The sequence below is a fragment of the Pyrus communis genome, chromosome 4 (assembly GCF_963583255.1).
Source record: "Pyrus communis chromosome 4, drPyrComm1.1, whole genome shotgun sequence".
NCBI lineage: Eukaryota > Viridiplantae > Streptophyta > Magnoliopsida > Rosales > Rosaceae > Pyrus > Pyrus communis.
Window position 1 is genome coordinate 6,239,373 of NC_084806.1, and position 70,446 is coordinate 6,309,818.

The 70,446-nt window shown below is 35.2% G+C and overlaps 7 protein-coding genes and 1 pseudogene across 9 annotated transcripts; 4 read left to right on the plus strand and 4 right to left on the minus strand.

Moving 5' to 3' along the window:
• Nucleotides 1–336: 336 nt before the first annotated feature.
• On the minus strand, nt 337–6,100 carry LOC137731896 (probable LRR receptor-like serine/threonine-protein kinase At1g67720). 2 transcript variants are annotated; one of them, XM_068471146.1, is made up of 14 exons: nt 5,628–6,100; nt 4,965–5,502; nt 4,298–4,809; nt 4,063–4,192; nt 3,399–3,470; nt 3,243–3,311; nt 3,072–3,143; nt 2,886–2,954; nt 2,617–2,789; nt 2,176–2,544; nt 2,018–2,083; nt 1,747–1,933; nt 1,523–1,655; nt 337–857 (listed from the first exon to the last, which is right to left on the minus strand). In XM_068471146.1, the coding sequence occupies exons 1-14, from the start codon at nt 5,695–5,697 to the stop codon at nt 513–515; spliced, it is 2,805 nt and encodes a 934-aa protein (XP_068327247.1). In that variant the 5' UTR covers nt 5,698–6,100; the 3' UTR covers nt 337–512. The 2 variants fall into 2 exon arrangements, with proteins under 2 accessions (XP_068327247.1, XP_068327246.1); XM_068471145.1 differs by having other exon boundaries at nt 4,063–4,195.
• A 9,160-nt stretch (nt 6,101–15,260) lies between these two features.
• On the plus strand, nt 15,261–17,346 carry LOC137732371 (E3 ubiquitin-protein ligase AIRP2-like). 2 transcript variants are annotated; one of them, XM_068471680.1, is made up of 5 exons: nt 15,261–15,488; nt 15,866–16,043; nt 16,161–16,218; nt 16,310–16,547; nt 16,670–17,346. In XM_068471680.1, exons 1-5 carry the CDS (start codon nt 15,406–15,408, stop codon nt 16,875–16,877), a joined length of 765 nt encoding a protein of 254 aa, XP_068327781.1. In that variant the 5' UTR covers nt 15,261–15,405; the 3' UTR covers nt 16,878–17,346. The 2 variants fall into 2 exon arrangements, with proteins under 2 accessions (XP_068327781.1, XP_068327782.1); XM_068471681.1 differs by having other exon boundaries at nt 15,881–16,043.
• Nucleotides 17,347–22,878: 5,532 nt separating this feature from the next.
• On the plus strand, nt 22,879–26,950 carry LOC137731464 (two-component response regulator ARR11-like). The gene is made up of 5 exons (XM_068470573.1): nt 22,879–23,172; nt 24,225–24,377; nt 24,477–24,863; nt 25,013–25,089; nt 25,526–26,950. Exons 1-5 carry the CDS (start codon nt 23,046–23,048, stop codon nt 26,690–26,692), a joined length of 1,911 nt encoding a protein of 636 aa, XP_068326674.1. The 5' UTR covers nt 22,879–23,045; the 3' UTR covers nt 26,693–26,950.
• Nucleotides 26,951–27,108: 158 nt separating this feature from the next.
• LOC137731465 (protein WVD2-like 7) lies at nt 27,109–30,627 on the minus strand. The gene is made up of 9 exons (XM_068470574.1): nt 30,367–30,627; nt 29,337–29,909; nt 28,865–29,245; nt 28,704–28,762; nt 28,507–28,578; nt 28,101–28,197; nt 27,917–27,994; nt 27,663–27,773; nt 27,109–27,495 (listed from the first exon to the last, which is right to left on the minus strand). The coding sequence occupies exons 1-9, from the start codon at nt 30,421–30,423 to the stop codon at nt 27,307–27,309; spliced, it is 1,617 nt and encodes a 538-aa protein (XP_068326675.1). The 5' UTR covers nt 30,424–30,627; the 3' UTR covers nt 27,109–27,306.
• Nucleotides 30,628–32,258: 1,631 nt separating this feature from the next.
• LOC137731432 (small heat shock protein, chloroplastic-like) lies at nt 32,259–33,367 on the plus strand. Its single transcript, XM_068470539.1, has 3 exons — nt 32,259–32,511; nt 32,749–33,215; nt 33,344–33,367. The coding sequence occupies exons 1-3, from the start codon at nt 32,259–32,261 to the stop codon at nt 33,365–33,367; spliced, it is 744 nt and encodes a 247-aa protein (XP_068326640.1).
• A 13,403-nt stretch (nt 33,368–46,770) lies between these two features.
• LOC137732367 (protein HHL1, chloroplastic-like) lies at nt 46,771–48,962 on the minus strand. Its single transcript, XM_068471678.1, has 6 exons — nt 48,579–48,962; nt 48,334–48,471; nt 47,715–47,801; nt 47,546–47,593; nt 47,173–47,315; nt 46,771–46,981 (listed from the first exon to the last, which is right to left on the minus strand). Exons 1-6 carry the CDS (start codon nt 48,858–48,860, stop codon nt 46,969–46,971), a joined length of 711 nt encoding a protein of 236 aa, XP_068327779.1. The 5' UTR covers nt 48,861–48,962; the 3' UTR covers nt 46,771–46,968.
• A 1,776-nt stretch (nt 48,963–50,738) lies between these two features.
• On the minus strand, nt 50,739–52,422 carry LOC137731434 (probable carboxylesterase 11; annotated as a pseudogene).
• Nucleotides 52,423–66,507: 14,085 nt separating this feature from the next.
• On the plus strand, nt 66,508–68,089 carry LOC137732080 (stemmadenine O-acetyltransferase-like). The gene has a single exon (XM_068471377.1). It carries the CDS (start codon nt 66,587–66,589, stop codon nt 67,883–67,885), a length of 1,299 nt encoding a protein of 432 aa, XP_068327478.1. The 5' UTR covers nt 66,508–66,586; the 3' UTR covers nt 67,886–68,089.
• Nucleotides 68,090–70,446: the final 2,357 nt, after the last annotated feature.

Here is a 70,446-nt window from a genome sequence, read left to right on the forward strand (position 1 = left end):
AGGTTAATAGGGCTTAATATACTTTTCAAGAAGTGCAATTTCGCACCAAAGGCACGTCCACCCACTTCAATAACCATAACCGACATGTGCGGCAACATAACATGTCAAACTATTTGTAATAGAAATTACTTCTCTATGTGTGTACATAGAGGTGGATGCACATTGAGACCTAGGTGGTCCCAGGACTGGAGTTTAGAAAATATACATGTGAAGATCTTCCATGGACATTTTGAATCATTTGTACGGGTCACTTTGTACCTACTAGACATATCTAGAAAGATTACATGAACAACACTCGACAAATTCTCACAATATAAACTGATTTTTTTTTTTTTTTTTTTTTTTTACGCTCATCGCGATCTGTTTTTATAAAAAACTTGAAATTCTCACAAAATTCTAATTCTTGATTCGCCACTACATATATAGCGTGTACAACCAATAATTACAATTTTCAAATGAGAAAGAAAAGTAATGTTGGTGTTAAAGTGCTGAAATGTCAAAAGAAAGCGCATTCATATATCATCATCTCGTCTGGCAGATGGGACTAAACAATCCTTGGACAAATCAGGGCTCTCAATTTCCAGAAAGCTTGTTAGCAAAGTTTTCCTGGAGGGTTGTGCTTTTGAACTGCTACTGCTGGGTGATATTTTCTGGTTGGATTCACTGCCCTTTTCAATCTTCGTAGCATCCTGAACGGCCACGATTATCTCCTGCATTCTTGGCCTGGAAACTCCATGTTGCTCAACACACTGGATTGCTACTTCAGCAATTCTCCACATGGACTCAACTTTCACACTTCCTGCTAGGATAGGATCTATGATGCTTTCAACATCTCCTCTACGAATCAAGGATCTTGCCTGGAAAAACAACAATTTTTTAGGATTACATGGTGTGTATAACACGAAAATTCTATTATGTTCCGGTGTATGGTATGCACAAAATGAATGACGCACTGAATGTGGGGCGGATGTCGGTGTTGTACACACGAGAGTATACTAGAAAATCCCGCGCATATCAACCGGCCATTGAATTTTTATTCCGTAAAAATTGGCAAAGCCCCTGAATTTATAAACCTGCTTTCAATTTGCTCCTTCGGCTTTCAGTTTGGTTATGAGTTCCCTAATCCATTTATTTATTTTTTCTTTTTAAAGGGGGACAACTGGTAGCAAGCCACGGTTATCCACCCCTTCCGGAGGCCGGGAAGACTCGCAGAGGCATTTCAGCCTTTCCTGGCCACATGAGTTCCCTAATCTTTCAAACGCACCATTTTGCTCCCAAATGTCAAATTTATCACATTTTCCATTAGTTTTCTTCAAATGGATTGACGAAAAATAGCCCTCAAGTGGACGGAAAACTTGACAGTTTGAGAGTATTGGCACATTTTAATAGATTATGGAGTCTCAAAACCAAAATGAAAGTCGAGAGGAGCAAACCAGAAGAAGGTACTAAGTTAAAGAGGTATTGCTAAAACTTTCCATATACATTTTTCAGACAAGTTTTTTAAGTGAATCAGAAAGCATACCCAGTGAACAATGTTCAACTCAGAACCAAAGTCTTCTGTTGAAACTGGCTTTTTTCCTGAAATCAGCTCCAAAAGAACAACCCCAAAACTGTACACATCACTTTTCTCAGTTAATTGCTGACTAGCATAATACCTGCATCCGACGATTAACATGGCTGATTTAAGTGCATACAGGAGAGATTGTGAACATAATTAATTTTTCGTATACGATTCATGGGGCTTACTCAGGATCAAGGTAGCCTACTGTTCCCTGAGCCACGCTTGAGATATGCGTTAAATCCTCCTCTGCTTGCCTAGACAATCCGAAATCCGACACTTTCGCTCTCATGTTTATGTCTAAGAGAATGTTGCTTGTTTTCACGTCCCGGTGGATGATACTAGGGTTGCATCCAGTATGTAAGTACTCGAGACCTATACATACGTAAATTCGTGTCAATAGCATGAGCTTGAAAAATGAAGTATGCATACATTAGTATCAGAAGTTCCCTCTTATACCTTTAGCTGCATCTTCTGCAATGCGAAGGCGAGTTTGCCAGTCTAAGCGCTTCTGGGTGGTAGAACCTGTTGTCACCAAATTTTGTCATGGATTTGGATGAAATTGTTAGAACTAAGAACATAAACTCAAAGAACAACTTTTTTATGAGAGTGCAGACCGTGTATGTGATCGCGTAAGGTTCCATTGTGCATGTACTCGTAAACCAGAATGCATTGATGTTCTTCTTTGCAATATCCAGTTAGAGGAACCAAGTTCCGATGATGAATACGTGACAAGAGTGCTACCTCAGTTACAAATTGCTTATTCATGTGGGCAGATGACTCTGCCATCATTTTAACTGCTATCTCCTTTCCATCTTTCATCTTTCCATAATATACAGACCCAAAGCTTCCTTTGCCAATTTTTTTCGAAAAGCTGCTAGTTGCCTCTTCCAGATCAGGGAGAGTAATGTAGCAAGCTACGCCTTCATCCATACGAGAAATTGAATAGCCAGTTGAAGGCTTGGTGCGGGCACGCAGCGAGTCACCTGATGCACAAGAAAAGATGTTACATTGCAGAAATTGTGAACCGCAGAGCAAACAGATTCTTGCGTACAAACCTTTTCCATTACTTCTCTGAAAAGATGACTTTCTTTGAAGATTACGCAATATCAATAGAGTCCCTAATAATAACAATGATACAGTTGCAACTACTCCAACAGAAATTCCAATTATCAACTTGAAATGCTTCTGTTTTCGTTCCCCCTTACGTAATCCAAGATTATATTCATATCTGCACGATGAAATAGCATATCTGTCGATAAGTTTCTAGGCTACAATATATTGTCATGTTTGTTTCATTGCATAGATCAGTGAAAAGCAAACTTACTTAAATGTGATTTTCCCCCTTAACAGTCCTGCAGGAATTTCCCCACTGAAAGAGTTGTTCTGTATGTACCTGCCACATAAGGATTTCAGATAATCAGATTACAGCATTTCCCCACGACGGAAAATGTTCAATACTAATCCAAATGATACATGGAAGTATCCAACTCACAATCCAATAGCTACTTACAGTTCTTGTAAGCTTGGCAAGCTAGCCAGGTAAGAAGGTAGTGAACCACTCAATTTGTTGTTCTCTAGATGCCTTCCAAGTTGACAAAATATGAAAGAAAAGCATAATTGAAGCAAAATTATGTTCTCCGAATTCAAATATGTAAGTTTGGAGAAAATTCGAAGATCTTACAAAATCTTTAAATTGATAAGATTACTGATGTCAGGAAATTGTCCGGTAAGGTAGTTACCACCCAACCACCTAAGTGCACAGAAAGATTGCAAGCAAACTTAATGTAATGATTAAAAAATACAAAGGCGTGCATCTTTAGAGGATAATAGCACATACAACTCTGTCAACTCCTGCAGATTTTTAAGCTCCACGGGGATTTCACCCTTCACATTCTTTCCTGAAAGGTCACTATACCACAAGTTAGAGGGTTCCGTAAACTTAAAATGCTTAATATCTGTAGAGACATTTGATCAATTTTTAAGTTTTCAGTCATGACGAAATTTTCATGACCTACATTGTTTTACTGACAATAGTCCATCGATGCAATACCTTGTACTGTTTTGTGAAAAAAGGGGTTTTAATAGACATCCATCGACAAACTTATAAGCAAGCAACTGTGCTGAATGAAATAACTAGTGAGTGATATCTTCCGGTGTGATGTTCAGAAGTGAAGATGAAGATCTGATATCTGAATGCTTGATGTAGAAGCAATTTCTGTCAATGAATTCAGGTTTTGTATATCAGCACTGCACCATAAAAGGTGCTTTTGATGAACATTCAAAGCTAACTAATTCGATGACTCTAACTTTGAACCATTCACTTAGCGTCTAGAAATTTCCCTGTGATTTGTATATTTTCTTTCAGATGGTTATGCATGTTTCAAGTTGGTTGCTACAATATTCAGTAAAAATTTGTTGGCAACTACATATCCTAGTATTGAATAGCAATGTAACAGAAATCGACATGAAGCAGAGTTGTCGCAAAGGTATGAAGAACTTACATTTTTGTGATTCTTGGTGGTGCTGTGGAGCTACAATTCACCCATTCCCATGGAGTTGGAGCGCAAGGATCACCTTCATCTACTGATAGACTTTCAGCCGACATGAACTGAAGCACATTCAGAACCGCCACTACTGATTAAAAACCAAGCATAGCAATCAGCTCATCAATGATAAACCGCATCCAATCCGATGCAAACTTTTTTAAGTAAAACAACACCAAGATCATGGACTTACAATCTCGCCTATCGGTCTTTGCAGCGATTTGAACATATTTACTTATCTCCATTGCATTTAGAAGCGGCCCTCGCGTAGAATCAGGGGTCTTAACAAAGGAAAATGGCAGAACAAACTCCAGACTCACATTCATGTAGCTCGGCTCATAAAGCGTGTAGTCCCCATTTGCATTCTCAGCAATATTTACCTCTGCACTATTATAGTCTGCCGAGAAAGGTTGCTCCAACTTGAATTTCCGGATCTCATTTGCGCCTAAATCCTCAATTTCCGCAAAGTAAGCATAGGCTCGACCCATTCCTGGGAAGCCATCCAGATTTAATCTGTAGCTCAGCACTCCCTTTGTGCCAACTACCGCGGTCTGCATTACTTTAACAGGGGGGTACTCTCTACTCCTTGTGTCTACATCCCTTGATGTACTGATTCTTTCTGTACCTGGTGCCACTCCAACCAGATAATTCTGCCTTTTCACAAGATCAGAATCCCAAATTCTGTCATATGGATCATCTGGGTACCTGCGAAAAACAATAAATTCTCACTCAAGGATCAAATCACTAGATACATTATCCGAACCAGCCTACTTCTGGTGCTCAGTTCTGTCCGTCCAATCCTCTATTACCTAATGCCTTTACAAAAAAATAAAACCTCAACATCCAATCTGGTTTTCTACCTTATAGCATCTTTGCTTGGAGCACCAAAATTCACCCTAGCTGCAACTTTCAAGAAAAACTCATCCTCATAGTCCGTGGCATACATCGAAAGATTCAAAGGCCTCAGCTCCAAAGTCGATATAAACGGAAACCCAGTTGTTGCACAACATATACACACATCGACAGAATCCGACGAAGCCCTAATGATCATCTCATTCACATATATTCTTGAAGCATCAAAAATAGTCACGGTTGCCCACTGCGTGGCATCCAAGTAAAGCTCGAATTTCGGGTATGTGTCTTCACTTTTGAGACTGCCGTACTGAAATGTGGCCCGGACTAAGTACCTCCTCCTCTCCATAGTGTTCAACGTATAGCAGTACTTCTTGCTGTCTATGGGAAAATCCCTGCGTCTCTGAAACTGCAGCAAGTTTCCATTAGGGTTTTCGACCTGGATTGATTTTCCCTGGGACATGAGTCGCATGTCTGAAATCCATGCCAGTCCAGTGCTTGTGTCAGTGTAGTTACTTGTCCCTCCACAATCTATGCTCACAAAATCTGCATATCCTCAATTCAAACATATCGTCAGTCCGAAAACCAACAATTCCTAGCAAAACGCATGCGTCTGTAATCATGAAAATCTCTTAAAAATGGGTAATTAAATACCAGAAAAAATCACATACCTTGAACCTGGGAAATAACAGATGATATAAAGCAAAGATAAATTATGAACAGGAAGACTGAGAAACCCATTTGATCATTTCATGAGACAAAACAAACCATTTTTCTCTGTTTTCTCCAGTGTTGAGAATTTGTGTTCATTCATTCGATGAAATCGAAACTGATTGTAATTAGGTGAACATGTTTGTCTAAGCAAGGGGTCCACGTACCCTTCACTTTTTTGATTTACGAGTTTGCAATGCTCATCCACGTTCGTTTCTTTTTTTTTCAGATCTTTAGAATCTTAGAAAATTAATTTCTGGTTTCATTTTTTGGTTTAGCTTTATTTTCACTTTGAAAAAGAGTATAAAGAATCAACTTTCAAGCCATTATTTTGCGTTTCAAAAATGATTTGGTGGATGAACTGTGTTGTATATAGATTTTTTTAACAATGTCTTGCAATACATGCATCGCTTCAAGTCGTCCCTCTAAAAAAAACTTATGTTGGTACACAAATTACCAAATTATGATGTTGCTGCAGATGTTTACAATGTGGCCAAGACTGACAGACGACACTTTGAGATGTTGCTATCAAAATCTTTATTGCTTTTGTTCTATTTACTTACAAGTTTGGTTGACATGCATGTGTTCCCGGTTCTGCAGAATTCACTGTGTAAGTAGTAAGTGCCACCACCCTACCACTAACCACCTACAATCCATTGTTTCTATCGTCACCGACAAAAGCATCAATAATCAATCTTTTGTAATACCTACGATAAATGTGCGGTTGAGGTTTTGCTCTTTGCATCTAACGGTTAGGATAAAAAGTTCTGGGAGAAATTGTAGAGACCTGCTGACTGGCTGGTACCCAAGACAAACCCTAGGAGAGATAAATTCACCTAAGAAATTCTAAACTACCTATTAATCAACAAAAAATAAAATAAAAGTTAGGGGCAATATAGTAAATTAAACACAAAATAGTTTTTTTATATTTATTTTTTTCACACCCTCGCAGGTAGGTAAGCATATTAGTTGTCCTCATTTTCTCTATCACGTTTTTCTTTTAAATAAAATAAGTTTTTAGTGACGAAATAATTATCCAGAAACAGTCAATCGTTAAAGATATGAACATCCTAATTGTTTGAAGTCGTTAGCAAGAAAATTTTGCAACCATTTTTTATATTCTTTCTTTGTAAATTTTTTTTTTGCAATTTTAATAAGCACATACATAACATGTGTATAATTGTTAGTACGTGATAATGGTAGGAGTGGACAAAAAAACTGATTGAACCATTATAACCTGTTAAACTAAAGGGATCGTTGATTTGAATTTATTTGAATTTCACACTAAAAAAGTGTAATCTTAAACTACCTGAACAAAACCGCAACAATTTGGTTTGGTTTCGTAAAACACAGATCCTCTTTAGATCTGTGCAACCGGAGCCCGGGGATCAATGGATCCGGGCCATTGAAATATGATCAATGGCTATAATTATTATAACTTTTAGAGGGATCCTCTGTTTGTAGCCGTTGGATCAAATTTCAATGGTTCGGATTCATTGATCCCCAGGCTCTGGTTGCACATATTTGGAGAAGATTTGTGTTCGGTTTTGTATGACGTTTTCTAAACAGCCCAATATTCAATTTAAGATAACTTTCATGTATGTAAGAAAATTTAGTTGCTTTGTGCTAGCTTAACTCTTGAACTAAACCAAATTGTGATGCTAACGTTGATTTAGTTGTGATGTGAGGCATAGACTGGACCGAATTGAACACAACTCAATCATGCGCAATTACGTAAATGTACATGTTTAGAACAAGTATTACAACTAAGTATGCAATCAAGATTATCGACGACTTCCAACAATTTTACCGAGTACACATTAAAAACTATAAAGTCAAAGCATCAACACAACATTAATAACATTGAGACATATCCTCATTCTAAAAATATTGCAGTTAATTGTAACGTACAAAAATACGTAATTTACTCATAAATCTTATATATAAAGCTAATGGAAAAGGTGAATAGTGATTTTGATGTCATCAAACTTCAAAAAAAATATTTGGACAAAAATGCCCCCAAGACAAAAAAATTCGAAGGCATCTCAAAATAATGCATCAAATGAGGCAAGGGCATTTTCATCATTTTAACAGTATTTTTAAATAATTAATTTTTTTTGTGGTTTGTTTGTTTGTTTTTTAATTAGTACCTCACAATAGGCTAGTAATAATGTGATTCAATTTTTCTATTTTTAAACACGTTCAAAACATCTTAAGAGGCGTATAATGCCGGTTATAAAAAAAAGTCATTCGCACGCGGATAATAATGTGATTAAATTAGTTTTCAAATGATTTTTTTTTTTAACAAACGATATTATCTACATTAAGGGCGAGGAGGTGGGCTTAGCCTCACAAATGACTAGTAATAATGTGATTCAATCAGTTGTTTATTAAATATTATTTTCTCTATTTTAAACACGTTCAAAGCATCTTAAGAGGTGTGTAATGCTGGTTATAAAAAAAGTATTTCGCACGCAGATAATAATATGATTAAATTAGTTGTCAAATGATTATTTTTTTAACAAACAATATTATCTTATATATAAAGCCAATGGAAAAGATGAATAGTGATTTTGGTGTCACCAAGCTTCAACAAAAAAAAATTTGGACAAAAATGCCCCCAAGACAAAAAAAATTCAAGGGCATCCCAAAATAATGCATCAAATAAGGCAGGGACATTTTTGTCATTTTAACAGTATTTTTAAGGTTTGTTTTTGTTTTTAATTAGTACTTCACAATGGGCTAGCAATAATGTGATTCAATTTCTCTATTTTTAAAACGTTCAAAACATCTTAAAAGGCATGTAATGCCGGCTATAAAAAAGGTCATTTGCACACGGATAATAATGTAATTAAATTCGTTGTTAAATGGTTTTTTTTTTTTAACAAACGATATTATCTACATTAAAGGGGAGGGGGTGGGCTTAGCCTCACAATGAACTAGTAATAATGTGATTCAATCAGTTGTTTATTAAATATTATTTTCTCTATTTTAAACACGTTCAAAACATCTTAAGAGGCGTGTAATGTCGATTATAAAAAAAGTCTTCCCAAGCGGATAATAATGTGGTTACATTAATTGTCAAATGACTTTTTTTTTTAACAAACAATATTATCTTATATATAAAGTCAATGGAAATGATGAATAGTGATTTTGGTGTCACCAAGCTCAACAAACAAATGTGGACAAAAATGACCCCAACACAAAAAACTTCAAAATCATCCCAAAATAATGTATAAAATAAGGCAGGGGTATTTTTGTCATTTTAACAATATTTTTTACATAATTAATTTTTTATGGTTTGTTTTTGTTTTTGTTTTTTTGTTTTTTTGTTTTTAATTAGTACCACACAATAGGTTAGCAATAATGTGATTCAATTTCTCTATTTTTAAACACATTCAAAACATCTTAAGAGGCGTGTAATGCCGGTTGTAAAAAATGTCATTTGCACGTGGATAATAATGTGATTAAATTAGTTGTCAATTGATTTTTTTTTTTTTAACAAACGATATTATCTACATTAAGGGGGAAGGGGGTGGGCTTAGCCTCACAATGAGCTAGTAATAAAGTGATTCAATCAGTTGTTTATCAAATATTATTTTCTCTATTTTAAACACATTTTAAACATCTTAAGAGGCGTGTAATGCCGGTTATAAAAAAAAAGTCTTCCCACACGGATAATAATGTGATCAAATTCGTTGTCAAATGATTATTTTTTTTTAACAAACAATATTATCTTATATATAAAACCAATGGAAAATGTGAATAGTGATTTTGGTGTCACCAAGCTTCAACAAACAAATTTGGATAGAAATGCCCCTAAGACAAAAAACTTTTAAGGCATCCCAAAATAATGCATCAAATAAGGTAGGGGCATTTTCATTATTTTAACACTATTTTTTAAATAATTAATTTTTGTGTGTTTTGTGATTCAATTTATCTATTTTTAAACACGTTCAAAACATCTTAGGAGTTGTGTAATGCCGGTTATAAAAATGGTCATTTGCGCGTGGATAATAATGTGATTAAATTAGTTGTCAAATGATTTTTTTTTTTTTTAACAAACGATATTATCTACATTAAGGGGAAGAGGCGGGCTTAGCCTCACAATAAGCTAGTAATAATGTGATTCAATCAGTTATTTATTAAATGTTATTTTCTTTATTTTAAACACATTCAAAATATCTTAAGAGGCGTGTAATGCCGGTTATAAAAAAAAAGTCTTCCCATGCGGATAATAATGTGATTAAATTAGTTGTCAAATGATTGTTATTTTTTTCTTAACAAACAATATTATCTACACTAAGGGAGAGGGGATGTGCTTAACCTCACAATGAGTTAGCAATAATGTGATTCAATCAATTGTTTATTAAATATTATTTTCTCTATTTTTAAACACGTTCAAAACATCTTAAAAGGCATGTAATGCCGGTTATAAAAAAAAAAGTTTTTTTGCATGCAAATAATAATGTGATTAAATTACATTAAATTAGTTTTATTTTTATTTTTTATATTAGTACCTCATAATAGACTAACAATAATGTGATTCAATTTCTCTATTTTTAAACACATTCAAAACATCTTAAGATACGTGTAATGCCGGTTATAAAAAAAGTCTTTCGCACGCGGATAATGTGATTAAATTAGTTGTCAAATGATTTTTTTTTTTTTAACAAACGATATTATCTACACTAAGTGGAAGGGAGGTGGACTTAACCTCACAATGAGCTAGCAATAATGTGATTCATTCAATTGTTTATTAAATATTATTTTCACTATTTTAAACATGTTCGAAACATTTTAAGAGGTGTATAATGCAAGTTATAAAAAAGTCTTTCGCACTCGGATAATAATGTGATTAAATTAGTTGTCAAATGATAGTTTTTTTTTTTTTTTTAACCAAATGATATTATCTATACTAAGAGGGAGGGGGTTGGCTTAGCCTCACAATGGACTAGAAATAATGTGATTCAATCAATTGTTTATAAATATTATTTTCTCTCTTTTTAAACACGTTCAAAACATCTTAAGAGGCGTGTAATGTCGGTTATAAAAAAGGCATTTCGCACACGGATAATAATGTGATTAAATTACATTAAATTAGTTGTCAAATAATTTTTTTTTTTTAACAAACGATATTATCTACACTAAGGGGGAGGGGCGGGCTTAACCTCACAATAGGCTAGTAATAATGTGATTCAATCAGTTTTTTATTAAATATTATTTTCTCTATTTTTAAACACGTTCAAAACATCTTAAGTGGAGTGTAATGCCGGTTATAAAAAAGGTATTTCACAGGCGGATAATAATGTGATTAAATTAGTTGTCAAATGATTTTTTTTTTTAACAAATAACAATAATGTGATACAATTTCTCTATTTTAAAACACTTTCAAAATATCTTAAGAGACGTGTAATGTCGGTTATAAAAAAAGTCTTTCACATGTGGATAATAATGTGATTAAATTAGTTGTCAAATGATTTTTTTTTTTTTTAACAAACAATATTATCTACACTAAGTGGTATCTACACTAAGGGGGAGGAGGTGAGTTTATCCTCACAATGGGCTAACAATAATATGATTCAACAAGTTGTTTATTAAATATTATTTTCTCTATTTTTAAACACATTCAAAACATCTTAAGATGCGCGTAATGTCGGTTATAAAAAATATCTTTCGCATGCGGATAATAATATGATTAAATTAGTTGTAAAATAATTGTTTTTATTTATTTATTTTAACAAACGATATTATTTACACTAAGGAGGAGGGGGTGGACTTAGTCTTACAATGGGCTAGTAATAATGTGATTCAGTCAATTGTTTATTAAATATTATTTTCTCTATTCTTAATGTAAATTTTATAGAGATCGATTTTATTATGTGAATTCAACTGCTTTAATTGGTTTATGAGGGGTTTCTTCTAGCATGATCTAAGATTATTCATTTACTTCAAATATTTGACTTTCCTTTTGTTAATTTACACATATAAATACATTTAAAATGTATAAGTCACGCGTAGCATGTCGTAATTCAAAAAATGCTTTATACACGCGCGTGAGCGCATGCATGAAGACTAGTATAATCTATGAGATTCATAAAGATGTAATTGACAATTTGCCAAAGGATATATGATCATAATAATAATAAAATAAAAACTTAACCGGAATTAGGATGAAAGCCTTGACGAATTAGAATTTAGCATCTTTAGTGAAAGAAAAGGGAGCAACATTATCAAGACTTGATGGCACTTAAATATCCTCTTTGCTTTAAAATTGGCTTTTGCTTTTGCATACAACGAATTATCTTTTCTGATATCCCTTTTGGACCAACTTGTATCCAGCTTCTATCAACTTTGAAAAAGGATGAAGATGATGACTTCATGCCTTCTTTATTATCTTGGACACCAGAAATTTTTTGTATGCTGAAAATATAGTTTAGCATATTAGAGCATTTTCAAAGAATATGCTAAAATGTTCTCATAAGCTATAACAGTAAAAAAAGACGGCCATTAATTGTTTCCAACTGAAATGTCAAATTTTATGTGGCATGACATGGAATGGCAGCAAAAGAGGTTGCTGTCAAATTTGACAGCAACTTCAAATATTTTTTAATTAATTATTAAATGTTTTTAATTAGTTTAATTATTTATTATAATAAATATTGATTGTTGAACGTGCAGTCAGTTGATATCCTACCTCTTTCTTTCTTTTTTTTAATCAATGATAGAGTAGCGATAGAGATTAGAGAACGAAGGCCTCCTAGGATTAGCTCCCGAAGCTATGGAGAGGCAAAACAGAGGAAATGAGATGTGGAAAAAAAAAAATGAAATGAAAAAAGATTAATTAATTGGTAAAGAAAATTGGTGAATGTTTATGGAATATGTGTGTACGGAATGGATGAGAAACCCTGTGAGATTCTGGAGACAATTCATCTCCTGATCACATGAGTTAAAAGATAGACATTCTTTCGATCTGAGAGAGAGAGCTCAGTGTTTAAACTGACGAAATTTTGTTGTCTGGAAGCAAGAAAAAAAGTTATTCGTGGTGCTGGGTTCAACAAAGAACTTCATATAGTGAACATACCTCGAATTTTTTCGACTCATCTTCTGATTCAGCGTCTGGAAGCAAGAAAAAAGTTATTCATTCAACAAGATGAGGATCATGTCCTTATTAGTGTTCAACCAATAAAAAGTTATTTGTTGGGTTTCAATTATCAAGAAGGATATATATGTGTGAAATTTAAAATATAAAACAAAAATTAAGAACACAAAATAATGTAATAAAGTAATAGTTTAATTTGACATATCGGGTGGCAAGTAAAATGTTAAAATATGTCAAAGTGCCATGTAGGCTGTCAAATTTAAATTTTATGTTCAAAATTTAACATCTTCTTTGAAGATGGTCTTAAGTGTCATTATATAAGTGGTTAAATTTTTTTTTCAAGTATCTGTCTATTTATATTATAATACTTAATATATTGGATCGTATTCTTGATACACTGAAAATCTCTCTTTGGACACGTACATTGCAATCCCCTGTGGTCTCTCCCATCTCTATTATCACTAATAAGTTAATAACAACTCAAAAGGTAGATCATATAAATGTGCATTATTAATATTACAGTTTAATATTTTTTTTTTAATTGTAAATGTATCAAGTTCGACTTACTTGGATGACTAAAACGCTTATAATGTCATTATACACAAAATAAACAATTCACATTTAATACTAAGGTCTAATGATATTATTCTTCACTTGTAAGTGAGAGGTCTTATGTTCGATTCTCGCCAAATATGAATTTAAACCATATTATTGCTAACCCATTGTAGGCTAAGCTCATCCCCTTCTCCTTAATGTAGATAATATCTTTTGTTTAAAAAAAAAAAAAAAAAAAAAAAAACAATCCAAGTGCAACTTTGAAGTAAATGGAAATGCTTCTCAAAGAACATGCGTTTGTTTAAAAGAACTTTTTATTTTTGTGCCAAAGTATTTTAAGAGTTCAATTATCGTAAAACAATTTTAGCACTTTTAAAAGAAATCTGACACTTAGTACTATGGTCTAGTGGTATTCCTTATCATTGGTAAATGACAGGGTCTTAGGTTCGATTATCGCCAAAGACGAATTTAAATCATATTATTACTAGTTCATTGTCAGACTTAACTCACTACTTACATGTAATGTAGATAATATCGTTTGTTCAAAAAAAAAAAAAAAAAAGCTAAGAAAAAATTATACATAGATGAGAAGCCAAATATTTTCCATGAGAAATTAATCCATTCTCAGTCGAGTAGATAGACTTAAGATCACCATTTATTGTGTACATTGCTGTTGCATTCTTGGGAGGCTTATCGAAGAAGAAGATATCCTCTACATCTCTATTAGGCCCAAGTGTCCAAGTCTAGGCACAGCACAGAGTAGCAACAAAGTTTAAAGGCCAAGCTCAAACCTTAAAAGTAAATGATGGGCTGAAGTCCATTCTAAGGGTCTACTATATTTATTTGACAGCCAAGACTTGGTCACTATTCATCACTTCTGGCCTCACACACTAAACACGTATTAATCAATCGGGTCGACTGTGTATTCAAATATACATCAACGACTGAAAGTTACTTATGTTCTCATTACTAGTTCATGCAAAGCATAATTCAATTTATTGTGGCTGTGTTGTGCACAACACAATGTGGCTATTTTGATACTAAGAGTAAGAGAGTAATGTTAAGGATGTGCATGTTGAAACATCCCGCATCAATTATATTTTCGGGAAAATAAGAGTTTAAATATTATAACTCCACATCAAATGGATTGTGCAGACAGTAATTACCAAGTTGGAGACAACATCAGTGTTGTTGAAAATGGAGCTTTGGCCATGTCATATATGAGTGAAAATATAGTTAATTTTCAAATACATAATATTAATAAATATAAAATAAATACATGTATTATAATACTATTGTATTAATACCATGAGTATTGTTAGGAAAACCACATATTTATACCACATTGGTGTACCATCACATGTGTGATGAATATAATCAATATAATCAATATTTAATAAATTAATTAATTGACGTGACATGTACACATAACTTGCAACATCAAATGATACATAAATGTGGTACGAAAATTGATCTCCCTAACATTTTCCTAATTACCATTACATGGCGATGGCACCAAAAGGTTACCAACATAGATATAAGGAGGAGCTTAATACTTTGATTAATAATATACGTTAGTACCAAAAGTGGGTGGTTTTATTCTTTGACAACATCGATTAAGGAGGACTTTAATCCAAAGTATCAATTATCAAAAGTCAGAGTTGGTCTTGGAGTTGGATGGAAGGGGCAAGTAGGAGCCCAAACCTCACTAAGTTGATAAAATAATGAAAGAGAAGGCATCCCTTTCTTCCAAGTGTGAAAAGGTTTGATCACTAAGCAAAGCCTCTCTCTCTCTCTCTCTCTCTCTCTCTCTCTCTCTCTCTCTCTCTCTCTCTCTCTCTCTCTCTCTCTCTCTCTCTCTCTCTCTCTCTCTCCTGTTTTTTATAAACCCCACCATCAAATGTCTCCAACCTCCAACATAATTCACCAACAAAAACAAAAACCAAACCAACTCCACCCAAAAACAAAAGTCTACTCTTTTCATCTTATCCCCCACCCTCTTTCCTCCTTTTGTGTTTCTTCTATTTCCCTTCTCTCTGTTTTTCCTTCCCAAAACTCAAAAGTGAGAAGAGAAAGAACATATGTGGCAAGCTCAGGCCTGCAAGTCTTCTTATGGAGAATCCATCAAAGCTCTTGAAGCTGATATCCAACATGCCAATACCTTGTGAGTCTCTTTTTTCTCTAAAAATCTTTTTTTTTTGTTTGTGTTTATTTCTTTATGATCAAGTTTGGTTCTTGATTGGTGATCAATCAAAACTGTGGATAATCCATGTGCATTTTCCTCTTCTGGGTAGTTTGTTCTGTTGGGTGGTTAATTTAACTGAATTGTGGTTGTTGGGTGGTGTTTGTCATTTGAGAGAGAAGGACAAGTTTGCTGCTTAATTTTCCTTTTGGCATTTAAGTTTAACACTATTTCCTTAAGGCTGTTTTTTAGGTGAGAAACTCTCCAGCTTTATATACATTACTGCTTTTATGTTGCCAATTTACACCCAGATGAGGTTCAAATATATTTTGATCTTTTTTTTTTCATTGGTTTTTGAGATGGGATTTTTGCAGGGCAGCTGCTCTTCCTGGAGATTATGGTGGGAACTGTATCCAAATGAGATTGTCTTATAGCCCCTTTGCACCTTTCTTCCTGTATCTCATTGAATGGATGGATTGTCGTTGCACTGATATACTTCCCAATTATTTAGGCCTTCTCCACATCCTTGTATACAAGGTGGGCTGCTCTTCGGTTTCATGCTTTATTCGTTATATTTCGTGGTAGCCTTGCCTCCTGCAGAAAGAAAATCTTTTGTCGCCTAAAGACCAAAATTAAGCTTATGATATTGTACAGGATGGAATGCCTTCGTTGTCCTCCAAAGAACAGGTCGCCACTTTAAGGGAATTTTATGGTATGCTATTCTTTTGTTTGCTTCTTATTGAAAACATACTCGGAAAATTTTGTTTCGACATCTCAGCGCATTATGCTGGAAATCATTGCAGCTGTAATATACCCTTATCTTAGACAACTCGAAGGTGAATTTAACGAACTGGAAGATAATAATAATAAGAGAAGCCGATGCACAGATGTTTTGGGCAGAAAGAGGATGGAAGAGCGGAGGAAGCATTCGGATAACGATCTAGAGAGAGATGATGAATGTGGGATATGCATGGAAAACTGTACAAAAATGGTGTTGCCCAACTGTGGACATTCCATGTGCATCACCTGCTTCCATGATTGGTATGATCAATTTCCATTTTCACTTGTTCGCTTATTAACGAAAACTGAAAATCATTTTACTTACCTGTGAGGTGATGATATCCTGTGGAAAATATATATTCTGTAATGTGCCTGAATTCCAGGAATGCAAGATCGAAATCCTGCCCTTTTTGCCGCGGCAGCCTAAAGAGAGTCAGCTCCAGAGATTTGTGGGTTCTCACTAGCATCGGCGATGTTATTGATGCAGTAACCCTTGCGAAGGAGAACCTAAGACGTTTCTATCTTTATATTGAAAATCTACCTGTTGTTGTGCCGGCAACACCTATTGTGGTATATGATTACATGCTCTGACTCACAAAGGAAGAATGAAGTTGCAAGTACACAGATTACTCGTTACCTCAATGTATATATAGTCTAATATAGGGAAGTTCTATGTAAACTGCCATGGCGGGTTGACGAGCTGTCTCATGGTAGCTGTATATAGTCAACTAAAATACCGAATGCCTGTTTTCAGACGATAAGCAGGTAGCTTTGGAGAATCTTGAGTTGCATCTGGCAGCATCCTGCCCGTCTCCAATGACCAAGGCACCTGCAAGTCTCTGGCGGAAGCACCAGATATTCAAAGATTAATATGTATAAGAGGTAAGCTTGGTATTCAACTCAGCTTTTTGAAACCTGAGTGTTGGAATGGAAGGCAATTCATGGTCTCTGCTCATTACTTGATGATCTCTTATAAAATAATGATAAAGTTCACACAAGAATTATTTTGTTAAGAATGTAATGTCACGATGGAACTTCATTTTAATGAAATTTCATTAAATACGAGTTTTAAGTCTCCGGTGCATTAGAGATGGCGTTAGTAGAATCATAGGTTTTACTTTGAATAAGATTAACCTTGAGGCAGTTGGTTATGTGGCCAGGATTTTGTTTTAAAAAGCAACAATCCTGAGCTTGATTGTGCTCCAATCCAGCTCCAGAAGTCGCCACGAGCAGATTTTCCCTTCTGAGCATCAAGTGTAGGACGGGAGATGGCCGAATGCTCGAAGAGGGGATACCTTTGTGCCTACCTTGTGATGATGAACAAACACATATCATCCCCTCAACAGGAAGCAAACTACTATGCCTTTATGTTAAATCATGCTGTTTAACTTCACTGGATGACTTGAATTACCTTGAACTGCATCCTTAAGAGACCTGGTTGAGTAACTTCTGGCACAGCTAAACCAAGTTTGTTTTATGTAGTTGTTGGCATGCAATATTCCTATCACAGTGTTCTGCCCAACAAAATCAGTATAGTAAAATTGCTAAGGCCACAAAGTTTTAATCATCGTAAATACACTAGTAGAAATTAATATTAATGAATTGGTAATAATACGTGACAATTAGAAAATGAATGCCCATTTATCAAAATCTCTCATCATTTAGGTTGAGCTTCTGAATCTTTGGGTCCAAAAATCCATCAAACCCACTGCTAACGCATCACGTGGTGCCTACACACAGGTTTAGACATACAACAACAATCATCAAATTTTATCCCACTAAGTAGAATATGTATAAATTCTAATCGGATATTCTCATTCTTAATTCTATTCTTTCTTGTGTTCCCATATATCCAATGAAGTATTTTTATCTTCGCTACACTTATTTTTTGCACATATTGCTTTTTGACAACCCAACATTCTTTATTGCTGACAGGTTTAGACATATGAAAAAAAATTGAGTAAGTCAGCCGAAATTTGAATAGTTAGACACTTTCACATGGAAGCGATCCTATCTGTATTCGAAAAAGGCATACCATACTATTTTGCAAGAGTAACTTGACCAGATTCTACCAAACTTTTTCTCCAAACATATTCTTAGAGTGGTTGCTCATTGTATTCAGAACTAAAAAAACTAATGAAAAGAGTTTAAAAACTTTAAGTTTTAACGATAAGGACAAAATAAAGGATAAAGTGAATTGTACCAAAATTGACTTTTTAGTGTAAAAATATGATTTTTCGTTAAAGTTAACAGTACCGAAAACTTTTTGTTAAAGTTCGCACCCCAACAACCGTTAAAAGGGGGAGTAAAAACAAAATAAAAGATTAAATGGGTAAAGAGTAGGGGAAGCATCATAGGAGAGCATAAGGGCAGAGTCATATTCTTTTAACTTTTAAATAAACAAATAAAAAGGCACTCCACTGGTGAGAAGTTGCAAATGGGATTCATCCTCCTAATTTGTTAGTCACCAATCATGCTCACCCTCTCTTTAAGTAATTTATTGTAGAATTTCTAAGTGGGCATTTCCTTTTAGAGCCATTGAGTTTTTATCTCTTCAAAGTCCTTTTCTACCTCCCACTCTCCCAAAAGTATGCCTTTGGAGGCTTTATAAATCCTCAAAGTTTTTGAGAGTTGTAGGAGAAAAATATCGAGGGTTAATGGCTCACCCACTAAGTAATGAGGTTCAAACATGTGTTTAGGCTGGTGAGTCATCATGATAGTGGTTTCTGGAGGTTGAAATGCTTGTGTGAGTTTTTTCGGTATTTGAAAGAGTGGATTGTCGTGACAAAGCCATCAACCACTTCCATTTTTAAACTGTAAAATAATGTATTTGGGCTCACTCCACATGGCAATTATTTGCATTTTGGATACACAAAGTGGAGGAAGACTTACTTACAATGAAAATATCTGTGACATTGCGACTATATTTTAAACAAAGCATGCACTGTTGTGTAATAAAATTAAAAATGCATAATAATGTATGACTGACTTGAGATATTGTTTCATTATAATATAAGTATAACATTTGTCACATCCCAGCCCGAGCCCCCACCTCATCCCAGACCTGCTCCACCGTAGCACGATATTGTCCGCTTTGGGCCTCGACCACGCCCTCACGGTTTTGTTTTTGGGAACTCACACGAGAACTTCCCAGTGGGTCACCCATCATGGGAATGCTCTCGCATGCTACTCGCGTAACTTCGAAGTTCCTACGAAACCTGAAGCCAGTGAGTTCCCAAAAGGCCTCGTGCTAGGTAGAGATGAGAATATACATATAAGGCTTACATGATCCATTCTCCTGGGCGACGTGGGATGTCACAATCCACCCCCCTTAAGGGCCCGACGTCCTTGTCGGCACATCCGGCTAGGGATTGGCTCTGATACCAAATTGACACATCCCGACCCGGGCCCCCACCTCATTCGAGGTCCGCTCCACCGTAGCACGATATTGTCCGCTTTGGGCCCCGACCATGCCTTCACGATTTTGTTTTTGGAAACTCACACGAGAACTTCCCAGTGGATCACCCATCATGGGAGTGCTCTCGCGCGCTACTAGCTTAACTTCGGAGTTTCTACAGAACTTGAAGTTAGTGAGCTCCCAAAAGGTCTCGTGCTAGGTAGAGATGAGAATATATATATATATATATATATAAGGCTTACATGATCCATTCCCTTGGACGATGTGGGATGTCACAACAATAATGCATGATTAACTTGGAAGACTGCTATAATGATCTAAATCGTTGTTTGTTATTTGTATGCATGATAAATGCTAAGGAGACTCTCTTAAAAGTAGGACTCTCTGTCACCTCATATTTTTAGCACAATCTTTTCTAATGTTGACATGATTATTGACGTTAAAGTGTGAGGTGACAGAGAGTCCATGAAGAGTCTCACTTTAAAAGAATCTCTTTAACATTTCTTTTCAATGTATACATGTATCTCTTTCACAAAGTGCGTGAGAAAATCTTGTTCTTGCTGGTCAAGAAACCTAATTAAGTGATCATTGGCACAACTAAAACCATTCTTTTAAATGGAGTTTCAGAAAAGATGTCACTTTGTTTTGCACCAATATGGAGCAAATGGCACTATCCTAGCTTCAATATTTTTTTTTGCTTAGGGTCATCGTGGCCTCAATTAACGATGATGATTAGCCTCCCTTAACCTTAAATATTTCTTCAAAAAATCTGCAAACTCGGCCAATAATTTTTTCTTAATCAGAATCCTCTTATGTCACTGACTGCATGTCATCTCTATCTAGAGGCCTCGTTAGCTATTGGAGCGAATAGAAAATAGTTTTAAGGACTATTCTTTTGTCAAAAGTTAGATGTTCCCTCGAGATTAGCATCATGCAAGTCGTTACTTAATCCTGATGTTAAACTTAATAGCACCGTTGGGCAAACTGATTTTTTAAACTAAATTTGTAATGATATGATATGTCATTAATAAGAAATAAGTACGTTAATCAATACTTCAATAATAATCTGATCATCAACAATCAAGACATATGATTTACAAAATTTAATTTAAAAAATTAGTCTCACTAGTATTACGCTAAACTTAATGAAAGTTAAAATCTCTCTAATTTCAGGTTTAAAATATGACAAGAAACAAAGACTGAAAACCACGCACTAATGAGATGGAGACAAAATACACTGTGTAAGCTGATTGCTAATGCCACTGTAAAATGTAAACAAACAAGGATGTTTTGTCCTACTCTTATTGGTTTTTAGTTCTTTAAACACTTATGGGTCCATTAATACTAGTGAAAAATCATAGCAATAGACATTCTTACCTGTAAGGGGGGAGACATAATCAAATTACGCAATGAGTAAGTCAGGTGATATATGAGATAGATAAATAGAAATACATATCGACTATTACACTCAAGTTTTTCTCTAAAAGAAAGTACTAAGGTCTTGGCCGCGACTGATTTTCGGATCGCACAATGTGCTGTGCATGCATTTGTCAAAAAAATTTGACTTTACCCTAAGTACTTAAAGATACTTTAATTATATGAATTATTTGTTTAGCAATGACATTAAACAAGTAAATTAGGAAAAGGGGTTTCCCATATGCTTCCACTTCCACTGAAGGATTTGGAAAATGTGTAATCAGACTGGTCTAAAGAACATGCATGCCTTACAAACATTGGTTGAAAGAATTAAAAGGTCAAATTTTGTGAGTTTGGTACCAATTGGGTTTCAGCTGTCTTAAAGTTCATATGGTCTTGGCATTTTGTCCAACCACTACAAAAAAATGCTTCAGACAACTTTTCATCTTTGTCTCTCAAATGCATTCCACCTGTCCTCAAAACCTTGTTTTGTTTATCCAACATGAGGTGCATTTTAGCTCACCGTCTTTAAGAGGTTGTATTATTCTTCATTTTACTTATAATCGTTTGATTAGTTTAAAATTTGAGATTTATGTCAATTCACTACACAGATTTTAAAATTTAAACTTATTTAATAATGATAAATAAAGTGATGAATGATGACGGCGAACAAAAATATTTCCATCCAACATGCATGAATTCATATTTTTGACCAAAAGCAACAAAAACATGACTCCAAATTGTTCTATCACCTTCCTCTCATGGTCTACAAGAATAAACAATAGATTTTTTTGCCCAACAAAGAGGGAGGCTTTGCCTTTTATTTTATTTCTTTCGGCCTTGAACACACAATAAAATATTATTGTAAAAGGATCTTAGGTGAAAAGTAAATAAAGGAGTCCTTACACAAGGAGTCCTTACACGTAAAATAAATCTGATAAAATCACACTTTGACATGCGATTACAATATTTCGTAACTTTAAATGCATAAAAATATATATTAAATGAAATCGATAAAGGAACAAGATTTGTTTCTTTAAATCTCATTCGTGCATTTCACTATAACGTGATATTGAAGATATTAGTCGTGATTTGTGTTTGAAATTGATGCATTAAGCTACCTATGTGTCCTTTACAAGATGCCCTTGTTCATTCAATCATTCTTTCACAAAGCATATTCACTCCCACCTTTAGATTCTACTTCTTCTATCTGGTTAACCTAAGATTCTACCCCCAATTTTTCATAGTTACCATACTTTTCTTTCCCATATTCTTTTTGGATACCAATGGTAAAACTTGTTTATCTTTTATTCCTTTTAATCATATAACCCAAGCATATATTTTTAGCCATATTAAAAAAATACAACTGTAGACACTAAGCAAACAATAGACGATTGATGAAGTATACTTTATTGCTTAGTGTCCTTCGATTTTATATGATTAAAACTTTGTCACGTGTTCTATTGAGAAACACTAAATGAAAAATAAACAATATATAAACCACGAATTAGCACCTGTTTAATGTTCCTCGAATTATATTGATAATTAAAAGTTTATAATTAATTTTATTTGTACAGAGAATTATTATTTAATTTTTTTTTTATTAAAAAATTTTGCAACTCATTCTATTTGCACATATCTCTAAATATATATTTTGCCAATCCAAGAAAAAAATGATTAGAAACTAACGTGAACCACAGTGACTGTTAAGCCATCCGGCGCCAAATATTCGTTGGTTCCTCTCTCTCTCTCTCTCTCTCTCTCTCTCTCTCTCAAAAAAACATTGCCATAAAATCCAAAGAAAGCCATTTTTTAAATTTGGAGACATTCCTAAGCTATATGGTCTGATTCGAGCTGTAAGTCCCCACTCTGCTCCCCTCCCACATCAATCTTAACTCTTCCTCCTTCCTTTGAACTTTTTCCCAATGGATAGTAGCTTCTCTTCTCCCCGGAACGATTCGTTTCCGGCTGGGCTCCGGGTCCTCGTCGTCGACGACGATCCCACTTGGCTTAAGATCTTAGAAAAGATGCTCAAGAAGTGCTCATACGAAGGTTAATTCACTCTATCTCAGTTTCCCACTGTTCCTCTATTTCAATCATTCTTTAAAGTTCCAATTTTTACACTTTTTTTCCTCTACTTTTTTTCTGGAAATTCATGGTATTTCTGAATGTTTTTGGTGTTTTTGAGATGGGTTTCTTTAGTTGTTGTTTAGTTTTGGTGGGTTCTTACTTATCAGTGAAATTTCGATCTTGTTTGGTAATTTGAACAACTGGGTTTGTTAAAAGCAAGGATTTTTAATCTCCCCAGAAGCAGCAATTTAGTTGTCGAATTTTCGATTTAAGTAAATGGATTAGCAGGATGATCAGGGTTTAGTTGAGATTGAGTATTTGATTGTCTTTACAGGCTGCTATGCAGGAGGATAATGTGATAACAGTGCAATTGGGAACAAAGTGTACTGTTTCCTTTATTAGTTAGTTTAATCAAATTCTAATTATTTATTATTCTATCGAATATAAGTGCGTAAAGTTGATCGATTTCAGACAACTGGAGTGTTCTTTGGTGCCTCTGGTAGTGGACTTGTAGAATTATTACTCTGATCAGTTGTATGGACAACTTGCTGCAGTTAAATACTGTCCAAATCTTGCTGTCATGCTTGGATTTCTGGGTTTAAGTGCCATGTAGTGCATTTTCCTTTCGATGTTTGTTTCAACTACGCTAATCAAAGACCCTTCTAGCAATCTCTGTCTTTGTAATACCTTAACATACTTTATGATCCTTGCTCAATCAAATTTTTGTGGTACTTCATATGTGGAACTGAAGCAGTCTTACAGTCACTGCTCAAGATGCATAGCTTTACAGTAGTTACTTTGATTATGTTGGGGGAGATTCTTATGTATGATTACTTATACATGATCTAAACAAGATAGAGAAGGCTTCCATTCATAATGCAGTCCTTAAAAACTTAGAACATGAATTCCGTCTGTGTTACAGGATTTTTTTTCCGACTGTTAGACAGGATGCTTTGATCAGTTTGAAAATATAATCAGCCAAATTTTTCATTATTTCTGATGGAATTTTTCTCCCTCTTTTGTCTGTGTTTCAGTGACTACATGTGGTTTGGCGAGAGAAGCTTTATGCTTGCTTCGTGAAAAGAAAAATGGATATGACATTGTAATCAGTGACGTTAACATGCCCGACATGGATGGTTTTAAACTTCTCGAGCATGTAGGACTTGAGATGGATCTTCCAGTTATTAGTCAGTACTCCGCCATTGACCAAGAAAGCTTTGTCTTCAAAAGCAAAATGTCTGTCACCACTTAATTTCTGACTTATCATATCCATTTTACTTGTGCAGTGATGTCTGTTGATGGAGAAACGAGTAGGGTTATGAAAGGAGTTCAACATGGAGCGTGTGATTATCTTCTGAAGCCGATAAGAATGAAAGAACTACGTAATATATGGCAGCATGTCTTTAGAAAGAAGATACATGAGATAAAAGACATTGAGAGTCATGAAAGCGTCGAAGGTATTCAGCTTATAAGAAGTGGATCAGATCAGTATGATGAGGGATACTTTCTTGGCGCAGATGACCTCACTTCATCGAGAAAAAGAAAGGATGTCGATAACAAATACGATGACAAAGACTTTGCTGATTGTTCGTCGGCAAAAAAAGCTAGAGTTGTTTGGTCTGTAGATCTTCATCAGAAATTTGTAAAAGCAGTACATCAGATTGGATTTGACAGTAAGTAAATTCCTTGCTTATGAAGCTAGGTTTTTGGATCAGCATCATGAACCATAAGTCTGAATACATTTTGTGCTGCTTTTCAATAATATCGCCACCAATTTTATTATGTTTCTTCAGAGCGATGATGTGTAATGTCTGTTTGGCAGAAGTTGGTCCGAAGAAAATACTGGACCTGATGAACGTGCCTTGGTTGACAAGAGAAAATGTTGCTAGCCACTTGCAGGTAAATACCTCACTGTTTAGTTTTCCTGATAACATCTGAAACACTTACCTAGTAGGATTTGTACACCGCAATACTCTCATTATGGTAACTTGGTACCCAGAATACCTTGCGATCGATAATTTCCTTATGCAATAATATGCATACATATGTATATAATATATTAATATGTAGACGCGCGCGCGCGCACACACACACACAAGTATAGTGACAACACACATTGCTCCCATTTCTTTGGTCTCAGTCTGATTAGTCAAACTTAAAATACGTATGAAGAAAGTAGTAGATCGCTATTTGAAATTAGTAGATCACTATTTTCTTATCACTGAAGTCATGGAACTCAGTCCCTCTTGTAACAAAAGGGGTAATAAAAGCTAAAGTGTAATACATAGTATGGTTACATTTCATGGTTATTCTCACTGAGAAAGTTCCTGTGCAGAAGTACCGGCTCTACTTGGGTAGGCTGCAAAAAGAAAATGACCTTAAATCTTCTTTTGGTGGGATGAAGCATTCCGATTCTCCCTCAAAAGATGCTCAAGGAAGTTTTGGCCTTCAGAACTCGATCAGCATTCAACAAAATGATTTTGCACATGGCAGCTTCAGAGTTTCTGGCAATAACTTAGTTGCTCAGTGTGTGGATCTGAAGAGCCACGAGGGTGATGCAAAGGGGATTGTTTCAGAGCCTGTAGCAGAAATTAAGAAAGGTTCGAACGGAAATATTCCTGATTCTCAAAAGACCAGGAGTTTACAGATGGTGGACTTCAATAATTCTTGTGTAGAACCCAAAAACGGTGTGATTGGAAATGTTCCTGATTCGCAGAAGATCAGGAGTTCACCACTGGACTTCAATAATTCTTATGCAGAAACCAAAAAAGTTTTGAATGGCAATGTTCCTGATTCTCAGAAGATTAGGACTCCGCAGGTGCACCCCAGTCATTCATTTACATCAGTAGAATCTGAAGTAAACTTCACAGAATTTGAATCCACTATCCGGACAAAGTATTCTTGGAATGAAATTCAATTGAAAAAAGAGCAGAAGCCACTTATTCAGTTAAACAGTGGATTCAACAAGCCACCACTGCCCGGTCCACACAGCCATTTCCAAGTTGATCGACTACAATCAATTCCTTCCATTAGTCCAAGACCTTCTATCGCGGAGGGAGATGTAACTGGCCCTGCTAAGAGTAAGCCTTCGTACTCTGAGTACATAAATAATCAGGGTAGCCATGTAAGTCCAACAAGAAGCACGGCAGACTCCTTTCCTGATCAAATCAAGAGCTGTGTAGTCAACCATCAACTTTCTGAGACCATTTCCACTAGTACATCAAACATGAAGAACCAGGGCTTCAACTTGAGTAGCATTACTGATTTGGAATCTGCCCAAAGGAACCTAATCGTGGGAAGTGCATCACCTTTTGCTTCTTTGGATGACGACTTTCAAATTTGTTGGTTTCAAGGTGATTGCTATGGCATGAATCTCGGACTTCAAAACATAGAGTTCCCGGAGTACAATGATCCTGCACTTATTTCTGAAGTTCCTCACTTGTACGATGCACTGAGATTTGATTATCCATGTGACGTGACCCATCAGAATATTCTGTCATAGATCAAGGTCCATTCATATCGTGATATGCCCCTGCGCCGGCACTATTCTTTTGCGCAATTCAACGAAGAATGATCTATAGCTTTTTCCGTTTTGGTAAGCCAATATAAGTTGAGTACCCCAACTTAATGAATCTGGATATTATATCTCTGACCGGTTTGGATTTGAATGTCGAAATGTGTACAATATGACTGATGCAAAACCCTAGCATAATAAGCTTTCTTGTTTAAATTTGATGAGATGTGCACTAGATTTCTTGTATCTATGCCAGAATGGTTTTCTTGTCGAGTCTGTACCTCTGCATAAAACTCATCGTTCTCTCCCCGCAAGTTATGAAACGAAAAGCATATGAAACTAACAACTGACTCAAAAATGAAAGATAAACCCTGCAAAATTTCACTTCTAACTGAAAGACCTCAACAGAATGCCACCCCCCCCCTCCCCGAAAGGAAACCAAACTATCCTCGCATACTTATTTTCTTACCCCATATTTCGTATTACAGAAAGTAGTTGCAGCTCTTCTGGGCAGTAACCGGCCTTTTCTTTTTCTTTTTGATCAGAGGGTGTCAACCGGCTGAGTCAATCAATCTCCATGCATAATCATGCGCTAGACACCCTCAACTCTGGATATTGGGAGGATAATTTTCGTGAGCATTCTTCTTTGAATGAGGAGGCACCGTTCGATTTGTGCTCACATTAGATTTTTGTGTGACGTACTTGGAGCCGTGAGAATTGACCGATGGTTGAGAGCTTGAGTCCAGAACCTTGCTGACAGTAGAGTGCCTCCCAAGTTTTGGTGACCGAGACTGTAGCAGAGGAATGTGCAAGAAATATATGTCCGCCGTTAATAAAAGAACATACATTAGAGGGATAAAATGGAAAGGTTATTGCAGTAGAAACTTTCCAAATACTATTGAAAGCCCTCACTGCATGCTCTAATACAAATACAAAGTTTGGAAGAAAATGTGTATACCTTGTTCAAGTGATCACTTGGAAATTGCGATGCCGATGACAGATCTTGGTTTAGTTTCGCTTTTAAGGCAGTGCTGTGGTGCAGTTTATTAACATCCCCCACTGCTTTTTTCTGCATAAAATTTTCTTTCTTTTATGTAAACTTTCAAATGGTTTGATAAAGATAAAAGTAAATGAAACGTTACAGAATTCAACTCGCATTGCAAAACTCGAAAAAGAAGAAACCCCTTACCAATATTTTCATAAGAAACTAACCTTTTTATTAGATTTCAGTTGCACCAGGTCACGTTCAGCCTCCTTGGCATTTTTCTTCTCTTCCAGACTCTTGTAGAACTGGTGCAGCAAAAGAAGAGACTTTTCTCTTAGCAAAGAAACCCTAAATATTTAATGAACCATAGCACGATAAGGAGGGAACTAAAAATATAATATCGATTCTTGCCTCTCTACGCTTTTCTGCTCTTTCTTCACTCTTCAATCTAAAAGGACAGGATACAACAGGGGGTCGTGGTTTACTTCCATTTGCAGTAGAAGATTCGCTGCCAAACAGAAAAGCGTAATCATAAGTTTATGAAAATGTTGGTATTCCCTTTGAAATCTAGTACACTAACCATTTTACTCCAATCAGAATACAATCTAAAACATTATACGAATAAAAGTTCGTAGAGTTTGTTGTTAAGTAAATCTAAAATTAACAGAAAAAGAGTTATCAGTTCCTGAAAAAAAAAAAACAAAGTTAAAAATAGAATAACGCCAATTTTAGGTAAGCACCCCAGAGCATAGATATAATAAAAGATGAAATGAACATAAAGAAAAATTCATAGGCATGTCAGTAGCAAAGTTCCTACTCTTTTGAGGAGGATATCCACTTCCCATCTGCAATTGGTCCAGCTACCGATTTATTAAGTAATGTTTTCGCCCTGGAAATAATGTAATCGATCACATAAGTTAGAGTACTCAATGCATGTATAAATAGCAGAAATGGTGAGGGAGTATGCAATGGACTGAGACATTTCGTGAACATGTGAAGTACAATGCAGAATACCTTCTATCTTTGGACCATGGGTCAACTGAAGACTGCATCAATACCCCGCTAACAGATGCCTTAAGTTGGCAAAAGAATATTCTTATTAGAGGTGTCGCATTAGACACAGAAATCAAATGAATGAAGAATAAAGAATAACATTAAATGGTAAGAACTCGTACCCTAATAGCAGTTCGTCGAGAAGCTGGATTATTCATGGAGATATTAAGTGTAGTTGTACTACTTCTCGAATCTCTAGTCTTCTCAACTATTGGCGAAGTTCTTTTACTGTTTTCACTTTCACCACCATGAGAAGTGAAATGCTTTGACATGTGGAGAGATTTTGCAGTTAAACTCCTCTTGTCAACTAAGTCCGATGAAACCTTCTTAACCATTTGAGTGGCATTTTTCCCGTTTACGGTTTGCACACGAGTTGCTTGTTTGGCAGGAGGCGATGGTACCTTGGGTGGTCTACCTTTAGTGGATAACCTTGGGGAAGAGTTCATCAATCTTTTCTTGCTCGCTGAAGCGAGATTCTCCTCACCGGCAGCTTCCTGGAGGATCTGAAAGATGACAACAGTTTGTGTGGTGAGAAAAAGTGATCAAGCAATTACAACTTACAAGAGTCCAAACAGGGCAAAACCCAACAATTACCTTATTTGGCATCTTCTCTTCTAGGGTGGCAACAATCTCATTTTGGTCTTTGCCATTTTCAAACCGGTTCGAGATTTCAGCGTGAATAGATATTTCCAAATTAACACTTTCTTGAATTACCGCCTCTGCTCTGGCCACCTTGGCGGTATCCAGTTGATTCCCTTCAACACTTTGATTATGGCCATTCACATCAGCTGAGTATACTTCTACCTCAGAATTTGGAACAACATTTTCCTGTTCTTTATCAACGACCATCTGGCTCCCACCATTCGCCGAGTTTATGTCCATGGAGGGGCTCTCGTAATTTGCATACATATTTACTGATGACGCTGTAACATTACAGGCACCAGCATTTGTCAGCTCAAGCAAGGCTGCTGCTTTCTCAGCAGCTTTTTTCTTGTAGTGAGCTTCAAAATAAGCTTTCTTCTGAGCAACAGAGCCGGGCTTAGAGAACTTCTCGACTTCTTCTAAGTAGCGATTGTGGGAAAACGCAGACCATTTCTCCCAAGAGAGAGGTTCTGACATATACCTACCAAAGGAGATCGATTCTCCTAGGCAACGAAGGGGGTCACCCTGCAATGAAAAGCACATCACAATTTCCTCAGTGAATTCCAAAATCCTACTCGTAAAAACGTAACCAAATCATACAAGTCCATCCAAACACTAAATTCAATAATCCCGCAAGAACTAGAGAGATACACATATCATTTAAACCACCATGAAACTCTCTCGCTCTCTCTCTCTCTAACAAACTGAACGAAACCAAGAACTGAATGCATCCATTGAAAAACCGCCTAAACTACAACACTACGCGCACTTCATCCCCTAAAAATAACAAAAATCCACACCAATCTGACCCAAGTTCTCAAATTTTCCCACGATATCTCAGCAGCCAAACAAACCGCAATGCGATTAAAACAAACCAATCGAATCAAGACCCATCAAAGATATAGAGAAAACAAGAAAAACCCATGAATCGATGAACTTTAAGAATCAAAGAAATGGAAAATTCTGCGGAACGACGACTGACCTCTTTGACTTCAGTAGGGTCGGAGAATGATCTCGTCAGGTAGGCCGATTCACCCATTTCAGTGTTCTTGCCTTCTCCTCTAATGGGGTCGTTTAAAATATGGATAGAAATTTGAATTGTGATTTAGAATTCAAGAAAAACGCCTTATTGGGTCCATTCCATGTTTGGTTTTACAGTTTATACCCCAATAAAATGTGCAGAAAAATAAAGGTTTATAGAGAGAGAGGGGAAGGGAGTGTGAGTTTTTGTTTGCCTTTAGAGTTTGGGTTTATAGTTTCTTGTTGATTTTCTTGGATGGAGATGTCTCTCCTATTTTGTTTTCTTGGAAATTTTATTTATTAATTTTTCACTAAATTGGATCAACACCTCAACGTTCATATGAAAGCAACAACCTTTATTTGTATTGGAGTGTGACTCGGGACCCATTAATTTGAAAATTAAAGCTTTATTTCCAACGTCTAGTTCCTTTTTTGTTGACCATTTTTATTTATGGCAAACATTTCTCAAATTTTTTTTATGGAGAGAATTTAACAATTTAATATTAGCTTATGTAGACAAACGACAGATACAACCGTCTGTAAATTTCTTTAATGTGGTACGTATCATTGAGTAGTATGAAAAATGAATGGTTAAAATTAAAAATAGAAGATTTAATAGTTGTGGAAATCAAATTTAACCGTTAAAATATTCATAACACTGAATGCTACTACATAGCATTAAAGTCACATCCTAAAATTTGAGCCAACTCTTTTTTCTTCTTGACAAAATTAAAATAATATTCTTTCATTTGTATTTATTTTTTATAATTTCGTTTGGGAGTAGGAACTTGGGACCATCTATTCCATGGAGCGCACCACTTTGTCCATCTCTTGCTATAAGCATATATTTATTGTATAAACTTCATAACCTCAAAAGTTCATTTTCTTAATTATTATTAAAATGACCGCTACAAATGTAAATCAAACCATATATCGCTTAATCACTTATATGTATCAATTAAATAAAAAATATTTGTACCATGTAAACAATCCATTTATGTGATACATATAAATAACTAAGTGATTTTTAGTTTGGTTGGTTTTTTCTAAATATGACTTTAAATGATTATAATCATGAAATTTGTCCAATGAAAACACGCTAATCGCAAAGGATGAACCCTTCTATGCAATGGATGCAAGTATATATTTTCCTTTCATATGCATGTTGGTTTATAATAATAATGTTATTTGTATCACATTTATTAATTACTTCTCAAAATAGAAAGTGTACCCACATATATACGTGAGACTTGCATAATGACATGTATTAAAGAAGTGGTCAATAATGTGATCAACAAATGTAGTCCAATTAACAACTTTAATCACAAACAAATTATAATGTAATTAGTAATTATGGAGGTGGGTGTTGTTTTCATCTGATGCTTCATCAATAAATAACTAAGCAATTTTTTGTGGGAAAGTTTTAACAAACTAAAGAAATTTGATTATATCTTATAATAATGAGGTTCCCGGGAGTAGTGTAAATTTCAAAAAATGTAAATGCCGAAATGCCAATTGACCAAATCGACGTCGTGCGAATTTGCCACCGAGTATCTCAGATTTTTCCTTATCCAGGTGAGGTTTCTCCTCTCTAGAGCTTTCCAGAACTGTCAGTGTCAGGTTCTGAAACTCTCGTCTTCTTCCTTCGTTTCTTCTTCCAGAAAGGTCTACACTTTCCTTTAAATATAGGACAACCTAGTTCGTTTCTCCTCAAATTCCATTGTCCTTCATTTTGTGGCTCGATTTTCTTGTCTACCAAACAGCACCCTACAACTCCATTAATTTCTGGTGCCAACAACTTGCAACATCACTCGACCAATAAACAAAAGCCCACAACATTTGAGAGATACAAAAATGTCTCAGGCCATAGCAAATTTCAGCCTTTTTTCTCCCAATGTCATCTGCAAAAACCAAAAATGTGCGATACCAGTTTTTTACAAACCAATTCATGGCGGTGGACGTTTTAGCTACGGTAAGAACAGAATCAAGGCCATGGCAGGCGATGCACGAGACAACCTCGACCACTTGCAGAGGGCCGCCAAGCTCCAACAACAACAACAACAAGAAGCCCAGCCTAGAAAGAGAGCTGCCCCAGCGCCACCCATCGGTAAGTTCGAGTTCCCCCCTCAAACTTTTAAGCTTCTTGGACTTGCTTGAGATTGCTTGCGTAGTAAGTACTTCTGTTCCTAAGTGCTTATGCCAGTAGTGTTTACATTGGAAACAGTCACTCAGACATGCCCTAAATTAAGTCATAATTATTTTTGGTGAGCATTTTCAGAAACAGTCTCTCAGACATGCCCTAGGTTTGAATAGTTTAATTGAATAACAAATTGATATTTAGCAGGGTTGTGGGATCGGTTTCCGACGACGAGGACGGTGCAGCAGATGATGGAAATAATGGAGAGGATGATGGAGGACCCGTTGGCCTACTCTGGCGGGTACACGACGCCATTGCCAAGCGAGGCAGGAGTGTACGGCAGGGGGAGGACGCCATGGGAGATCAAAGAAGGGGAGAGTGATTACAATATGAGATTCGACATGCCGGGGATGACGAAGGAGGACGTGAAGGTGTGGGTGGAGGATAAAATGCTGGTTGTGAAGGCTGAGAAGGCGGCCAAGAAGACGGAGAATGGGGCGGTGGTGGAAGAAAACGGGGAGGAGTGGTCTGCCAAGAGCTATGGGAGGTACAGCAGTAGGATTGCGTTGCCGGAGAATATTCAGTTTGAGGAGATCAAGGCTGAGGTTAAAGATGGGGTCTTGTATATTACTATTCCGAAGGCTTCCATTACTTCCAAGATTTTGGACATCAATGTTAGTTGAGTTGAGTGATGGCCATTTTCTTTGTTCAATCTTAATTTTGGTTTCTGAGTTTTGGGGTTGTATTAAGAGAATTTTATGATCATCTTTTTAAACTCAATTTGATGTTCTTGTTTTTGCAGTGGGTGATGCTAAAAATTTTGTGAGCTATATGATGTTATTATTACTGAAGTACATACTTATTTTAGAATGAGGATCCTCTTCACATTCTCTTTATGAAATGTGAGGATCTCAGAGATTATCTAATCATATTCATTCATCGTACATCGTACGGTCATGAATTATTGTAAATTTTTTTATTTAAAATTAAATATAAACAATACTTGATGTATACGATGAACGATTTGATTGGAGGATTTTTGGAATTCTCACAAAGAAGATCCCCTCATTTCTTATTTTATATTGATAACACATCACACCAGTTATTTGTTATTTTCAAGTTATTTTTGTAGAATAGTTCTAAGTTGTGTAAGTTCCATAAACCATAAACTTGTTAAAGAATTTGGGCCTCTGCAATGGAAGATGAGCCAATCAGGACTTTTGGCTTCAGTTGGCTAATATTTGAGCCACGCAATCATAAACTTGTTTGGTCCGTGAGTAGTTACTTGAGCCGTAGGGCTTGTCCCTTCAAAAGCAGATATCGTTAGATTAGGTACTGATTTGGTATTTGAGATATTTTTATAAAAAGTTGATATAAAAAAGCAGTGCTTAAAAATGTGTTTGGTAAATATTTAAAAACAGCTTATTTTCATAGTTTTGAGTGAAAAAAAACTGAAAATGTGAAGCAGCAAAAATAAATTTATTCTCACAGCACATCAGAAATAGTTTTTTTTTTTTTTTCTTCAAAACACAATAATACCAAACCAGCCCTCGTGATGTACACATGACCACATTCTCACAAAAATTCATGACTATGACCTTCAAGTAGAAGTGCAGAACTTGAGTAAATAAGTTCCCTTCAAATTTAGTAAATTCATAATTTGAAGTAATTTATCTAGATGTGAGATGATACTTCACATATCTTATGTCTTTTTATGTGTAAATGGTACTAGAGTGACCGTTAAGCTTCAAATAGGTGCCAATCCTTACTATCTTAACATATTAAGGCTCACTTACAGAATTTTGACACAAAAAAGAAGAAAGAAAGATAGTAAAACAGAATTATCCTTCTTCACATATAAATGTAGAGAGCATAAAAACAGATGTAGTTAGGAATCGTACGCTTAATAACGGATTCCTTCGTTAGATTTTGATAAGACTCGGAAGCCCAGATTTCAAAATCTGAGGATCATACGCTCAATAATGGCCACGCTACTATCAAAAACAGTATCTCGTAAAGTGTCACTAGGAGCATAGCCATCAGGCCGATCACCTAGCGTTAGTCTTGGTTTCCGAGTCCCAGCAGCTACGGAGATGAAAGTGCGATTGAAAAGCCTTGTGGTCGGAAATCATTTTTTTTTTTTTTTTGGTACAATTCTCCTTAAGATAAATAATATCGTTTGTTTTGACAAAAATAATAATAGTAATGTCGTTTGTTCAAAAAAAAAAAAAAAAAAAAATATATATATATATATATATATATATTCATGCAAAGCTTATTGTTACAACTGTTTTAAACTGCTTGTCTAAAAGTGATTATTTACCACAATGGTGGAGATGTGTTGAACTCTTGCACGACGTGAGTTTAAATCTTGTCAGTGGCTAATCTAACAAAATATATAATTTGACCAAAAAAAAAAAAAAAACTACTTGACCAAGAAATTTTTTTATAGGAAATATGCAAAAAAAAAAAACCCCCTAAATTAACGCCTCAAAGCCTATAATTTCTCCCTCCAGTGCATGTAATCCTCTTCTTTATCGCGTTTTTTTTTTCACCTCCTACTTTTGTTGTTTTAATTTAGAGTTGTATGATTTCCAGCTCTTCCTCACGAGCCTTAGTGGAGCATTCTACTATCATCTTCATCTCTTAATTCCTCCACCTAGGCTACGCTCTCATGAGAGAGTTTCTTTGTTTTTCTTTCTTACATTTTGCATCATTTTCATGTGGCCTACTTGTGTAACTTTGCAATCGTATAATATGTCATTTTTGTAAAGAAAATACAATAAATATTAATGAAGAAGAGTAGGCAATTTGGCGCGTGCACATACACACACGAAGTTTTGTGATTACACTAGAAGTAGATGTAGGGCCAGACGAGCTAAACTACACATCGTTCTGTAATACACAATTGTGCAATTCTGTCAAAGCAGTGCTACCAAATTGAAGGAATTGAAGAAGATCAATAAACAAAAATTAACTAGGTTGTGTGAGAGGTTAAAATGAGTGTTTGGATACCACCACCCTTCTATAATTGTACGATTGTAATTATATAGTTGTATAATTGTGTAACTATGTAATTACGGAATTGTTTTTAACTTTTAGATGTAATTATATACTTGTATAACTGTGTAACTATGTAGTTACGGAATTGTTTTTAACATTTAGATTGGAGGTGGTGTCATGTGTTTTATGGTACATGGACGCGGAAGACAATTGCATTGCGAGAAGAATTTGGTATGTCATTGCAAATTTAAATATATATACAGATAACGTAAAATCGTAATTGGGGCCATGTGCAGTGGCACCACTTTACACTCTTAAGGCCCACTCTGCACATGAGCAAATTCTAACAAAACACTTGTCCCCCATGAGTCCACAACTATTTTTTTTGGGTCGAAAATGAGTTCATGACTATTACTTCAAGTAGAAGTAGAACTAGCAAAAATAAGAGCTTGTATAAAAGTGCTTTTAAAATGTTGAAAGAGTTTTTGGACTTAATCCACGATATTATCTACACTAAGAGCATCCACAATGAATCCTCCATGAGGTTACTACATTTCAAGACTTAGTGAGAAATTTTATCCCCAATGAGCCGGAAAATGGGGTTAAATCTACTACTGGAGCTAGCAACTTCCTTTATTTGGTAGCATAAAATTGGGCTACATCAAGCCCCAACAAACAGTGGGTCCCACAAAAAAATAGCAACCTATTGAGCAAAATTCTATTACTCTCCCTTCACGGCTTCACTTGCGAATACACTTATTCTCTCATTTTATTCTTTTTTTTTATTCTTTTTTCTTGCTTATTTTTCTTGCAATTTGACTAATTAATGATTATTTTAAATTCCATAAGAATTAAACTTTCAATTTGATTTAACGTTCATAGGCATTGGTGGGTGAAATTTTCAAATGATTTTTTTTCAAAATTGTATGATACTAATTTACCAATTGGTGCTAGGTAAATTGTTGTGTTGTATGTGAACATCAATTATTTCAGAGGGCGAAGTGGAGGTTTGTTTCTTTCAACGGATGAGATTGAGATAAGAGAATCTAATTTAACGAACTATTCATAAGTGATGAAATCTCACTTTGTCACAACTTGAACTTTTTAGGTTGAAAGGTTCATGAAAAAAAATTTAAGATAGCATGTCCAAAAATTAACTTAAAAAAAGTAAACACAAAAAAAAAAAAAAAAATTATCGCATAATCAAATTACTTCATATATATATATATATATATATATATATATATATATATATATAGCCTGAAAGAAATAGCCCCTCATTGGGAAATATTATTTTATAAAATCCTAAAGATTCCTCAAAGCTCTAAAATGGGTTATATCCACTACTTTTTCAGCTCCCTATATACCTCCTCACTGGGGATGCTCTAAGGGGAGAGGGTGGACTTAACCTTATAATGGGCTAGTAATGATGCGGTTCAAATTCGTCTTTGGCGAGAATCGATGTAACATCCCACATCGCCCAAGGGAGTGATCCTTAAATGTATATTCTCATCCCTACCTAGCACGAGGCCTTTTGGGAGCTCACTGGCTTCGGGTTCCATTGAAACTTCGAAGTTAAGCGAGAAGGGGGCTAGAGCAATCCCATGATGGGTGACCCACTGGGAAGTTGCTCATGAGTTCCCAAAAACAAAACCGTGAGGGAATGGTAAGCCCAAAGCAGACAATATCGTGATACAGTGGTGGAGCGGGCCCGGGAAGTGATCCGCCCCGGGCCGGGATGTGACAATTTGGTATCAGAGCCTAACCCTGGCCGCGTGTGTGCCGACGAGGACGTCGGGCCCCTAAGGGAGGTGGATTGTAACATCCCACATCGCCCAGGGGAGTAATCCTTAAATGTATATTCCTATCCCTACCTAGCACGAGGCCTTTTGGGAGCTCACTGGCTTCGGATTCCATCGGAACTTCGAAGTTAAGTGAGAAGGGGGCTAGAGCAATCCCATGATGGGTGACCCACTGGGAAGTTGCTCATGAGTTCCCAAAAACAAAACCGTGAGGGAATGGTAAACCCAAAGCGGACGATATCGTGCTACGGTGGTGGAGCGGGCCCGGGAAGTGATCCGCCCCAGGTCGGGATGTGATAATCGAATCTAAGACCTTTCACTTATAAGTGAAGATTAATAACAATAGATCGTAGTGCTAAGTGGTATCTACAAAAAAGAAGAATAACTTTTTATTTTTTATTTCAATGTTAAATAACTTTTTTTGTGGGCAAAACTTTTGCATACAAGAGAAGTAAATTTCAGATTTATTTTCTCTCTTATCTTCCTCCTTTTTCCCTTTCTGTTGCCTGCTGGCATGAATCAGATTCTTTAAGACAGGCAGACTGTAAAAACCCTAGCTAACTTTGAATAATTATAGCCGTTTGCACAATATATATAGAAAATCTCAGCCATTTTTCTTTTCTCTCTTTTCTCCAGCTTGCCCTTCCTGTGAAACTTGTTTAAATATACATAAATGCACGCCTTACAAGTCCTTGAAATTAAAGAAGCCTTCTTGTTCATGTCATGTCTTTGAGATATTTTTTTTTTGACAATCATGTCTTTGAGATATATATGTCAAAAATACACATGCACGTGCAGCACCATGCATGTTTATGAAGTATACTGTATTGAAAGTATATGTATACTGCTCCCTTAATATATGATGCTGGTTAATTTGTTTCCGATCATCATTAAGTAATAAGTTCATAATTCACAGTTGATGAAATTAGTGATAAGAGTTATTCCATGTTTAATTTTAATGTGTTCTGCTTTTTAGGAGAAACTAAACCTAGGGACTAGAATTATACCGCATCGTCGTTATATTTCTCAACACTACACATTTTACAGATATTGTTATTCCGCGTTCTAATATGTTCTACATGACTCAAGAACACATCTTACATAGATAGTTATTATTTTACTTCTGTAATTACTTGGTTCTAATTGGATTTGGTTTACTATTACACTACGGAGATATGTGGATCATTGTATGTAGCAATAACTGGTTTCCAGCTGGGTTGCTTCAATTGAGACCAGAACATTGAACCCCATACATGGCTATTGGCATATTGCTCAATATTTATAGGGAAAAGAGACAAAACTAAAACAGAAAAGGACAAATAATGACAAAAGGACTAAGGACGAGGGGATGGAAAATTGGTGGAGCTAGGGGGAGACAATATGCAGGTGGTGGAGGACGTAAGTGGATCTTCGTTCTAAGATCCAACATTACTCTTTAAAAAAATCTTTGTTTAATGTCTTGGTAAGCTTCTTCATTGGCGTGTTGCTATTGGAAGAGGTTGGCGAGGTACTCGTCCTTCTTCTGCAACATAGAAGCCTACAAAAAAAAAAAAATGGAAGAGAGAAACTAATTAAGATTGTCAATCATAAATTTAAAATTTTTAAGTACAAGGAAATTTGAAACTAAACCTTTGAACAGAATACATAAATGTCATTAGCTACCTAGTTGTCATAATTGGCATGCATATCCCGTCAAACCTAGACTTCTGAAAAAAGAAATAAAAAAAAAAAACCCTTCTCACGCTGTTCCTCGACCTCGAAAGTGAGTGATTGAGAGCCAGAGTGACGGAGGTATTGCTTCGTTTCTTAGCTTGATGGATGGCATGTTGGCATTCATGGGAGAGAAGATAGACAAACACAAAAGGACAACAGCAGAGAAAAATTGGGTGGGGGAACAGCTATGAATAGGGATGGGCAAATACTCATTGGTTATGGGTAACTGCAATTATTTGCCCATTTAAATTTGACGGTTGCGGTTATGGGTAACCCTTTAGATAAATAAACGGTTATGGATATAACCGTTTACCCGTAAATTTTAAATGGACGGTTATGGGTATACCCACGGTTATAAACGGGTACCCATTTAACCGTATATTTTAATATATGTAAAACTAAAAAAAAAAAAGAAAAAATTAGTTTCTAACTAGGTTTAGTATTAGTATCCCGAATATATTTGGTTATAAAGGGCCATATAATATATATTTATTTATGCCTCACTTGAAAGAAAAATATAGTTGATAGAACGGACTAATGTTTAATATATGTGATTGAATGTGCTAAAGCATTAGAGTGTTCGACATTTTTGTTTTGGAGTCTTTTGGAGCTTTGACCAATTCAAGATAATGATTAACTTGAGCATGTAGAAACATGTTATTATCAGATGATGCATACTTATATATATTATCAGAGTTGTTAGAGATTAAAGTGAAATGGGAGCCATGTATTATTCTGTTTATTTTCTTCACTAGTATCAAATAAGAGAAATGAACGTAGAGAGGGACAAATGAGGAAAACATGATTATTATTTTCTGTTTTTCATTTTTTTGTACTACCTATACGATACAAGCACACGTCTCTTTTAGTGCATGTAAAAGGCTTATACACCAAAACAATAAAAACCAAACTTCTACTATTTAAGCAATATAATTTTGACTTCTATTCTTCCACTTTCCACCCTTAGCCATATGTGGTTGTTTTTTTTATGTGGGCATTCACACCAATTTCACAACAGAACTCATTACTTGAGTATTTATAATCTCAACAACTACTAATGTTAGTGAGAAACAATTTAAGAATTAATTACAAAAAACAAAAAGGCACAACTTTGTATTACTTGTAGGGCAAGTAACCCCATTGTTTTTCTTAAAAAAGGCACAAGGTATGGAGAAATATTATCACAATAATTCCCAAGCCTATCTTTTCTCTTTATGCAACTGCACCCCTCTCTCTCTCTCTCCTTCAGTTAAATTTAGGCCATAACGCATTGTTAAACATACTCCTGACACTGAGCTAAGGAATTGAATGCTTGTTTACTACAAAGCCGTTCACAATATTCATCAAGCAATCCAAGTAATCTATAAAATATGGTTTCAATTTCGATATTTTTTCAGCAATGATTGCATGAAACATTCATCATGAAGCATAAACTCTAATTTTATGTTTTTTTTTTCAAATTATAGATTCAGCTTAAATTTATTGTTCTTATAATTGTGGTGAATTGAATATGCGTGAATAAGAGAAGAAAAAAAAGGGATTTTTCAAACCCTACACGCATGGGAGCCGCAGCCTGAAGCCGTGCTACCCGAGCCACCAAGTCGTTCCTGCTCCAAAACTCTAAGGTCCCAAACAAAGCTGTTTTCACCTTTCTTATGAACCTGGGCTGCCTGCAGTCGACTTGCAACCCAATTGGGCATATGCACCAAACCGTCCCACTTGTTTTTTTTTTTTTTTTTTTTTTTTTTTGGGCTCGCATGAAATAACAAGCCCATGGGTTAGGCCTTGTTTTTCACTTTTCCTTCTTAGCCCAATAATTGGGTATATAATCTATTAACCCATTTACTTCTCCTTTGTTGCCTAGCAACCCAACAACCACTCTTTTGGGCCTTCAAGCCACGACAACCTCATATTTTGGGTCGTCACTCATTCTTTTCACACATAGGTCCCGAAATTATTCCCGTTCACCACATATGTATATTGTGATTATTTGCAGGTATCATGAACCTGGAGTTCGTACTTAAACTCGAACTTGAAGTTTTGAAAAGAAGTGCCATAGAAATTCGAAGTTTCATAAAACAATACACCCGTAAAAATCCGAAGTTCTTGTAGGTGATTTGTTAGGATTACATGTAGATGATGCTTTTAAAAACAACTGTAAAATTTAGTTTGTGCAAATTGCAGATTATTTTATAGTCCATAATTTTATTTTGTGACAGAAGACAAAAATGTTTTTTCACCATCTTATAGTTGACAAAAAAAGTTTCATTAATATGTGGTTTAAATTAACTTATTCCTTACACATCTGTTATGTGCAAATAAACTAACTTGAAATAGGTCCAATTTTATGGAAAGAGATCCTCTTTGAATCCCTTCCACCAAATCCACCCAATCAATACAGGCCCTTGAAATTTGATCCAACGACTACAAACAGGGGACCCTTTTAAAAGTTATAACTACTTTAGCCGTTGGACTAAATTTCAAGGATCAGAATTAGGTGATTGGATGAATTTGATGGAAGAGATCCAGAAAGGATCATTTTCCCAATTTTATGGCCTAACAATTAGATTAGTCCAATTTTTATTAATTTTTTTTATTTAGGTTCATGAATAGGACTCCATGTGTCAACACCTTTTTTTTGTTAGGTTGATACTTTGCATTGTGATTACTATTTTACTCTACTATAGCTCTTCAATGGAAAAAAAAAATAGAAAATGATACGATCGGTACTTTGCTAGCTATTCTCCTTAAGAATAATCGCTCTAAATATAGCGACTAATAACCAAAAAAGTCGCAATCTTCATACCGATCCCTCCCTTTTCAATTTTTTTTTTTCCGGTTTTTATTTTGTTAATGTTTCTTTTATTTCTCTTACCATAACAACAAACTATCATATTTGTGTTTTTCAAAATATATTTTTTCCGTGCAAAATATATTATAATTCATTTTTAAACACTTGTAATCAATGATTTAAAACCTAAATTTAAAGATATTTTATTATTTTCACACTTAAAAAATGGAAGAAAAAAAAATAGAAAATGATACGATCGGTACTTTGCTAACAATTCTACCTACGAATAATCTCTCCAAATATAGCGACTATTAACAGATAAAGTCGCTATCTTCATACCGATCCCTCCCTTTTCAATTTTTTTTTTCAGGTTTTTATTTTGTTAATGTTTCTTTTATTTCTCTTACCATAACAACAAACTATCATATTCGTGTTTTTCAAAACCGTGCAAAATATATTATAATTCGTTTTTAAACACTTGTAATCAATGATTTAAAACCTAAATTTAAAGATATTTTTCTATTTTCACACTTAAAAAATGGAAGAAAAAAAAAATAGAAAATGATACGATCGGTACTTTGCTAGCAATTCTCCGTAGGAATAATCGCTCTAAATCTGGCGACTATTAAGTTCGAAAGTCGCTATCTTCATACCGATCCCGCCCTTTTCAATTTTTTGTTTTCAGGTTTTTATTTTGTTAATGTTTCTTTTATTTCTCTTACCATAACAACAAACTATCATATTCGTGTTTTTCAAAACCGTGCAAAATATATTATAATTCGTTTTTAAACACTTGTAATCAATGATTTAAAACCTAAATTTAAAGATATTTTTCTATTTTCACACTTAAAAAATGGAAGGGGAAAAAAAAAGAAAATGATACGATCGGTACTTTGCTAGCAATTCTCCGTCAGAATAATCGCTCTATATATAGCGACTAATAACCGAAAAAGTCGCTATCTACTTACCGATCCCTCCCTTTTCAATTTTTTTTTTTCAGGTTTTTATTTTGTTAATATTTCTTTTATTTCTCTTACCATAACAACAAACTATCGTATTCGTGTTTTTCAAAATATATTTTTTCCGTGCAAAATATATTGTAATTCGTTTTTAAACACTTGGAATCAATGATTTAAAACCTAAATTTAAAGATATTTTTCTATTTTCACACTTAAAAAATGGAAGAAAAAAAAAGAGAAAATGATACGATCGGTACTTTGCTAGCTATTCCCCTGAAGAATAATCGCTCTAAATATAGCGACTAATGACCAAAAACGTCGCTATCTATCTTCATACCGATCCCTCCCTTTTCAATTTTTTTTTTTCAGGTTTTTATTTTGTTAATGTTTCTTTTATTTCTCTTACCATAACAACAAACTATCATATTCGTGTTTTTCAAAACCGTGCAAAATATATTATAATCCATTTTTAAACACTTGTAATCAATGATTTAAAACCTAAATTTAAAGATATTTTTCTATTTTCACACTTAAAAAATCGAAGAAAAAAAAAAATAAAAAGTAACGATCGGTACTTTGTTAGCTATTCTCCTTAATAGTGATCGCTATAAGTATAGCGACTAAGAACGAAAAAGTCGCTATCTTAATACCGATCCCTCCCTTTTCAATTTTTTTTTTTTTCAGGTTTTTATTTTGTTAATGTTTCTTTTATTTCTCTTACCATAACAACAAACTATCATATTAATGTTTTTCAAAATATATTTTTTCCGTGCAAAATATATTATAATTCGTTTTTAAACACTTGTAATCAATGATTTAAAACCTAAATTTAAAGATATTTTTCTATTTTCACACTTAAAAAATGGAAGAAAAAAAAAATAGAAAATGATACGATCGGTACTTTGCTAGCAATTCTCCGTAGGAATAATCGCTCTAAATCTGGCGACTATTAAGTTCGAAAGTCGCTATCTTCATACCGATCCCGCCCTTTTCAATTTTTTGTTTTCAGGTTTTTATTTTGTTAATGTTTCTTTTATTTCTCTTACCATAACAACAAACTATCATATTCGTGTTTTTCAAAACCGTGCAAAATATATTATAATTCGTTTTTAAACACTTGTAATCAATGATTTAAAACCTAAATTTAAAGATATTTTTCTATTTTCACACTTAAAAAATCAATAAAAAATAGTTTCAGGACCTAATAATCGATAGGATCACATCCAAAGGTTTTACAATATTTTCCTTAACTTCAGCGCAAAATATTTCTTAAAGCTAAAAATTTCAAACTTTTTTTTTCACAAAAAACTATGTGCTGTAAGCCAAAGTTATAGTCATTCTATTCGCACCACATATTTCCTAAAATTAATTTAGGACATTTCCAAAATTTTGGACACCTATAAACCTCTTGGGGGGCCTCGCTATTAGTTATATTATTTTTCTATTTTTTTTTTCAACTCAGGTACCCTATTAGTCAGCATAAACCCAGATTTCAGCTGATCTTTTACCATCTAAACTACCTATCATATAAGTATTTTTACAGTCTAAACTACATGTCATATAAGTAGTTGTACTTTTATAGTCTGAACTACTTGCAATATAAATACTTGTACAAGCTAAACTACCTATCATATTGTAACTGCCTATCATGGTGGAATAAGTAATTTTACATGATTCTACCAGCAAGATGTAGTCCTCCATTTTGGTAATGTTAAAAGCCCTTGAAGCTAACACAATCAATGTCAAAAGCCTCTTGAGCAATTACTTACATAAGACAATCAATGTATAATGCTCGCGAATCATGTAACAAATACCAGCAAAAATGAAGCTTACTGTTGTAAATGACTCAATGAAAACATGTAAACTTACTTGTAGTTCTCATAGCTTCATGCAAATTCAAATTCAAATTTGGATACTAATATGAAGGAATCGTGATGAAAATTCAAAACAGGAGTCGGATAAAGTTTTTGATGAAATGACGAGATTTAATAAGTAGCTTCTTTCTTTTTTTTCTTTTTATTTTATTTTATTTTAAATACAACGATATATTTTACACTAAAAAAGACGAGAGTTTTTTTATATGAAATGATGAGATTTGATGTGTAACTTAAAGTTCCATGTTAATTCTGGAAGAGTCATGATAAAACATTCAACGACAGTCGATGCAATTTTGTTTTCAAATTCTGGACACTTTAATTGCTCTACTTATTAGATGTGCAATACATTAGACTCATATTAAAACATGCAGATCAGGATCCTCTCTTGAGCAAAGGGTGAGGATCCTCTTGACCAAGCCCATCAGGCCGTTGAAATTTTATCCAACGGCTAAAATTATTATAACTTCTTTGGTTAATATCTTGAAAAAAGTATTATTTATGGTTGGGTCATGTTCACGGATTTTCTTCTTCTTCTTAGATGAAAATCTCTTTATTATTATTTAAGTTTATTTTCATGATCATTAATTAGTTAAATCGAATGTCTTAATGTAAATGCAAATGTCTTAAATTTAAATATGAATGTCTTAAAAAGTCTTTTAATATAAATATTAAAGTTTTCACTTTAACAGCAACCAGCATCAGCTTTAGTCCCCTAAACAACATCATGAGCTTGACAAAAAAAAAAAAAAAAAAAAATGTTTTCAACTTTCTCTTTTACTATTTGGATTTTTCTTATTCAAAATAATAAATAACATTACTTATTTGGCAGCGATAGTGGCGATGACGACGGCAGTGACACTTTTTAATATCTTGATAAAAATATATCTACACTGCAGCAGCCGCTACCACCATCATCAACAATTAAGTAATGTTATTTATTGCTTTAAATAAAGAAAATCCCCACCATCATCAACAAATAAGAAATGTTATTTCTTGCTTTAAATAAGGAAAATTCCAATAGTAAAAGATAATAAAGTTGAAAATTAATTCTTTTTTTTTTTTTTTTGTCAAGCTAAAAACTTTGTTTAGGGGACTAAAGCTGATGCTGATGATGATTGCTATCAAAGTGAAGACTTAATATTTATATTAAAAGACTTTTTAAGAAATTTGGATTTACATTAACATATTCGTTTTCGTTAATAATCATGAAAATAAATTATGTTTTCATCTAAGAACGAAGAAGAATATCCGTAACAAAAACATGACCTGACCATGGATGAACTTTTATCAAAATATTAAAAAGTGTATGTCAACCACAAAAGCGAAAGAAGTTTACCACGATCTGGATAACCCAAAAAGAGAGCAATCTTAATCAACATGCATAATCCCAAAAGGCCGTTAACTAGACGCAATAATATCGCCATACTTATTCTCCGACATGTGTTATTGGATGGCAAACCAAAATGTTATCCAGGAGACCGACAAAGCCTCCAGATATACATCACATATTTTAGTTGAACAGTAAGCACCGCTAGTCCATAGTATATAGACGCTAGAGTTGGAATTTCTGATGCAGATGTTGGGGGTTAAGGGTGTGGGAGAGTGAGTGTGTAGTTGGATTTGGTGTCTTAGAAGCTGCGTCGACGGTGAATTCGGGTGCTCTGCCTGAGGGGTTGATATCAGATGCGTATGAACTCTATAATATGTAGGAATAAGAGGAGCATCATAGAACACAAGTTGTGAGGTAATAATAACCGGTTGCGATAGGCTCCAGGTTTAGACTTTGCGGTTGGTGGCACAAATGCAATCCACGTATTTATTTTAGATCCAGTTATAGTATTAGGAAATCTTTGTTTTAGAATATATATTTTTAATTATCTATGCTAATCTGTATTCGGTGGAGGGGGAGAGTTTAAACTCGGAACGCAATGAATTAAAAAGGAAGAACCTAATCATTAGAGCAATCCACCATTTGCATTTTAATATGCGATTCAGGCGGCAATTAGGGTTTTTCTTACATGTATCTACGCGAGTTTCCAAAGAACCAACTTGTTGCGAGTGTTTTTACTTAAGAATGCCAGAAGTAAGTGTGGAAAAGGCTAAATAAATTTGTATTGGCAAAGACACAGAATTCTGTTTAATTGACAGAGAGATCTATAAACAAAACCGTGTGTAGAATCCTAAACGACATTTCGTGAAAGGGGTATGCGGCGGAGTAAGCATTAACTATCTCAAAGAGTCTATGGCCTCCGCACCACATCAAGCAAATGCCTCTGCCGTCTTCAGCTTTTTACCCTGTTGGAAGGAACCATTAATTAGGCATGTAAAGTGATAGGTAATCGTTGTTTTAGATATGTTAGGGGGAATGGGATTGATCCGGGAAGCCTTAGGTTTGAATGTTGCCTGAGAATAACAAGAAAGCCATTCGACAACTAACAGTTGAGAAAACAAAAACTCATCAAATATATTGTGTGCATACGACTCACCTTCCCTGTTCTTCGGTTTTTCCTTCCGATTCTTCAGACTCGGATAAGTTTAGTGTTGTCAGCTTGCCGAAAGATTCCTTTGCATCCCCAAAAAAATCCTTCACTTTGTCAAATGTGGTTTTTAGCTTGTCTTTTGTTGGGAGCTGAAAATTGGGTTTAGAATCATGACGATGTTAAAGCTAAAGGTAATCAAACAATCTGATAGAACAGAAAATTTGTTTTCAATTGTAGGTCTAGATACCACCAAATTTCCTATAAGAAGAAACGAAGACCACCCCACGAAGCTTGTGACCGGCTGAATGTCTATATAACTTACAATCTCATGACAAAGATGATGGAGTAGGCAAATCATTACATAAAACACGAAAATTACCTCAATTACGTCCGAGGTTGAAAGTGCTGCTCTCATGTTACCATTTTCCTACACGGTTTCCACATAACAGACTTAGGCACTGAAGACCCTTAAGCCTTTTGATGGTGAGAAAAGAATAAAAGCATAACAAATGAACTTTTGCTTAGTTTAGAGGTTATAAGAGCATTACGACAATTTTGTAGCCATATCTAAAATCAGTAGCTGACCGCAATACTCGGTATTGCTTGAATGCTGTCTTCTGTATTTCCTTCTCATCCTGTTCCAATAAAGACGGAACAAGCAATTATACAATTGAGAATATGAAGCCGCTTGCAAAAAAAGTTTAATCATCACACAAAACGCATTTGGTTACTAAAAGAAAAGGCAGAACATCAAGCAATCATGCAAAATGAGAGAATAAAGCCGCTTGCAAAAAATGTTTAACGACCATACAAATCGCATTTGGTTACTAAAAGCAGAACAAGTCCCTAACCCGCGATTAATCAACAACGTTGGACTATATCTGCCACAAGGATTAATCAAAATGTCCCCAACCCGCGATTAATCAACATATCCCTACGCCGCGGTAAATGAACATGTCTGTGTCCATACAGATTCCAGACATGCATCCGAGCATCGATTCAATTGATGATAACATGCAAAACAAAAGGGAAATTGACTCTCTCTTGACATGAAGTAAAAATCAACTTGTTTATAAAGTCAGAACAAGTATGGACAATGTATAATTGGATTGAGCAAGCAACAAATTATATGCAATCAAATCACAAATTCAACAACAAAGAACTCACTCTGTAAATAACTGCAGCAAGATTTCTAGCTAGCGTATCTTTGTATATATATTTCCCCAGAAAATTATCTTTCGCCGCAATCATGATTTTAGCCGTCGTCCCACCTGATATCACACTAAGTGGGTACCATAGGTAAACCTGCCCAAGCAACAAACTTGTAAATTAAACGAAACAGAGGAGAGAGAGGGAGAGAGGGAGAGAGAGAGAGAGAGAGAGAGACAGCGCGCGCGAGAGAGAGAACGAACATTGGCCATTCGCATAAAGACGACGAAGCGAGGGTTGCCGTCGTCTTCAATCTTGGGCATGGAAGGAGGCGGAGGCTTCTTGGGTTGAAATTGGCGGGCCATCATTCCCCTTTTGCTCTTCGATTCAACCACCAGCGTCCGGCGGCCCTGCTTCTGCTCAGCTGCCTTCTGGATCGTCGTCTTTGTGGAGACCAATGAATGCCTGACCAGACCATCTTCGTGGGTCCTCGAGCTCGAAAATGGAAACTGAACTCCGGCGTTTAGTGACAAACCCACCTCCATTTTTCACTTGGATTTTTGCTGAGTCCTGTATTTCTCAGTGCGCGAGCAAGAAAGGAAAGCCCGGCGGGACTATCCGGAGAGTAACTCTTATCCACACGTCGTTTTTTGCCCAAGAGAGTGGAATTTTTTACTGAGATCCAGAGGATGAGAGTAGTTTGGAGTGGGAACTGTCACTTGCCAGCCATACACGTGCCAGCTCACGATGAAGCTGCTGATGGCGATGTATTCTTGGCCGTCTATTTTGCCACGATGGTCTATTGTATACATTTGTTTGTGGATATATTTCATGCAATTTCGTATCTTTAAGATTAATATTAATGGCATTTCATTTAATTTCTATATTAACAAAGGTTTAGTAATATTTATTTGACACTAAGTTAATAGTAAGTATTTTAATTAAAATTTTAGAACGATAGAATGAGCAAGGCATCTAAGTACTTTTTGGTACTGATGTGCTTTTATAAAAAGTGATTATCAAAAAAAGTTAAGCTCAAAAATATGTTTAGTAAACACTTAAAAACAGCTTATTTTCACAGTTTTGGATGAAAAAAAACTGAAAAACGTGATGCAGCTAAAATTAGCTTATTCTCACAGCACAGCAGAAGCAGTTTGTTTTCAAACAGCAGTACCAAACCAATCAGATCTCTTTTAAATATAAAGCTAACATTGTAATTAATATTTCAATGTAATTGTGTAAATTCTAAAAAACGAATGCTGAGGTATGAGATTTGTCCGACAGGCCACTGTCTCAGCGCAAATAAGAGTTGTTGGACTAGTTTCATTTCATCTCAACTTCCTCCTCCTTTCTTGGATTCTTCTTTGGCAAAGGCTTCTTCCATTCCATGGCCTCTGCTGCCAAGTATCTCCGCGTATACGAGGATATGTGACCCTGGCAAGCTAGTCAAGCCACTAATACACCACCGTCAATGAAAAAACTACGGAAAACTAACGAAAAGTTCAATTTTTTTATAGTTTTAATGAAAAATGACAAATGAAGGTGTAGTAGATAGTATCAGGAAAAGGTAAAAATGTGGTTAAAAGTTAACAGTACCGGAAGTGTTTTGTTAAAACTCCCTAAAAACTGTAGTAATGAGTACCAACATTGGATCCATAATTGGCATCATGTTCCTGCTTTAGCCTCTTATGATTTGTTGTTTTCTTGACCAACGGAATCACCCAGTTCGTAGAATCGTCCTCCAAAGTCGAAAGAGAAGGGTAGGGAAGGCATGACATGGATCACAGATTAAGATCAAGGCCAATTACCTCATTAGACGTATTCTCACCACAAAACTCAGGTTGCACATAGAGATCAGATACCATCATGTAACTTTCCAATGTATGAGAAACTTTACCGAGCGAGTCTCCTCGAGGGGATATATATAGAATGTGTGTTTATATATGTGATGTGTAGGTTGAAGCTTCCTTGTGTGGACCACGATTACTATGTTGCCAAGAATATAAAATGAGCCTACTAAAGTGAGTAAAAATCAATAAAGTAGTCTCACTGCAAGAGACTTGTAACTCAGTTGGTTAAAAGTATTGAGTCTTGCACCTGATGTCCTGAGGTTGATTCCTCACTCCCCCATTATCACTTGTACAAAAAAAAATATATATATATATATATATATATAGGCTTACCAATTCCAGCAGGCTTAGGGCAATGTATGAATAGAACAATGATCAATGACCATTGAACTTACAATATTGCCATCATTTTCAAGGATCTCCCCAAGATTTGGGAACTTTCTATCTTGTCTATGCCCATAGATTAGGAGGTTTATCCATATGTGCCTGTAATCTTCCCCAGAGGCAGAATTCTCCACTGCTACTGGTGGTCATAAAACTTATTCCATTCGCCTCTAAGGCCTCTTCCTTTTACTAAGTACACCGGATCCTCACCTGGTTTAAAAGAGGTGCATCCACATTCGCCTTCCTCAATTCCTCTGAGTAAGCAATCCCTCGATCACACATCCAATCATGCTCTGCAACAACAGTAAGTGTCGGAGGCATGGTCTTTAAGGGTGGCCCCATACCTGCAGGCATAAGGGGGTTGCCCGCGGGATGGTCTAGATCAAACTCTTCCTCTGTTAGAAATAGCTTCCATGCTAGCATACACATAGCCTTGTCGAATAAGTACGAATTTCCTAGCTTAATCTCAGACCCGGTGGGAGTGCTTCCAATGAAGAACGGGTACATTAGTACTTGTGCTATCGGGTCCAAGAGGTGGCCTGCCTCCACAGCCTTCCGAGCTACATAGTCTGCTATGTTAGCTCCACAGCTCACCCCAAGACACATCTGTTCTGATAAGAAAAAGACATGTTGATGTTCATTAGTTAGTAGTTACTGAATTTAAAGAAAAGGAATACAAACTAAGAAGGGCTAAACATAATCAAAACACTAATCATTAAGCAAATTTATGTACTTTAAATTTTGGGAATCCAACTAAGTTCAAAATCCAAATATACATAAAGAAAATATGCACAAATATAACATGTTGCAAATTTTAATAAAAAACATAAGCATAAAATTATCTGGATAATAAAAGACACTAAATCGTAATCTATATACATTGCATTGTTAGTTTAGTGTCACCAGTTCTAATTCTACATATACGATCTAAATACCTCAAGACTTGAATTGAGTTAAATAAACCGCTTAAACTCTTGTGTTCCTCTGTGATAGTTCTAATTTTGACCATCGACTTTATAATAAAAAATAAAACTGAACCTACGTATACTAAACAATAATAATGACCTCTTAAGTTTATCTATTTCAATTAAAATTTTGTACAGGGTCTAATTGTGCACATATGATATACCAACACTAATATAATACTAATTAAACAACTTCAGATATGGGCAATAAGTATTCGTAGATGGATCTCCATGAGCAGCCAACCACATGGCTCAACCGTCGACGACCCAAAGCTGTCAAATATACGACTCCGTCCGTTTCGAACAGAGGCCAAGTTGGCCTGCTTCGCCACCCACTTCAACACCGTAACCCCGTCCTCACACGCCGCAAGGGACGGACTCTCGGGCGCCAGCCTATAACCCACAGCCACAACGATCGCGTCGCACAGCTTCGCTATCCTCCTGCAGAACGCGTCGTTCCACGACGTGTTGTTGCTCCCGCTGACAAGCCCACCTCCGTGAAACTGTAAGAATATCGGAACCTTCCGGTGTCGCCTCTCCATTAACTGATCGGGAGAAAATCCCCTGTACACGACACCATTGACGGAGTTAGAGCTTTCAGGGAAGGGAGACACCAGGGCGGCGCCACTTGGAGTGGAATTCGGAGCTTTGAGGAGGGGGAGGACGGTGTCGGGTAAGAAGATACGGAGGGAGAGGGAGGAGTTGGGGTCGATGTGGATGTCCTTGGTGGCGACGTCGTTTTGGAAAGTCGGGTTGGCGGGAACGGCGGGCTCTTCGGGCCGTGAAGTAATGCCAAATTTTGGGTCGGTGTTTTGGAGGTGCGCTTATTGGGTTAGGTTGCGTATTTGTTGTCTGAGATGGTACTTGAAGAACAAGCTGTGTAGCTTCAAACTTAGGTTTGGCAATTTTTTTTATTTACGGAGAAATTAAATTCGTAAGAGAAAATTAAAAGACAGAAGTCTCCCGGTTTTGGTATTAAGATCTTCAATTTTAGTTACCAAAAAGAAGAAATCTTCCATTTCTTTTCAATTCAATTGAAGATGGCTGACTCAGAGAGACGTGTTGAAATCGGGCGGTCAGAGCAGAAGCTTCGAGCTTGAAATTGAGCGCCATGCATGCAAGTTCGGATGGCGTCCTGCTTTGTATGTTGTAGTTATGGAATTGAAGGTCCAATTTGTAGAAACGAGGTGCCGTTAGAATATGTTTGTCAAAAAAGTATAGATTAGATTTGTAACAACATTTCTAAAGTAAGATGTCAAATTCGTCTTTGGTAAGAATCAAACCTAATACCTCTTACTTACAAGTGAAGAAGAATACCACTAGACCATAATAACCAAACAAAATTAACCCAAAACTCCATAAAGTCTAGGAATGCTCCGGAGCGTGCGACTGCAGTGTTATTCCTTTTCGTGGCTTCGATGACACCGATCTTGGTCCCCGAGTTTCTCCTTCTTCAAGCTCGTTGCCATCCTCCTTTAACGACATTGAATCTTGATCGCACAAAATATGAAGGTGGATCATCGCCGACAACCTGACCATGGTGACGGCTCTGCAGAAGAATGCGGAAGGACTAAGGGGTTTAGCAAGCGAAAGTGGGGATTGGACATCGGCCTCATTTGCTTCTTCTAGTCCCCGTTAATACCAAGCGAAAGCTTGGGATTAGGCAAAGAGCTTTTAGCGAATGGCTCAGGGACTCGTAGTTGAGGCGAGTCCCTATTATTTTAGTCCAACAACATACCAAACGTAGGATTATAGTCATCTTAAGCCATTCCAAGCCAATTCCTCCTAAAGACGTGTAACAAACGTACCCTAAGAGTTTTTTTGGTCTTCGACTCTCGAATGATAATTGCTGAAATTGGACCACCCAAGCATTGGTTAGAAACTTTACAAAAGTCCATGTGGCCCAAACTGTAAACAGAAGAAGAAAGAGTTATCTTGCAGAGGAAAGAAGTATAGTTGTAGAGAGAGAAAGTATTTTGTGTATTGTATTGAGAATCATATCATATTACACTTATACAAAATGTATATATATATCTAGTTACATTGTTTAACTATTACGTTAATACAAAGCTCACAAGAAGTTGACACTTGTCATAATCTTAGTTCATAGAATCATAACCAACTTAACCACCTTACACACACTATATCTAACATCTTCCCTCAAGCTGAAAATGAGGCTCGCCAAGTCTGAGATTGTAGCAATGTGTTAGAAACAAAGGAGTAGATCATCATTTTGTAAGAATATCATCAAATTGTTCATTGGAGGAAACAAAATGCACTTGCAGAAGCTTCATTGCAACTCTCTCTCGGACAAAATGTACATCAACCTCAATATGTTTTGTCCGCTGATGCATTACTGGATTGTAAGCAAGGGCTATGGTAGAGAGATTATCACAAAACAGTGTGGTTGGATAATGAACATCTATTTGCATAAACTGAAGAAGTTGTTTGATCCAATCAATTTTTGTAGAAGTACTTGAAAGGGCTTGATATTTAGCCTTTGTAGATGATCTAGAGACTATACTTTATTTCTTGGAAGACCAAGAAATAGGATTTGGCCATAAATACACAACTAAACTAGTTGTAAACCTTCTATCATTAGGATATCCATCCAGTTAGCATCATTAAATGCATGAAGATCCAATTCACCTTTGCTAAACTGAATGCCAAACTCAGTAATTCCTTTCAAATACCTGAGAATCCTCTTCACAACAACATAATGAAATTCTATAGGACAATGCATAAACTGACAAACCTAATGAACTAAGAAAGATATATCAGGTATAGTAAAAGTCAGGTATTGAAGAGCACCCACAATACTTCTATAGAGAGAGGGATTATTGAAAGGATGTCCATTATCTTTAAGTAACCTGTTATAAGGTAAGCAAGGGGCGGAGCACAGTTTGGAATGAACCATGTCTGCCTTAACCAACAAATATGTAACATATTTAGATTGGGAGAGAAACATTCTACTGGAATTTTGTGTGATTTGGATCCCAAGAAAATAATGAAGGGAACCTAAATCTTTTATATCAAATTCTTTGGTCAAAGCACCAATCACTGCAGTAATGGACTCTGAATATTCCCTGTAATGATAATGTCATCCTCATAAAGAAGAAAGATAAGCACAGACTTTCCAATATGCTTGACAAACAGTAAGGGATCAGAATATGTTGAAAAAAACCCCAGAGAAGGAAGAAATGATGTAAATCTGTCGTTCCATACCCTTGAGGCTTGTTTTAAACCATACAAGGACTTATGTAATCTACAAACATGTGTAGGATTGTGAGGATCACTAAATTCAGGTGGCTGTGACATATATAATTTCTTCTGAAGAATGCCATGTAGAAAGGCATTCTTCCCTTCAAGTTGATGCATTGACTATCCAAAATTAGCTGCTAAAGCTAGAACCAACCTCACAGTTGTAGGTTTAACAATTGGGCTAAAGGTTTCTCTATAGTCAATACCCTCTTCTTGATTAAACCTTTTAGCAACAAGCCGTGCTTTATACCTAGAAATAGATTTATCAGCAGGCTTCTTAATCTTAAACACCCACTTGCACCCTTCCAAGTTCTTGTTGCGAGGAAATGGAACTAGAGATCAAGTGTGTTGAGTTTTCAGAGCATTCAATTTTTTTTCTATAGCAGAGAACCATAAAGGATACTTGAGAGCAAACTTGTAAGTAGCGGGTTCACCTTGTGAAAGATCCACTGGTTCACCCTCTTGAACCACTGAAAGAAAGGCTTTCTTTTTCGAAATACCACTCTTAGCTTTTGTTTGCATAGAGTGAGTGTTCATAGGAGGAATAGGGAGAATAACCTGCAAGCTATCAGGTTGAAACTCATTCTGCAGTTCAACATCAGTGACACTAGGACTGTCAGAAGTGGACTCATTAGAGGTCTTAGAACATGACCCACTTGGAATCTCAGGAGCCACATGGAATGTAGAAAAGGTTTGTTGATCTGTTGATGCAGTAATGGATTGTAATGAACTGGGAATACCATTTTGTTGATCAAAATTGGATGACATGGTATCAGGCAGTTTAGTTGGCATATAAGATGAAATTGACACTATATGATTATCACCATTAACTAATATGGATGAAGGTGATGGAAGGACAACAGAAGTAGGAATAAAATATATGGTGACATGATTTTTAATAGATAGAGTGGGATATGGAAATTCAGATTCATTAAACAATACATGTCTGGAAATGTAGAACTTTGTATGAATTATGTCATAACAAATGAAACCCTTGTATTTAGAAGCATAGCCTAGGAAAATACATTTGGTTGTCTTATGCTGGTACTGTTATAGGGTTTTAATAATGGGAATACTGAGCAACCAAAAATTCTGAGATGTTGTATATCTGGAACAACATTAAATAGTAGTTCAAATGGAGATTTGATGTGAAGTGTAGATGAATGCATTCAATTGATAAGGTAGTTGGTGTAAACAAGCTGTTTGCAGTAGGGTTATGGCTGTTTCAATGATATGCATATGCTTCATTTCGGCTAACCCATTTTGCTTAGGTGTATAGGGGCATGATAGTTGATGTTTAATCCATTTTTCCAATAGAAACTTTTGAAATGATTTACTAAGGTATTCACCTCCATCATCACAACATAATTATAGAAACCAACAAAAGTAGAGAAAACATCACTTTTATTGATAATGGGAAACAACCAACAATGTCTTGTGCATTCATCAATGAATGTTATATAGTACCTAAAACCATCTATGGAATTACAAGGAGATGGACCCCAGACATCATTGTGAATGACTTGAAAGGGATGTATTGACTTAAACACATAATTAACAAATGGCAGTTTACAAAATTTTCCTTCCAGACATGTATGACACATCACAAACAATGAATCACGTAACACAGACACATTACATTTCTTTAACATGGTAAACACCACAAATTGGAGGGGTGACCTAATCTATTATGCCAGAGATTAGAAGATACTTGATGTCCAAGATATGCAGTTAGAGCCTTGTAAGTGACATCATTGCTTCTAGTTGAAAGTGGTATTGGGTACAATTCATTGCTGCATTTGCCTCGAAAAAGAATCCTCCTTGTGGTTTTGTTCTGGATCCAGAAACAGAAAACATCACATATCAGTCAGAGTTATCTAAAATGACATGTACAACTTATCCATATCTCATCAATCATGGCTAGCATATAAGTCGGAGTCACCTATAGTGACTTGTACGACTTATCCATATCTCATCAATCCTGGCTAGCCAATAGCTTAATAAGTATACATGCACACGAGTTGGAACCACCTAAAGTGGTATGTATGACAGGACTGTGCACCTACCTTGGATCCAAGGTGAGCGTAAGGTGCGGGAGGTGAACATCACGTGAAGGACTATGCCCTGGCCACGGGCGGGAGCATTAACACCGGGGTGCAGGTTTATGAGCTCTCAATGCATCTCAATATAACATGTGCAACTCATGGCAACCAGTACGACAGTATCGAAGTTGCCTAACACATAACTGTAGTCATGCTATAACACAATCGATTCAACTAATACCATAAACTCACCTGAACTTACCTGGGTGTCCTGAGTTCACCTTTGCACTTGAAAGCGTTCCCAATAATTATATGCAAGTAATATACATATGGATATACCATAATGCAATCTAATACTCAACCATGTCGTAGCATTATCAATTATAAACAATACGGTGTGAAGTGCAGAATCAATAACGCCCTACTCCCGAACTACTTATTTTCAGGGATAATTATCCATGACAGCCCAATTAACACTAATTTAACTAACTAATTCACAAAACTAAAACTTGCCTTTACCAATTTCCTTCGCATTACTCAATTTCCCAAGCAAGGTTTTTGTCTCAAATATTTTATGGTTGCATCTAACATCTCGTTAGACTGCCTACGTACCCTAAACAGGGATCAAGCCATTCGTAGTTCATATAGTACTTCAAGCATTCACAATAATTATATATGAAAGTAATATACCTAATCAATTTAAAAGTGTCGATAGAACTCTCAATAATATGTACGATAAAAAGGAAAAGATGCACTCACCTGGAGTCCACGCTATGATTCTCTAGTGCACGCATTGAGGCGTCTTGAATGATTGGTCCCTGCCACGAAGTCCAAAAGTGGACGGAAGATGGTCAATTTTGCCCACAAAGCCGGCGGGTGCCTAAAACTTCCCGACGTCGATTCGTCGTCTACGGTGGTCCAACGGGGTCAAGGTTGGTTGGGTTTTGCTCCTGGGATGATGGGCTACAAAGCCCAAGTGGTGGCATCAGCCATCGCTTTGCCGATTTGCCGGAAAATCGAAAAGGGTGGCCGGAGCACTATTGATTTTCGTCAACTTTCGTAGCCTCAAACCACCACATACCATGGTTAATCAAGGTGGTTCTTGGGTGGGTTTTGTAGAGGGGAATGAGAGCTTCAAGATGGTGGTGGTGGCATCGAAAAACTCCACCGGAGTTAGCCGGAATCGGCCTTGGAAAATGGGAACTCGTGGTGGGTGTAGTGGACGGGAAGCCACTTTCTTTTTCTTTTTTTTCTTTTCTTTCCTCCATTTCTAATTGGGCTTCACCTTGAATAACCAATTTCTGATTGGGGATTTAATTTAATTAACACTAAACCTTGAATAACCAATTTCGAACGTCCGTAACTATACCGTTATAATCCGGACTCGTAAACGGCTTTCTCCTGTGCGTTCACATCCACGAGTATTACAAGAATATGTTAAAAGAATAAGTCATACGTCTCTCTAGACGATGGTCAACAGAAGTCAAAGTCCTTGCCTCTAGGGCAATTTCGTAAATTCACGCTTTTAAAACAAAATAAAAACGTAAAATTTGGAACGAGTTGTCACAATTTTTTTACTCTAATGGTTCTAGATTAAAAGTTTAGTGTGAGAGTATTAAAGAATGAATTTAGACTACTTTTTTTAGGTATTTTTTTTTCAAAATAAAATTGATGCAGATTATCATAATTTATTTTTATAAATATGTTAACCAAAAAAATATTTAGAATCTAAAAAAGTTGAAAATATGTATTTATAGAATTTTTGGGTGAATTATGATTTAAATATTTTTTATTTTTTTAGCCATTAGATTTAATTTTGGATCGTTAGATTTCTCTTTTTACCGTTAGATTTAATCATATTCAATTTCAGTCGTTGAATTTAATATATTTATAAATTTAAAATTTTATGTTTAACCCACAACTTATTTTAAACACAATCATTGAAGAAGAATTTAATTAATTTAAAATCTAAATTTTGATGAGCATTATGAGTTAAATTTGCCCAAATTTTAGAATTTAATCCAAAAGCTGAAGCCGGATCTAACCATTGAGGCGAGTCTATTATGAATACAAGTTATCCAAATGCTCAAGCAAACACTTGCAGCTTTTACATATCCTTATGGAATTGCAACTTGAAAATAATGTGCTTGGTTTTCGAGACAGTTCTTTCATTAATGGTTTCTTGTTGGGTATTTGCTATCGATAGTGACATACTCTATAATTAGGGATTTGACCTTTTGTCAGTATGTAATTAGGGATTTGATCTTTGTCAGGCGTCATGGATGAACTCATCTGAGCCCTTAACGTGGTTGATGAGCACTTAACGAGGGACAAGAATTGTCGGCCTTTCGACTTTCGGTGTTCTTTCGTGCTCTTCTGTTTATGTGATTTCGGTAAAATCAAGTCAATATTTTATATTACTATTTATTTTTATCTTATTATCTTTATAAAAAATATAAAATATTAACGTGACTTAACAGTGACCATACAAAACAGAAGAACACAAAAGGACACCAAAATTGAGAGGGCAGACAAAGCACTTAATGAGCATTTAATGTAGTTGATGAGCACTTAATGTGGTTGATGCGCACTATTAGCTAACCTTTGACAACGCCGTTATGAATACAAGTTTTGAAATGGATGAGAATTTTTTTTTAATTATCTTTGTAAGGATTACTGAGATCATTTTATTGAGTCTATTCATCATATAGTTTGGGTAGTTATCATCAATTATTATTTTTGTTAAATTTTAAATAAATAATTTAAAATAATTTTTTACTATAAGATGATAAATGAACAGATACGATGAAGGGATCCTGATAGAAAAGATCCGGATAGGATCCTATAATCTGGTCTGCATTCTTTCACGTAAACTACTGATGAGAGTAGTGGGTTAATCCTAATCCTATGAAATAGAGTTTTATAATATTAGTTAAACCTATAAAGTGTACAGAGCTAACGCCATTTACTTATTATTAACTGTAAGCATTAGCTAAAAAAAGTAAAAACCTAAAAGCGTTAAGCTGTGATATGCCTACAACATAAGTCCATCTCCAATCGAAAGGTCAAGAGGGTCAGAGGTTCGAAAATAGTCCGAAAATCATCTCTAACCAAGGGTTAGGCTAAAAGGCTGTGAAATCTGAGAGGGTCCCACGGAATCGAAAAGGGCTGGAGAGCTGATCAGAAAAATCATCTTTCCTGTCGGTTATAATCGACAGGAATGCTTAAAAAAAAAAATTAAATGCAACAGCTAACTGACGTTAGCTAGCCGTTGCATTTGAATTTTTTTTTTTTACAGTTTTATTATTATTTTTTTATTTACAAAATTTTTCCTATAACTTCTATTTTTCATATTTTTTTTTAATTCTATTTTTCCCTATAACTTTTATTTTACAAAATATGTTTCATATTTTTTTTTAAATTCCATTTTTTCCTATAACTTCTATTTCACAAAAAAAAAAAAAAAAATTTAATTCCATTTTTTCCTATAATTAACTTCATATTTTTTTATACTCTTACAATGGCAGATGGTGAAAAAGCTGTTGATTATGGATATTAAATTTAAGTTATTGTAGTTTTTAAATGAAAACTTTAATGAAAATGGCTTCTCAAAACTTTTAATTAATAAAAAACCATATACTAACTTTATTTAATAAAAAAGACTTAAACTTTAATAAAAAGAACTCAAATTTTAATGAAAATGACAAAAGTTTTACGTAACAACAAAACAAAAAAAAAAACATAGAGTGACGCGCGTCACATCACACACATACACTCTCTTCCCCACTTAACCGTGCTACCTTTTTCTCTCTCTCCTTCTTTTGTATGTTCACATCCATTTGTTTCTCTCCTTTCACCTCACCCATCCACATCAACTTTTTCTCTTTTTTTTTTTTTTTTTCACCTCTCCCCACTCTTCTCTCTCCTGTCACCTCACTCCATAAACATTTTATTTTTATTTTTTTATTTTTTTATTTGATTATTTTTTCAATTGTTTTAGAACAAACTAAGTAATAATATTACAAAATCAAAAATAAAGAAAATTTTCATTATTTAGTTTTATGAACATTAATACTGTGATTATTTCTTAAACAGAACATTGACTATTTCTTAAACTGAACATTGACTACTTCTTAAACCAAACAGTATTTTGTAAACTGAACATTGACTACTTCTTAAACTGAACAATATTCTTAAACTAAACACTAACTATATCTTAAACGGAACACTAATACTATCATTACTTCTTGAACTAAACACTGTCTATTTCGTAAATTGAATACTGACTATTTCTTAAACTGAACGCTCGTACTATTACTATTTCGTAAACTAAACACTGACTATTTCTTAAACTGAACACAATAGACTATATATTAAACCAAGTAATAGTACTATCACTATTTCGTAAATTAACTATTGACTATTTTTCAAACCAAACACTAGTATTATCACTGTTTAGTAAACTAGTGCTGTCACTATTTCGTAAACTAAGCATTGACTATTTCTTAAACAAAAAACTAACTATTTCGTAAACTAAACAATGACTATTTCTTAAAATCGAACACTAGCACTATCACTATTTTTTAAACTATTTCCTTACAAATTACTGTGAGCAATACATTTTTTTATCTCAAATTTCTCTCTCTTTTTAAAATTTTTTGGAGTTTGTTGATGTCAGTTTGAAAGGATTTGGTTGGCTCTACTCTCACAATCTCTCTTCCTTACACATTCTCTCTCTTCCTTCCCGATGAAATATTTAAAAAGTAATTTGCGTGCTACTTTTACATCGTTGATTTTCTGATGAAAATTACTACTTTTCTTTTCTTTCTTTCTGTACGTAAATAGATTTCTCTCTCTCCCTCTCTAAAAGAAAAAAGAGTAATTAAAGCTTCACTCTCACATTTTCCTTCCCAGTGAAATATTTCAAAAATAATTTATTTCATCCATCTATTCCATCTCATCATTGCAAAAATAATTTATTTCATCCATCTATTCCATCTCATCATTCATTGTACTACTCCCACTACTTATTTTGCATTGCACATTAGTCTTCTTATCAGTTTTATCTGCTTACAGTTACATCAAAGGCTTTATTTGATATTTGAATTGGTTGGCGCGTGCTTACTCGCAGTTGGGTTTGATTATTTTTTTATTATTTTTCTTTTTTTTTTATCCTTATTATTAAATAAAGTTTGTAGATGATGTTTTTATTAAAATTCAAAATTTTGAAGCCCTTTTGGTTAGTTTTTCTTTTTTAAATTTAAGTTAATGTTGTTTTCGAATTTAATTTGTAGTTTTTAAATTAATTTGTCGTTTTTAAATTTAAGTTGTAGTTTTTAAATTTAAATAATAAATTATGTTTGGCCCTATGGCCCTCGGTTGGAGAAGGTTTTTTATGACATGGCCAAAACGAGCCCTCTGACCCTTTGGCCTTCGGTTGGAGACGGATGCAAATATGGCCTTGTACTGTTCATTAAAATATTAATATCTTGAAGGGACATAGGGCTAAAACGAGCCCTCTAACCAACCCTTTGTTGGAGATGGCGTCAGAGGGCTCGTTTTAGCCCCCTGACCCTTCAAGATATTAATATTTTAATGAACAGTATAGGGCCATATTTGTCTCGTCTCCAACCGAGGGTCATAGGGCTCGTTTTAGCCCTGTCACAAAAAACCGTCTTCAACCGATGACCAAAGGGTCATAGGGCCAAACATAATTTATTATTTAAATTTAAAAACTAAAACAACTTAAATTCAAATTCAACAACAACTTAAATTTAAAAACTACAACGGTAACTGGCCCAAAAAACCAGAAATAATTAGAACTTAAATTTAATGAATGATTTTGGTATTTATAGGAAAAAAAAATTAGAACTTTTAAAAATTAAAAAAAAAAAATTAGCAAAATTTTTTTAAAGCAATCTTGTCGGTTATAACTGACATGATTGCTCTATTTTCTGGCCAGCCCTCCAGTCTTTTGGCCCTTTCAGATTCTATGAGCCCTCTAGCCTAGCCCTTTGTTGGAGCAGTTTTCGGGCTATTTTCGGCCCTCTGGACCCTTCGGTTGGAGATGGCCTAAGAAGATGGATTCCAGCTGTGAATTATTCAAGTATTTACTAACTGTAATCTTAACAAAAATGGGGCCTACACAAATAAGGAATTCAATTCCCAATTTTGAAAAAAAAATAGTGTCTTTGGAGGAAATGGCAATATTTTGATTCCTGAATATATGTACTGCTAATTTCTTACCGTGAAAGATCTCACTTAATTTTCTGATCAGAAAAGTCCTAGGTAGGTTTTTGTAAATTTACTTTAATCTATTACGTTTTGGCCTTTTAACGATCTCATATGTGTAGATTTCAAGTGATATTTATATACATCCTTGTATGTGGTTTAATATCTTAGTGGATATGATGTTGAGTTTCCAATCATGCATCCTGAGTATGAAACTTCTTAAATAGTTGTAATAGTTTTGAACATTCTTCCTTAATAATAATAATTTAAAAAAGAAAAAGAAAAAGAAAAAAAAAAGACATTATATACATTCTTAGTTTCTGAAAAACCATTAAAAAAAAAAGAAATGAAAACTAATGAAAATGAATTCAAAACTTTGAGTTTTAACTATAAGGATAAAATGAATAGTATCAGGATTGATTTTTTAATGTACAAATATGATTTTTTGTTAAAGTGAATAGTACCGGAAGCTTTTCGTTAAAGTTCCTAAAAAAAAAACCACAAAAGTGCAAAGAAGAACATCACCCTTTGCCATACAAATATCTTCAAGCTGAGTACTAGGTGGAGTTTTGCATACAATGATGAGGCTAGCAATTAAAGAATACTAGCCGATGAGCACACACTCTATGTTTGTGAACAATTTCATTTTATTTTTTGTTTTTTCATTAAGGAGTGTGATTAGTTTTTAAAATTTTAAAAAGAGTATAAAAAAATGATGATGAGACAATTTCTCTTAATAAGTGCATATTTTATCTTAATATTACATAATTATTGTTTTGTCCTTCTTATGTAAATATTGTGTATCAAAAGTAAGGGTAAAATAAGAAAAATAGGGATATGATTGTCAATTTATCAAAGATACAAAATTACTATTTTGCCTTCATTATGTAAGTATTGTGTATCAAAAGTGAGGGCAAAATAGGGTAAATAAGAAAAATAGGGATATGATTGTCATTTTATCAAAGATACAAAATTACTATTTTGCCTTCATTATGTAAGCATTGTGTATCAAAAGTGAGGGCAAAATAGGAAAAAAGGGTAAAAGATACAAAATTACTATTTTGCCCTCCTTATGTAAGTATTGTGTATCAAAAGTGAGGGCAAAATTGAAAAAAAAGTGGCAAAAAGTTGACAAGGAGGGTTCTCTTAATAATAATATAGATTTGTGTATTGACGATTATTCTAGATGAATTTTTTTATCCAACTAAACTCTTTATTTGAATATTTCCTTAATTTTTGGTTATAGAATATAATATGAGAATTGTTATTAGCACGTTAAAAATTTCATTTGACACACCAAACCTTCTATAATTAGAAAGATAACTACACTTATGAGAAGTGTAGAATGAAATTTGTAGAGTGCTAATAACAATTCCCTATAATATTTCTGGTTGATTTTGGTCAATGACTGTCTGCTCAAGGTTTTGAATTATTCAATTTCTTAACAGTGAGTGCTATCCACCTTCCTCGGTGTAAATATAAAATTGGTTAAGATTGTATGCTCGTACGCTTCTAAATTGTGTAGACAACTATAATAATACTCATACATTTGTACGCTCAATTTAGAGATCTGAATCCCGATTGTTCTTCCTAATCAAAGTACGTACTAAGTTTACCAACTAATTAAAGAGATTCAAAGTTGATATTAGTGAAGTGGGAGGAAAGATTAGAACTTAGGGTTGATCAACCCTTGAAGAAAGTTAAGGTTTTTTATAAAACCAATTGATGGAGAGTAGTTTAATTTACTTATAAACTCATGTAAGGTCTATCCTTACATCAATGTGAGATTCATTCTTAACACGACTCCTCACACGAGGTGAATTTTCAAACCAAACACGCAGACAACACTCCCGGGTGACGTGGAGCATGTGTGAACATTATGATTCACACATGGGAGAACTTACTTTGATATCATGAAAAGTTGATGTTCCACCATAAAATCAATTGACAATATGAAAAATGGACAAAATTACTTAAACGTTCATGCAAGATCCCTCCTCCTATTAATTTGAGATTCATTCTCAACACTTCTCTAGTCAGAAATGTCTACAAAATAAAGTACATCCTAAAACTAAGGTGTGTTCAATTATGTTATTGTTAATGTTTTACAAAAATTACATACGTACATAATACATTGCAATGCTTGGTTCAGTTATACAAGTTATCGATGGTGTAATTATCCAAGTAACATAAAAACGGAAAGTCAATGTAAACTTTGAAGCATAAGTGCATCTAATGAGATGTCAAAAGATAAAAGTCAAATGTTAATTTGATGACTGATGTGGCAATGTCAGATTTTCTTTTTTTCCAACCGATATGTTTTTTTTTGTAATAAATAATATTTGTAGGACCAATTTTAAAAAGAAATCAATTAAAATAAAATTTCAAGATCTATAATTAGTGCATTAATGGGATCCACACAATAAAATAATTAAAAATTATTTGACATCACATTTTCTCATATGTCAAATTTGACATATGAAAACTCATATATCAATCCACATAAGATTGATATATCGGTTGGAATTTGCTCCTAACTTCAAATTTGATTACATGATATTCCATTACAAAAATTAAGGGAAAAAGGATCCTCGCCGGATCCTTTTCGTGGAGATCCAAAGGATCCCGTGATCGTAGCCGTTCATCGTACATTATGCGGTCAAAAATTATTTGAAATTTAAAATTTAAAATTAAATATATATAATACCTAACGAAAACTGATCATACGATATACGATAAACGATCATCTGTATCCCTAGAAAAAGAATCCTACGAGTATCCTTTTCCAAAATTAAGATGGCCAAATCATAATTCTGTACATATCGCCATCCTTTATCTGCCAAGGTGGCGTAAAGTTAAAGCGCACCAACCTTATTGTCCACTTCTTTTTGGAGTATTATTATGCCAAACCCGGTAAAAACCCAAAAGTTCATTATTTTTTAATTTGCATTTACTCATGCATATATTTATTTGATATGATTTCCTTTGAAATCTCCATACAAACAGAAGTCTTCAAAGTCTCCGCCACCTAATCAAGTGTTTTGAACCGGCACGCATCAAGTAGAGTAGAGATTTTCACTGTCCAAACATGAGCACATATGCCATATATTATTGGACACGTAGAAAGACAATTGAAAAAAAAAATTCTTCCGTTTATATAATGACATAAAATGCACACCGTCCCGTGTTTCGGACATATTAAAAAATCTGTAGAAGTAAAGAGATTGAGACTATCATCTTATCCATGGGCTCCATCTTATTAAACATTTTATTAACTTCTTGGGCCATAAGCATTGAAACCTAACTTCATTTTAGCTTTGAAGAAAACTAAACACCTCCATATTGAATGCAACGCGTTAAAAAGATAAGAAGAGGGCCTACTGGCTTGGGACCAGTCGAGCTGACGAGCACCATAAATGTCACACTCCCTAAGACAATAATCTACGACACCATCTGCTGCCATTTGCTATATACAACTAGTCTTCCACATATCAAAGCAAATTGCATTCTCTTTTCTCAACAATATTATCCTTACAAGATGAAGATTGAAGTGATTGAGAGAGCTTACATTAAGCCTTCTATGCCAACCCCACCCCATCTTTGTAAGCATGAGTTTTCTTTTCTCGACCAAATCGCAACACAAATTTTCATGCCTATGATCTTTTTCTACAATAATCATCATGTCAACGATGCAAGAACTTATTCAGATAGGGTAAAACAATCTTTATCTGAGGCCTTGACACAATACTATCTGTTGGCTGGACGTATCATTGAAAATGCCTTCATTGATTGCAACGACCAAGGTGCGCCTTATGTCCAAGCCCGAGTGAGGTCCCCACCACTTTCCGATGTCATATCCGAACCAGACCCAAACCAGCTCAACAAACTACTCCCATGTGAACTAGACAATGTCGGTGACTTGGTTTTTGCTATCCAAGTCAACATGTTCGATTGTGGTGGCATGGCTATTGGAATTTGCTTTTCTCACAAAGTTGCCGATGCATTGTCATTCATCACGTTCCTCAACAGTTGGGCGTCGATATCTCGTGGAGATTGCAGCATTAAAAATAGTACAGTCAGTCCTCCAATTTTTGATTTGGCCACGCTCTTTCCACCTAGAAGCATATCAGGATTCAAACCAAGCGTTGAGAAAGCTAGAGAAAAAATCGTCACAAAAAGGTTTGTTTTCAGTGCTTCCACGATTGCTTCTCTTAGGTCAAGATATACAGATAATAAAGCCAATGAGATAAAGCCAAGTAGGATTGAGGCCTTGTCAGCATTTATATGGGCCCGGTTTATTGCCTCCACTCAAGGAAAGCCGAACCCCAACACACTTTACAGAGTGGCTCACGCCGTTAACTTGCGGACGAGGATGGACCCACCACCGCCTGAATACCATTTCGGGAACGTGAGCCGGTTTGTCATGTCCTCGCCGTCGTTTGACGAGAGAGAGGACACGTGTTACGGGATGGTGCGCCAGATGAGGCAGGCGATAAAGACAATCGACGGTGATTACATGGCCAAAATCAAAGAGGGCAACGAGCACGTGGAGTTTTTGAAGCAGCTAGCGGAGGAGTCTATGAAGCGTGAAGTAGCGTCGTTTAGCTTTAGCAGCTTGTGCAGGTTCCCATATTATGAGACGGACTTCGGGTGGGGCAAGCCTGTGTGGGTCGCGTCGGCCAGCTTTCCATTTAAGAACCTGGTTTGTTTCATTGATGCTGGGTCGAGTGGTGGGATTGAAGCATGGGTGAATTTGAAGGAGGAAGACATGGCTAAGTTCCAACATGATGAGCAGCTGCTGGCATGTACTTATCCAGCACAAGATGCTAAGGTTTAGTAATTCGTTTTGTATAATGCAATTTGGATTGAATAAGTTGTTCCTCAGGAACAAAGTCTGATTGCAGAAAAAGAAGTATTAAGTAATGTTACATTTACTAAATATTTGTATTATCATTGGTACCATCAATTTAATAGATGTACGGTCCATGAACACATATGGATCTCATCTTTATTAAAGAGATAGTACAAATATATAGTAAGAGGAGTTTTTTTTTTTTTTTTTTTTTTTTTCTAATAAAAGTATATGATTTACTATGTCTTTATTTAATACTTATATCAAGGCATTCCCCTAAAGCGTTTCAAGGCTATTGCTATGCAAAGGGTGGTATGTAATGTATGCACATTTTCTTTGGTTGTGTGGAAAGGATGCTTCATTCAAAATGAAAGACCACGCTAATTAAGAATTTAAGATGATAATGCATATTTATATAATTGGATTGTGGGGCAATACCAACTCTATTTACACATACATATACAACCATAATTACAATCCTATATACACATGTATACTCATAAGCATTTCCAAACTTCCTTAATAGCACTTCAAATTTTTTTCTCCATCATATGTATGCGTCTCTGTTACAAATTGAAAAATTAGAAGTTTGTTAATGTAAATCAATGACATTTTTAGAGAAGATGACGGAACGAGAGTGTAATTATTGAGGAGAGAGCAATTTTTTTGAAAGAATTGAATATTTTCTTCAATTAGTCCACAAACGCATTAATAAAATTCGTTAAAAACACACATGTTGATCTACGAAATTAAGTGTACCGTGAAAAGAAAAGTAAAATTCAGTTGCTCATGAATAATTAAAACTGCCATATGTTAAAGCATACATATGACTATATGAGAAGAAAGTAGACATTTCAAATTGCTCATCTCACATTTTCCACTAAGCTGACCATAGTAACGTCTTTCTACCACAATTCTCACCATGCAAGTATGAATAAAGATTGACAGAGTAGAAGGAATTACAAAGGTAGAGTGATGAGGCTGGCCACACGCTGACATCACATAGCCTTATGCGGTTGGTTAGGCTATTCCTGCTCGATTCAGCAGTCGCTCTGCTTCCTTGCATGTAGCCCGACTGATTGGGTTTGGGGTGGAGAGGATTTTGTAGGTTTTGGGGGATTCAATCACCCAATTGCTTGGGTAATTGGGAGGGATAGACTTGCTCTTATGGTTCTTCAACTGTTTGGGTGCCGCTGAACTGTGTAAATTAATTTCTTTATGTTTGTGTGATATGTTACAAATAATGTTAACCATTATGGGTTTTATTTCTTTATGTTTATGATTCGTGCAATTCATTAGTCTTCAAGTTAAATAAAACAATGGATGTTGTCATGGTGATGATTAAGTCCCATGAACCAATGGCGTTTTTGCTTTTGAGAGCTGCTAGACCCACCTCATTGTCTTATTTTCTCACCTACATTATGATTCCACACACCTTAAAAAGTTAAAAAAATTGAAATTTTATTTCTCCACCCATTATTATTCCAAAAATAATCTTTGATTATTATATATATATATATATGTGCGCGCGCGTGTAAAATTATAAAATTGTCTACCTGCAAAGAAATAAATCTGTGCGAATAAGGGCCACAGACGTATGCAAATTCAAGTGAAAAAGTTTGATGGCAAAGATCAGTGCTAATACTAATCATAAATAGTAGGCAAAATTAAATATAAATTCAAAGCCACAAAGGTATACAAATTGAAATGAAAAACCACCGAGCTATGCAAATTTAAATGAAAAAGTTCCTCAACGAAAACTTCAAATGTACTGATGCAGCAAATTCAAGACTTCTTGGTCCAAAATCTTAGCCCAATATTCACCTTTCGCCGACCGAGTGAGACACTTTCTCTTTGTTCATTGCAACGATCAAGGCATCCCATTCCTCGAAGCTAAAGACAAAACCCCAACTCCTCTCTGAAGTGATCGCCAACCCTTCGATCTCTGATCTCAACCAATTGTTGCCCTGCAGACTAGATGAAATTACTGAAATACCTTTTGGGGTTCAATTCAGTTTGTGTTTGATTGTGAAGGATTTGCATTGGCTTATGTGTTTCACGTAGGATTGCAGATGGGTTAACATCTTTTACATATGTGAACAAATGGGTAGCTCTAGCGAATTGTGATGCAAGGGAAGAGCAATATTTTTGTGGGTCCGGACTTTTCTGCAGCACCTATTTTCCCACCGAGAAATATACAAGGTTATTCAATTGTGATGTCGTAGAGAAATGATATTGAAACTCTTTTAAAATAAAATTCTTTATAATTTTTTTGTCATTTTACATTTTAAGGTTAATTATCAGGTTAACGTTATAAATATTGTGCTAAAATTTTAAATTAAAATTTTAAACTAAATAATATGTCGGTTGATGATTTAATTATTAAGTATTATTAACGTGATTATTTTCTATGAATGCTACTAAGCTCACTCTAAAGTCTTATTTTCCCACCTACTTTGAAATGATAATTTGATTGATAGCTTTATCCTTGTGGAATATGACCTTCAAAGACTTAAAGACCACACAATCATGTCTTGCCACATCAT

What these genes read in the sequence shown, in the direction of transcription:
- LOC137731896 (XM_068471145.1), bottom strand. Translation starts at nt 5,697, where the DNA reads ATGGGTTTCTCAGTCTTCCTGTTCATAATTTATCTTTGCTTTATATCA. An exon ending in TGTTATTTCCCAGGTTCAAG is followed by an intron (nt 5,503 to 5,627) that starts GTATGTGATTTT and finishes GAGGATATGCAG; the next exon opens with ATTTTGTGAGCATAGATTGT. An exon ending in CTTATCAATTTAAAGATTTT is followed by an intron (nt 3,144 to 3,242) that starts GTAAGATCTTCG and finishes TCAACTTGGAAG; the next exon opens with GCATCTAGAGAACAACAAAT.
- LOC137732371 (XM_068471680.1), top strand. Translation starts at nt 15,406, where the DNA reads ATGTGGCAAGCTCAGGCCTGCAAGTCTTCTTATGGAGAATCCATCAAA. An exon ending in ATCCAACATGCCAATACCTT is followed by an intron (nt 15,489 to 15,865) that starts GTGAGTCTCTTT and finishes TTGGTTTTTGAG; the next exon opens with ATGGGATTTTTGCAGGGCAG. An exon ending in CACTTTAAGGGAATTTTATG is followed by an intron (nt 16,219 to 16,309) that starts GTATGCTATTCT and finishes AAATCATTGCAG; the next exon opens with CTGTAATATACCCTTATCTT.
- LOC137731464 (XM_068470573.1), top strand. Translation starts at nt 23,046, where the DNA reads ATGGATAGTAGCTTCTCTTCTCCCCGGAACGATTCGTTTCCGGCTGGG. An exon ending in GATGGATCTTCCAGTTATTA is followed by an intron (nt 24,378 to 24,476) that starts GTCAGTACTCCG and finishes TTACTTGTGCAG; the next exon opens with TGATGTCTGTTGATGGAGAA. An exon ending in ATGTTGCTAGCCACTTGCAG is followed by an intron (nt 25,090 to 25,525) that starts GTAAATACCTCA and finishes GTTCCTGTGCAG; the next exon opens with AAGTACCGGCTCTACTTGGG.
- LOC137731465 (XM_068470574.1), bottom strand. Translation starts at nt 30,423, where the DNA reads ATGGGTGAATCGGCCTACCTGACGAGATCATTCTCCGACCCTACTGAA. An exon ending in ACCCTACTGAAGTCAAAGAG is followed by an intron (nt 29,910 to 30,366) that starts GTCAGTCGTCGT and finishes TTTTCATTGCAG; the next exon opens with GGTGACCCCCTTCGTTGCCT. An exon ending in AAGAGAAGATGCCAAATAAG is followed by an intron (nt 29,246 to 29,336) that starts GTAATTGTTGGG and finishes GTCATCTTTCAG; the next exon opens with ATCCTCCAGGAAGCTGCCGG.
- LOC137731432 (XM_068470539.1), top strand. Translation starts at nt 32,259, where the DNA reads ATGTCTCAGGCCATAGCAAATTTCAGCCTTTTTTCTCCCAATGTCATC. An exon ending in TGCCCCAGCGCCACCCATCG is followed by an intron (nt 32,512 to 32,748) that starts GTAAGTTCGAGT and finishes GATATTTAGCAG; the next exon opens with GGTTGTGGGATCGGTTTCCG. An exon ending in CCAAGATTTTGGACATCAAT is followed by an intron (nt 33,216 to 33,343) that starts GTTAGTTGAGTT and finishes TTGTTTTTGCAG; the next exon opens with TGGGTGATGCTAAAAATTTT.
- LOC137732367 (XM_068471678.1), bottom strand. Translation starts at nt 48,860, where the DNA reads ATGGAGGTGGGTTTGTCACTAAACGCCGGAGTTCAGTTTCCATTTTCG. An exon ending in TCTTTATGCGAATGGCCAAT is followed by an intron (nt 48,472 to 48,578) that starts GTTCGTTCTCTC and finishes TTGCTTGGGCAG; the next exon opens with GTTTACCTATGGTACCCACT. An exon ending in CAACCTCGGACGTAATTGAG is followed by an intron (nt 47,316 to 47,545) that starts GTAATTTTCGTG and finishes CCCAATTTTCAG; the next exon opens with CTCCCAACAAAAGACAAGCT.
- LOC137732080 (XM_068471377.1), top strand. Translation starts at nt 66,587, where the DNA reads ATGAAGATTGAAGTGATTGAGAGAGCTTACATTAAGCCTTCTATGCCA.